Source organism: Oryx dammah, unplaced genomic scaffold (assembly GCF_014754425.2).
Source record: "Oryx dammah isolate SB20612 unplaced genomic scaffold, SCBI_Odam_1.1 HiC_scaffold_17, whole genome shotgun sequence".
NCBI lineage: Eukaryota > Metazoa > Chordata > Mammalia > Artiodactyla > Bovidae > Oryx > Oryx dammah.
In genome coordinates, this window is record NW_024070201.1 from 51,559,866 (window position 1) to 51,623,688 (window position 63,823).

The 63,823-nt window shown below is 43.7% G+C and overlaps 2 protein-coding genes across 5 annotated transcripts; both read right to left on the reverse strand.

Annotated features, from left to right (window-relative positions):
• Positions 1–8,374: 8,374 nt before the first annotated feature.
• On the reverse strand, positions 8,375–19,661 carry KCNE3 (potassium voltage-gated channel subfamily E regulatory subunit 3). 4 transcript variants are annotated; one of them, XM_040258884.1, is made up of 4 exons: positions 19,505–19,642; positions 17,966–18,060; positions 10,011–10,143; positions 8,375–8,993 (listed from the first exon to the last, which is right to left on the reverse strand). In XM_040258884.1, the coding sequence occupies exon 4, from the start codon at positions 8,954–8,956 to the stop codon at positions 8,657–8,659; it is 300 nt and encodes a 99-aa protein (XP_040114818.1). In that variant the 5' UTR covers positions 8,957–8,993; positions 10,011–10,143; positions 17,966–18,060; positions 19,505–19,642; the 3' UTR covers positions 8,375–8,656. The 4 variants fall into 4 exon arrangements, with proteins under 4 accessions (XP_040114818.1, XP_040114817.1, XP_040114816.1 ...); XM_040258883.1 differs by lacking the exon at positions 10,011–10,143 and having other exon boundaries at positions 17,966–18,057; positions 19,505–19,641; XM_040258882.1 differs by lacking the exon at positions 10,011–10,143 and having other exon boundaries at positions 19,505–19,641.
• A 19,368-nt stretch (positions 19,662–39,029) lies between these two features.
• Positions 39,030–41,312, reverse strand: LIPT2 (lipoyl(octanoyl) transferase 2). Its single transcript, XM_040258878.1, has 2 exons — positions 40,830–41,312; positions 39,030–40,321 (listed from the first exon to the last, which is right to left on the reverse strand). Exons 1-2 carry the CDS (start codon positions 41,275–41,277, stop codon positions 40,092–40,094), a joined length of 678 nt encoding a protein of 225 aa, XP_040114812.1. The 5' UTR covers positions 41,278–41,312; the 3' UTR covers positions 39,030–40,091.
• Positions 41,313–63,823: the final 22,511 nt, after the last annotated feature.

Genomic DNA, 63,823 nt, shown 5'->3' on the forward strand with positions numbered 1-63,823 from the left:
AATAATCTCATCCTCTCTCTAACTGAGGGAGAGTCACCAACTATTCACGTTAGACCTTTCCTTGAGGTTTAACGTTTCTAATCTCCAAGCAGTTTCTGTGGCTGGTCTCTTCTCTTGTCCCCAGTGTTGAGTTAGCACAGTAGGGACTTAAGGACTCTCACCCAAAAGCTGTCCCGGTTGGCTTATTATTCCCCCTAAGCACTATGACAGTTCCCTCTTTGTTCTTTGAATCATCTTGCCTGGGTGTAGAAGGAGTTAGGTGAGGACAGGATCCTGGCTGTTCTCTATTAGAGCCAGGAAGGGGAGCTGAGAGGCCAGCCACAGAATCTGCTGGGAGATTAGGAATGTTTATTCTAAATATCCTATGGGCAGAGGAGCCTGGAAGGCTACAGTCCACGGGGTCGCAAGAGTCAGACACGACTAAGCAGCTAAATCATCACCACGAGTCTCAAGAAAAGATCTAATGTGACTTTCAAAGGGACCAGCTATAGTGGGGAAAACATGGGCTTTGAATTTAGACAGGTCTGTGTTAAAATCTAGACAGCACTACATAATAATTAAGTGAATGTTAAGCTATTTCACCTCTGAACTTCTGTTACTTTGTCTATAAAATGAGGTTAAAAAAATAATCACCTCAAGAGTTTCCCAGCACAGTGCCTGGCGGAGATAGGCTGCTCATCAAATATTAGTTTTTCTTCCCATTTTCTTTCCTGTTCACTAAATTTCTTTCTCTCCTGCTCCCAGACCTGATTCTCTGTCACAGTTTAATCTCAGATAGGTTCTCTGGTTTCATCCAGGCAGATCATGTTCTTGGTTTCTTAGTGGCACCTGAAAGAGGATTCTTTATTCTATACAAAGCTGGCTGAAAGCCTTACTTTGTCTATTTCCCCTTTGCCTAAACAAATATCTTGGGTATTACCACTGCAATGCCAGTAGAGACCAGACTCACCAGTGCAAGTCACACTCCCAGGACATGCTTAGTTAGACCTACAAGGCTCCCACCTGCACCCCTCAGAAAACATGATAGTTCGGTTCAGTTCAGTCGCTCAGTCGTGTCTGACTCTTTGCAACCCCATGAATCGCAGCACGCCAGGCCTCCCTGTTCATCACCATCTCCCGGACTTCACTCAGACTCATGTCCATCAAGTCCATGATGCCATCCAGCCATCTCATCCGCGGTCGTCCCTTTCTCCTCCTGCCCCCAATGTCACCCAGCATCAGAGTCTTTTCCAATGAGTCAATTCTTCGCATGAGGTGGCCAAAGTATTGGAGTTTCAGCTTTAACATCATTCCTTCCAAAGAAATCCCAGGGTTGATCTCCTTCAGAATGGACTGGTTGGATCTCCTTGCAGTCCACGGGACTCTCAAGAGTCTTCTCCAACATTACAGTTCAAAAGCATCAATTCTTCGGCGCTCAGCCTTCTTCACAGTCCAACTCTCACATCCATACATGACCACGGAAAAATCATAGCCTTGACTAGACGGACCTTAGTCGGCAAAGTAATGTCTCTGCTTTTGAATACACTATCTAGGTTGGTCATAACTTTTCTTCCAAGGAGTGTCTTTTAATTTCATGGCTGCAGTCACCATCTGCAGTGATTTTGGAGCCCCCCAAAATAAAGTCTGACACTGTTTCCACTGTTTCCCCATCTATTTCCCATGAAGTGATGGGACCGGATGCCATGATCTTTGTTTTTTGAATGTTGAGCTTAAAGCCAACTTTTTAGCTCTCCTCTTTCACTTTCATCAAGAGGCTTTTTAGTTCCTCTTCACTTTCTGCCATAAGGGTGGTGTCATCTGCATATCTGAGGTTATTGATATTTCTCCCAGCAATCTTGATTCCAGCTTGTGTTTCTTCCAGTCCAGCATTTCTCATGATGTACTCTGCATATAAGTTAAATAAGCAGGGTGACAATATACAGCCTTGACGTACTCCTTTTCCTATTTGGAACCAGTCTGTTGTTCCATGTCCAGTTCTAACTGTTGCTTCCTGACCTGCATACAGATTTCTCAAGAGGCAGGTTAGGTGGTCTGGTATTCCCATCTCTTTCAGAATTTTCCACAGTTTATTGTGATCCACACAGTCAAAGACTTTGGCATAGTCAATAAAGCAGAAATAGATGTGTTTCTGGAACTCTCTTGCTTTTTCCATGATCCAGCGGATGCTGGCAATTTGATCTCTGGTTCCTCTGCCTTTTCTAAAACCAGCTTGAACATCAAGGAGTTCACGGTTCATGTATTGCTGAAGCCTGGCTTGGAGAATTTTGAGCATTACTTTACTAGCATGTGAGATGAGTGCAATTGTGCGGTAGTTTGAGCATTCTTTGGCATTGCTTTTCTTTGGAATTGGAATGAAAACTGACATTTTCCAGTCCTGTGGCCACTGCTGAGTTTTCCAAATTTGCTGGCATATTGAGTGCAGCACTTTCACAGCATCATCTTTCAGGATTTGAAACAGCTCAACTGGAATTCCATCACCTGCACTAGCTTTGTTCGTAGTGATGCTTTCTAAGGCCTACCTGACTTCACTTTCCAAGATGTCTGGCTCTAGATTAGTGATCACATCATCATGATTATCTGGGTTGTGAAGCTCTTTTTTGTACAGTTCTTCTGTGTATTCTTGCCACCTCTTCTTAATATCTTCTGCTTCTGTTAGGTCCATACCATTTCTGTCCTTTATCGAGCCCATCTTTACATGAAATGTTCCCTTGGTATCTCTAATTTTCTTGAAGAGATCTCTAGTCTTTCCCATTCTGTTGTTTTCCTCTATTTCTTTGCATTGATCGCTGAAGAACGCTTTCTTATCTCTTCTTGCTATTCTTTGGAATGTCGACATTCTAGGAATCAGCGAACTGAAATGGACTGGAAAGGGTGAATTTAACTCAGATGACCATTATATCTACTACTGCGGGCAGGAATCCCTCAGAAGAAATGGAGTAGCCATCATGGTCAACAAAAGAGTCCGAAATGCAGTACTTGGATGCAATCTCAAAAGTGACAGAATGATCTCTCTTCGTCTCCAAGGCAAACCATTCAATGTCACAGTTATCCAAGTCTATGCCCCAACCAGTAACGCTGAAGAAGCTGAAGTTGAACGGTTCTATGAAGACCTACAAGACCTTTTAGAACTAACACCCAAAAAAGATGTCCTTTTCATTACAGGGGACTGGAATGCATAAGTAGGAAGTCAAGAAACACCTGGAGTAACAGGCAAATTTGGCCTTGGAATGCGGAATGAAGCAGGGCAAAGACTAATAGAGTTTTGCCAAGAGAACGCACTGGTCATAGCAAACACCCTCTTCCAATAACACAAGAGAAGACTCTACACATGGACATCACCAGATGGTCAACACCGAAATCAGATTGATTATATTCTATGCAGCCAAAGATAGAGAAGCTCTATACAGTCAACAAAACCAAGACCAGGAGCTGACTGTGGCTCAGATCATGAACTCCTTATTGCCAAATTCAGACTTAAATTCAAGAAAGTAGGGAAAACCGCTAGACCATTCAGGTATGACCTAAATCAAATCCCTTATGATTATACAGTGGAAGTGAGGAATAGATTTAAGGGCCTAGGTCTGATAGATAGAGTGCCTGATGAACTATGGAATGAGGTTCGTGACATTGTACAGGAGACAGGGATCAAGACCATCCCCATGGAAAAGAAATGCAAAAAAGCAAAATGGCTGTCTGGGGAGGGCTTACAAATAGCTGTGAAAAGAAGAGAGGCAAAAAGCAAAGGAGAAAAAAAAAAAAAAAAAAGGCAAAGGAGAAAAGGAAAGATATAAGCATCTGAATGCAGAGTTCCAAAGAAAACATGATCGAATCAGAGTAAACAACACTTCTTCCTTCTTGGCAGGACTGAACATTTTCTTTCTTTTCTTTCTCTTTTCCTTCTACATGGCATGTGGAATTTCCTGGGCCAGGAATTGAACCCTTGCCCCCTGCAGTGAAAGCATAATCAACTCCTCAACTATCAGGGAAAAGTCCAGGACTATATTTTTTTTGATCATGATCTGTCCTGGGGAAAGTGAGGAGGATGAAGTGAAGAACACCAGCTGTCCACAAAATCCATTCTTTCTCCCATAGTAATTGAGGCTTGACTGGGACATGACTGTCCAGATGGGAACATCATTTGCCAGCTCCCCTTGCAGCCAGCTGTGCCTATGCTACCAAACCCTTGTCAAGAGATGTGAGCAGATGGGATACAGGCAGCTTTTGCCTTGCTGGCTTAAGAGTAAATCTCTGGCCCTTGAATTCTGATCTTTCTCTCTCCCCACTAACTGTAAGTGCTTCTACAGAGTAAACTTGGAAGCTACATGCTGAGAATGGCATTCATCATCCCAAGTCCCTAAATGACTGCATAGAGGACAGCCATCCACATACTTGGAATGCTGCCTTGGACCATACACACTAGAGCTTCTAATTAAATCCTGTAGCCAGGAAACTTCATGAATATGTCTCTCTCCCTCTTCTTGATCATCACGTTTAATATCATTTCCTACATTTTCTGATACTTAACTGTATTGTTTCCTACTTGGTTCTTTTTGGTGTTATCTTGTTTTGTTCTTTATTCATGTGCGTGCTTCTTGGCTGTTAAGCTAGAAGATCCCAAGATGTGATGGTCTGCTTCTGCTCCCATTTCCCCACGAACACAGCTGCTGTGGATGCTGTCGGAGCCCCCATGCAGCCCCCTTCTCCAGTTGCCATGAGTGTTGGCTGTCATCAGCTCAGACCTGCCCCTTCTCCAGAGTTTTGGTCTCAGACAGATGTAAGCATCTGTGGGAGGTTATGTGCCCCCTCTAGCATCCAGCAGTCAGTGATGAGTGACATGCAGTAGAAACAGTCACAAAAGATGAGACTGATCCTGTGATGAAAATTAAGCTTTGAACCTTCCTGAGGAACTAGGCTGTTGCAAATCTCCACCCAAGCCATCTGCTCTAGGCTGCAATTGCTCACAGGTGCCACTCTTCTCCAGAGACCTGCTCTCAGATGATGGAACCTCCTTGTAACCCTCCTCTCATCTCCGGTCCCACCAAGGTGGCCCACAACAAATGACTGATATGAGGCATAAAACCCCGCCCCCTCTTGCCTCTGCTTGCTGCTGCTGCTAAGTCGCTTCAGTCGTGTCCGACCCTCAAGTGGGTGTGATTCTGCCGTGTGGTTTATGCTCCAGTTCCCTGTGGGTCAGGCCCCCGGGCTAGATGTGACCTGACACACTCCTTGTTTGTCTTGTTCCCTTTCTTTTCTACTTCACTCTTTCCATTGCCTGTTTCCCCCCAGAAATGCTCCCTCAGTAAATGCCTGTCTCAGACTCTGCCTCTAGAGAACCCAACTTCAGTCTATTGGTGTCAATACCCTGCCATCATCTTCCCAAATCATTTTCCCATTCATCTCTGGGGACTGTTCAGACCCATGCTCTGGGCTGGGTATGCTATGGTGCTGAAAGTGGGCTGAGGGGCTGACTGAACAAATGGGCTCTATTGAAGTAGCCATAATACCTACTACATAGGGATGTTGCGCGTGCTCAGTTGCTAAGTCGTGACCAAATCTTTGCAATCCCATAGACTGTAGCCCACCAGGCTCCTCTGAACATGAGATTCTCCTGGCAAGAATACTGGAATGGGTTGCCATTTCCCCTCCTCCAGGGGATCTTCCTGACCCAGGGATCGAACCCACATTTCTTGCATCTCCTGCATTGGCAGGCAGATTCTTCACCACTGTGCCACCTGGGAAGCCCCACAAAGGGTTATTATGAAGGTTTTAATAGCTAAATGAGTTAATATCCTTAAAATGTTTAGGCCACAGTCAGTATCCTAAGTTCTCTTAAGTATTAGGGCAGGGATTTCTTTGATCTTCATTTGCTTATGTATTTCAAGTGTGCCTAGATGAGTCGATGGCCCATAGTAGCCACTATGTGATTATCAAAGTTTTTGTTTTGAAGGCTCGAGGTGATGTGCTGGGATCTGGCCAGCAGGGGGCAGAACCAGTGCAACCAAAAAGAGCACGTGGGCTGAAGGAGGTAGTGGGATAGCTAGTCAGCTAGAGCTGAGGGGAGGGCCGGGATGTACCTACATCATAAAATATTAGAATGTTTAAATTATACCTCAAAAGCCTAGATTTCTATTTAGTCCAACTGTGGGTGTGCACAATGAAGTTTATTGAGCCCCGATTTTGTAAATCCATACAATTAAGTAGTTCCAGGCCCCAGATTCCTGGAATTGCCCTAGTGTCTACAGCTCCTCTTTTGGACTGGTGACTACCTCATATTCCTCTCAGTAAATCCTCTATTGTGCGTATGCTAATGCACATTGGATTTCTGTAACTCGCGTTCAAAAGCATTTGTATGACTTTATTATTAAGCCCTGTAAGTTATAAGGACTGTGCGAAGGGGCACGTGTATGTGCTCCATTGTGTCCAACTCTGTGATCTGATGGACCCAGCCTGCCAAGCTCCTCTGTCCACAGGATTCTCCAGGCAAGAGTACCAGAGTGGGTTGCCATTTCCTTCTCCAGGGGTGTGAAGGGGAGTTTCCCCCATCGATGGGGACACTGAACTCCCAGTGCAGCCACTGTGGGCTTCTTCCTGCTCCATCCAACATCCATCTGACCTTGCTCTCTTCAGGGGGGTGGTCTCACCACATTTCTGCCTCCAAGCTTCCTTGTTTCATTCCCTTCATTCACTCTGTCCACTGAGATCTGTCCTGTTTCAAAGCCCAGTTCAAATCCTACCTTTCTGTGGCTCCTCTACATCTACTCAATCTCATCTCCCAAAATCCTGATAGCATCCATCGCTTGACATTCATTCTCATACTTCATGGATTCTGTATGTTATTTGGGCGTTTGGACTGGGTGGTCGCCAAAGTCCCATCCAGTTATAGATTTCCAAGTCCATTGTACACCCTTACATCACATATTCTTAATCAGGTCTCCACCTTCTCCCTCGAGAAGATATGAGGAAAGGCTTGAGCACATGAATTTGCACGGAATCAACATAACTGCTCAAGGGAGCAAAGTTGTTCTGTGATCCTCCATTCAAGGAACACACAGGCATTTATTTTTCAAAGTGGAAGTAGCTCCCTCCCCCACCCCTGACCTTATCATATAAGAAACATACTTATGGTCAAATAAATCAAATATTACATAAAATTTTAAAGTAGAAAGGGAAAATCACCCATAATCCTCCTCTTCAGTGGTAAGTGCTATCAAAATATTCTTTCAAAGTGTTTGCTGTACATAAATATGTATGTTTTGACAGGGCTTTCTGGAGACCCCATGGAGATCCCTTAAAAACAGAAATGAAACAGAAGAGTGGAAGGTTCCAGTCTGGGATTTGTAGCTTGCCACATTTGATGTATTCAGCTGAACCATGGGAGATTACTGATATTCAGCTGTTTTTTTATCTATAAGCACAGCAGTTTTATATAGTTCAAATCAATGTACATGAAACCTAGAATGTCAGATCTGATCAAGCACTTAGAGACTTTCAACTATTTCAATTTTCCTTCTATTTCAAGGTTCTGAAGAAAGACAAGAGTCAGAAAAGTGCCTAGCCAGATCATACACACTGGTAGTAGAATCAGGGCTGGTTCTCTTCCCACTGAATCAGGTACCTGCTTCTTTTAATATGATACCTTCTAGGTGTAATAATTTTCTAGAAGCAGGATTTCAACTTGGTATCAGAAAATTTCTCACAGAATTCAATCAGAATGTTAGAAGCTGCCTTAGAGGTAGTGAAGTCCCCAGGACTGGCGATGGGACTGGGAAGGACAGGGGGACATGGCTGGAAGGGTACAGGAACCACGGAGCTAATGAGGCTTGACATTTAGGGTTCTGTACTCACATGGCTCCTTCTTAAGGTCTTAGGAGGGGACCTAACAATGTATTAATATGCTGATATGTTTTTGGAATATTTGCAAAAATAAGATATTTGAAAATTACTCTTCTTAAGGAGGACTCCCTAGAATTATGTGAATTTCAGGCCTAGATCCACTCTTAGGTAGCACAGAGGTTTTGCAAAGCACTAGGCACAGAGTCGGACACGACTGAAGTGACTTAGCAGCAGCAGGCAAAGAGACCAGAGATCTTGGGTTCCAGTCATGGCACCACTCTGGCCCAAATGGGCAGAAGAGCATTTGCTTTGCTTCCCTCACGGGGTGGTAACATCACAAATGTTGAATGGGCTGAAAAACATAAAATGTGAACAACTATGAAAAAGCTTATAATTTAGATTTCCTGTCTGTGATATGGGATAATCATCACCATAACACATTAAAAAACTGTGTCCTCAGGGTATTCTCCTATCTCATTTCCCTTTGCTATGACTTCCTCTTCTCCTTCCTTGAACCCCTAGCCCCCAACACTCTGGCAACTAGGCCACTCACTTTTTATTATATGTTGCTGTGTCTATGTATTTGTTCATAGGGCTCCCACAGGCTAAAAAGTCTATCTTTGCTGGAAAAAATCCTTATCCACAAGGCCCAGGTCCATCAGATCTTCTCTTCCCACCCTGACAATGAACCCCCTTAGCACTGTTTCTTGTTAATCTGACAAATAAGGACACAGAAGCTGGATATGGCCCATAGCTGAGTTCTGGAGGCCCCAGAAGATAATCCTCAGGTCTCCTGATCTTCTGCCATCCCAGCCTTTTAGCATCAGAGCATAGACACACGGTTCTTGATGTACACGTGATAGGGGTCACTGCGCTTGTCCACTTTGCGGGAGCGGGTGTATCCGAGGATGAGACTGCCCACAGTGGCAGCAAAGAGAAACATGACGAAGAGGATGTACGTGTAGGAGTTGTCATTGCGGCCAGGCGGGCTGGCCCGCTTCTCCTCAGTCAGGTTGTCTGGCCCCGGCCGGCAGAGCAAGTTGCTGTGCAGAGTGGCATTTAAAGCCTTCAGCACAGCGTGCAGGCTCTCATGCCAGGTCTCAGCCCCACTGGTGGTCTCCATAGCAACAGGGAAGGTGGGGGAAGAATTGGAGGATGTTCTGGCAGTGACAGAAAAGAGAGAAGATGGTTTCTGTTACTTACAGCTTGAATGACCCTACCATTTCTTCAGACCCCAGCTAAAATCCCAGCCTCACAGTTTATTCTAACTACTTGTCTACCTACCTTCTCCACTAGACTGCAAGCCCGAGGAAGTTAGGGACTATGTCTGTTTTGTTTTTTTGTTGTTGTTTTAAAAAATATTATTTATTTGATTCTGCTGGGCCTTCATGGTGGCAAGTGGGATCTTTAGCTGTGGCATGTGAACTCATACTTGCAGCTTGTGGGATCTAGTTCCCTAGATTGAACCCATACCCCTTGCATTGGGAGCATGGACTCTTAGCCACTGGACCGCCAGGGAAGTCCCGCTATGTCTGTTTTATTCACTGATATATATGAGCACTCATGACGGCACTCAGTAGGTGCTCAATAAATGCCTGTGGAAAGAAGTCTTCCTTGAGCACTATAACCATGCTGATCTATCCTCTTCTGGGGACTCTAAAGTCACTGAGCTTTAGGCTAGAAGGACCTTAGGAATTATTTAACGTTATAATTCTTTCCATTTTACACACAGGGAATCTGAGGCCCAGAAAGACCAGGTGGCTTGTCCATGATCACAGAGAATATTGGAGGTAGAGCCAAGACAGAGCCCTGCTCTTTGATGACTAGCTCAGAGCTCCTGCAGCCTCCACGCCAGCTATGCGCAGGACCATGTAGCACAGTGAGAAGACATGCCTCAGAACTCTACCAAAGCTCAGTTCTTTTTTATGCTTCACAGACACCATGTAGAAGATGTCTGGGGATGGCTTAGATTTCCCCCTGCCTCGAGAAGCAGACACTGGGTCTTTTGATCGCTAAAGCATCCTAGGTCTGAGTCTAGGTATTCATAGCTATTAAGAGGAAATTCTGTCGGAAAACAGGTGGCTGGGAAGCAGGGAGGGGCTGAAACCACTGCAGGCACTGGGCCTGAGGGGAGTGGAGTGAAAGGAGCACTCAGTCTGGTTTGGGGTTTTACCTACCTCAGAGAAAAAAGACACTGGCCACCTCCACTACTCTGCCTTCCAAAACAACATCCCTGTGTGCATACGTGGCTCAGATATCCTTAGTCTACAGCTTAGAAAAACTGCCAAAGACAACCTTGCATCCTAGTCTCTGAAAAAACACGTCATTCCTTTTAAACAAGGCTCCACACTCACTTCCTTCAGGAAGCCTTTGTGCACTCCCACCACAATCCACAAGCTTTATCTTCACAGCCTTCCCTTTGCCCCAGCACTTACATATGAGGCAATGTGAGGCTGTCCTCTTGTTACTGATAAGGGTTATCAGCAGCCACATGCTCCTGGTCAGCAAGGCTATGCTCTCTCCCACAGTGAGAGGACTGCCTTAGCTCTCCTTCCCTTGGTGGTCTCCAGTAAAAATGGCCACTTTGGATTTTTCACGGGCCAAGCACTCAGTGTTCACTGAACATTGGTTCCAACTCTTTTTTCTAAGGTAGTGCTGTCAACCAAAGTTAACACACTTGACTATTAACCATAAGGTCTTTTCCCTGGAAAAGCTGACAGTTAGTTATGTTCATAATAAATATTCATGAATAATGCTATGAATGTAGATGTTGGGGGGAAGAATCTAAGTAATACAGCAATAACCCAGGACTGGCTCACATTTTCTGCAAGGCGTTTGGGGCCCTCTGCCATCTAGAACTTGGACAACCTTGTCTGGATGGAGGAGGGGAAGAGTTAAGATCCGGGAGGCATAAGTTTTCATGTACTATCCCACTTATCAGGCAAGAAATTTGTGCCTTCGTGTTTCCTCATATGGGCTAATGGGAAGCAGGAGCAGCACAATGAAACAAATGGCTCAATGAATCATCTGGGCTCACTCTTGGGAGGCTCATCCTGGGAGTTCCAGGAGGCCAGTCCCTACACACAGGGCACATCGCCAGTTCTTAATGTAGGAGACAACCTAGGAGATACTGGGGCTTAAAGCAAGAAGGGATGAATTCTGATCGGTGCTTGGAAAGTGTTCACAGCAACGGAAGAATTTGACTTGGACCTTGAAGAATCTTTTGGAAGTAGAGGAGGCAAGGGGGAAACAGATGGATAGAGGCATAACAAGAAAGCATGTTTTGAAGAATGGAAAGTAGCAAAAAGAGTATATGTCTGGAAGGATAAGATGTGGGGTGGAGATGCTGGTCCAAACCAGATCAGGGAGGGCCTTGAGTACCAGACTGCAGAGTTGGAACTTTATCATGTAGGTGGAGAAGAACCACAGAATGACATTTTAAAGGTGGGGTTAAATGATCAGATCTGTACTTGGAAAGGACTCTCTGGCTGCCATGTGGAGTGCGGAGTGGAAGGGGCAAGAATGGAGGCAGGGAGCCATGTGACAGGTGAAATAGTCTAGGTTTAAGATGCTGAGACATGAGCTGAGCTGGAGGGGACGACAAGGTGGGGGCAGGGACAGATGGAAGATGTGAGGGGCACTTGAGGGAGGGGATGGCTAGTGTAACGGTTGCAGGAAGTAGGGGCCTCAGATAGTTTTATAGGCAGACAACAGACAGACAGCATAAATGCTAGAAGAACTCACTTTGAGTAAAATAAGTTTCTTGCCCTGTTTGCGCTTCAGTTTCCTCATCTATCAAAAGAGATTATCACCAGGAATTGTGGTTCAACGGGTAGAGTTTCAGTTTTGCAAGATGAAAAAGATCTAGAGGTCTGTTTCATAACAATGAACACTACTGAGATGTGCTATTAAAAATGGTTGAGATGATAACATTTACATTGCTTTTTCTTTAAACCACATTAAAAATTTCGTTAATTAGAAAGAAGAAGATTATTATCTCTGCTCTGCCCCCTCTTCAGGCTTGCTTGAGCATATACATTTATTATGGTGAAGAGGATTTTTGAAACACATTTTAATTTTTTAAAAAAGACCACAGCTTTCATTAAAATGAAAATCTACTTGTTGTTTTTGTGAAGTAAATACATATACACAATGAAAAACGGAAGCAGTATGCACAATGAAAATGCAGTCTCTCTGTTCCCAGTGGCCCAGGTTTCCTTCCCAGGGCAGATACCGTCACCACTTCTCTTAGATATCCTTGTGAGGGGGCCTGAACTGACAGGGCAGGTGGAGGGCCACCTCCCCCGGGAAGGCTCACGGAACAGCAGGCAAGTTCACTGGCTCCTCGTCAGCTCCAGGAATCTCCCTGTGGGTGCCCCAAGGCTCCTTAGCTCTGCAGCCTCTTCAGGATGTCCCTGGACACATCTGAGGTCTCAGCATGTGTTAGGGGAAGCACACTGACTGGAACCACCCACATGGCCAGGCGCCATAGTAACTATTTGCATGAGTTGTTTCAGGATAGGAGATCCTGGTAATGAACACAGAACTAATAAGCCTCCACCAACAGGAAGAGTTCGGGAAAGGTCAAAAGGAGACATCATATGTCTGACCACCTCCCAGAATCCTTCTCTCTGGTATCTACATTGGCTGAACAAGGTGTGCACCACCCGGAAGGACTCTGAGTCAGAATGATTGGCTAAAGACAACCCGGAAACTAATCCCATCACCATAAGCCGAGACTGCAAGCCACGTGACAAAGCTGTTCTCTTGGGTTCCCTTACCCTTCTGCTCTCCACCCGGGTGCCCTTTCCCAATAAAATCTCTTGCTTTGTCAGCAGATGTATCTCCTCGGACAATTCATTTCCGAGTGTTAGACAAGAGCCCAGTTTCAGGCGGCCCTGGAAGGGGTCCCCTTTCCTGCAACACATGGACTTTGGAAGCTGGGAAGGCCCAGACCTGGGGGCGGGGGAGGCTGGGGGACAGAAAAGGAAGGAACCAGACACACAGGAAAAAACCCCTCAGAACCACAGTGGACCGCCTAAGGCCAAGCCCCAAGAATTGTGCAATAACTTTAGTGTGGGTGATCACTCCCTCCGACTTCCCCTCCGCAGCGGGATCAGGCCAGCCTAGGGTTGTAGTTAAGGGAACTGTGCCATGACCAAGGGACCCCTGATTGCTGTCTCCCAACACCAGGTTCACAATGTCTCAACTGGGTGACTTCATGAGAAACCTCAGTTCAACACAGGAGCTGCTGCTCAGGGATCAGCTAACAGTGCAGTCTAAAACATCCCCTTTTGGGTTTGTTTAAGAAACAACACTGGTCCAGTGTTTAAGAATCCACCCTGCAATGCAAGGAATGTGGGTTCAATCCCTGGTTGGGGAACTAAGATCCCACATGCCTCAGAGCAACTAAGCCCACTTGATGCGACAACTGAGACTGTGTGCCTCAACTAGAGAGTCCATGTGCCGCAATGAAAGAAAAACTGTGCTCCATGCAGTTGTGCTCCATGGAGACCCCTAGTGCCACAACGAAGACCTGATGCAGTATAATAAACAAATAAAATTAAAACATTTCCTTTCCCCGAGTACTGACATCTCATTACGAGTCTCTAAAGGGCTGAAAGGACCTGAGACCCAAGGAAATGAGGTGAGTGGCAGAATGGCAGCCAGAATTGGGTTGCTGTTTTACATAGGAAAAAACCATGTTACCAATCCGCCTATTTGGATAGACTGGGTATAAACACAGGCATGACATCAACGCTGTAGCATAGCTTTTTTGTGAAAATTAAAGGAGAAAATGAGGGAGTGCATGGCACTAGACACTCCACAGATGTGGTGGTGGTTTTATTTGTGCAGAGCAGAGGCTGGCAGGGGCTTCAGAGTCCATCTAGTCTAACCTCCCTCATTTTACAGTGAAAGAAATGAAAACTAAAGAGCTGTCTTCATTCAGTTGCTACTTGTGTGACTTTGGGTATGTGACTTCCCTTTTCTGGGCCCCAGCTCCTGTGTGTATCTGTAAAATGAAGGGGTTTTACTGTGTGATCCTGTAAGGTCCCGATCTAACATCCCATGAAGATACCATAAAACCACACTGTGGTTGGGAGACTGGGTAGGCTGGTGGGAGAGGATTTGGGGGGCTCTCTAGAGTCCCAGAGATGACAAGATAGAGAAGACTGCAGACTTTTTCCTCCAAGGTTAAGACTCTTCAGAGTCCCAGGACTGTTACATTTAATATTCCAGCCCAGATAAACTGAAGGCCAAATCTGTTGACTTGTTCATTTTTCCTCTTTATAGCTCACCTGCCAGTGAGATCTAGCCTGGGAGAGACAGACTCTGTGTTAGAAAGTGGGGTTAGGGGGAAAGCATGGAGGACAGGGTGGGCTCTGAGTAGGGTTCAATGAGGAAAGTAAAGGTTCACAAAACCATTCATTCCTCAGACTTTCTTCCAGCTCCTCTCTGGACAAACTGGTTGGATATTTGTGGTTCTGATGGAGGGCGCAAAAGAGCCATAGCTACATGTCTTTAGAAGTTGAGTTGAAGGCAATGGCACCCCACTCCAGTACTCTTGCCTGGAAAATCCCATGGACGGAGGATCTTGGTAGGTTGCAGTCCATGGGGTCGCTAAGAGTCAGACATGACTGAGCAACTTCACTTTCACTTTTCACTTTCATGCATTGGAAAAGGAAATGGCAACCCACTCCAATTTTCTTGCCTGGAGAATCCCAGGTATGGGGGAGCCTGGTGGGCTGCTGTCAATGGGGTCACACAAAGTCGGACAGGACTGAAGCAACTTAGCAGCAGAAGCTGGATTGAGGTGGGAGAGAGGGCCTATGTGCAAGGGCATCCTGTGGCTTCAGGAGAGGCAGAGAGCTCTTAAAGGGACAGCTTGGTTCTTTATGACCTGCCTCTGGGTCCCAAGGCAGGGATTGGCAATTGGCAACATGGGGAATTCTGTTCCTCTTCTGAGCTCCTTGGCTTCCCTCTTCAAGATAATAACTGATTATGAAGCTGTTCAGACTGGGGAGACAGAGCTCCTGCCCTGAAAGTCCTTGACTTGAAACAGGAGATAATCAGGAAGGAAGATGAACAGTGACTGAAAAGAGATTTTAAAGACCATTTAGAATCTAGATTCTCAGTCAGTCCTTCCATTTTGTAGCTGAGAAAACTAAAGGTCAGACAGGGAAAGTGACTCGTCCAAAATGACATGGTTGGTAAATGGCAGAGCTCAGATGAGAACCCATGTCTTTAGGGTGCTGTTTAGGTGCTCTTTCCACTACAAATGGCAATGTCTTCTGGCATCTGAGCTGTATTTCCCACCAAACACAGGCTCCTCGTGTCCTTGGGCATCCTCTCCTGTAAGTCCACCACTACTGCTTTTTCTTGCACTACAGACTCTCACAAATGTTTTCTTTTGGGCCATACCACCTGGCATGTGGGATCTTAGTCACCCTACCAGGGATAGAACCTGCACCCCTTGCATTAAAGCATGGAGTCTTAACCACAAGAGATATTTGTGGATATTTGTGGTTCTGATGGAGGGCGCAAAAGAGGCATAGATGCATGTCTTTAGAAGCTGGGTTGAGGTGGGAGGGAGGGCCTGTGTGCAAGGGCATCCTGTGGCTTCAGGAGAGGCAGAGAGCTCTTAAGGGACAGCTTGGTTCTCTATGGACCAAGCTGTTGGTTTCTCTTGGACCACAAGAGAAGTCCCTCACACCAGTCGTAACTGAGGATCCAATAAAGGCAGAAGTTGGTGACTTTGGGAGGAGTTAACCTTCCCTGGTGGCTCAGATGGTAAAGAATCTGTCTGCAGTGGAAGAGACCAAGGTTTGATCCCTGGGTCGGAAAGATCCCCTGGAGAAGGGAATAACTACCCACTCCAGTATTCTTGCCTGGAGAATTCCATGGACAGAGGAGCCTGGCGGGCTACAGTCCATGAGGTCACAAAGAGTCAGGCACGAATGAGTGACTAACACTTCACCTTACTTTACAGTCTTGTCTCCCACGGTCCTTTCTGCTCCAGATGTACTTCTGCCCCCCCATACAAACCAAGTGCACCCACTTCCTCCACACCCTGGTGCCACTCTTCCTTGCACATTAACAGGTTCACCCAAAGTGTTCTTGACTCCAGTTTGCCTGACCTGTTTCTTGGGAGTGGAGGCATAAAGCTGTGACCTGAAGGATAAACTGGGTATCTTAGTGAGGTTTTCTTTCAGGTTTCTCTGGGGAAAAGTAAAACTCCACTATTGGTTCTTTTGGTTTCCCTACTGCTCTGTTTTAGCTATTCTTCAAGAAAGAGTGTCTGAAGTGCTTGGAAGGGTGTTAGAAAGGCACGGGAGAGCGGTCACATAAAGCAGGTAGGGAATCCAACGATAACTCCTGGGACTGCAAATTTTGCCTCTGGCCCGCCTGGTGGTCTTATCACCACCATGGGCTGGTGTGAAAGGAAGCTTAACATACAGTTAGAAGGAGACAAAGAAATAGAATCTGAGCTGGAAGGGATCTTAACAATCATGTCATTGGTGTAACCCCCTCATTCAGCCAGTGGGAAAAACCATACACTCCCCCTCCACCAGCCCCGCCAGACCACCGCCAAGAGGAAGTCACTTGTTCAAGGTCTCATAGCCTGGGAACTGGGATGAAAAACAGTTATCTTTGTATCTTTTCACTGTAAGTTCTCTGTTCTCTATAAGATAGTCTAACCTCTGCTGATTATCATTCAAGCTCCTTCAGATATGACCCTGCCTCCAGCCTCATCTCACTGCAGCTCTCCCCATTGCCCATGCCCCATGATACTGAGCTACAGGCCATTCTCCAAACATTCCTTGCATTTTGCCCCCTCTTGCTTTTGCTCATGCTGTTTGCTAAGGCAGAAATGCCCATCCTCTTTTTATCTGCCTGGCAAACTCCCATACATCCTTCAAGACCTAGTTCCAATGTCACCTGGGTAGACCCTCTCCTGAGACATCCTCTTCTCCACTCCCTAGCCAGTTAAGTCTCTTCCTCTTGTCTGTTCCTGAAGGGCTTTGCATAAAATCCTATTAGAGCACTATACTATACTGATATTGGGGGTGTATATCTGTAGAAATATAAATAGATAAAGATGTATATGCTAAACTGTGAGCTGGGAGGGGTGAGGAGAGGGACCTGTGCCTCATACGTCTCTTTATAGTAGGCACTCAAGAACACACGGATAAATACCTCTTCTTATTAGACTAGTCCCTCCTGCACACACAAATACACATTCATGAAAGCACTTACAAAGCAACTGCAAGGGCAGGCCGAAATAGATTCCTTTTGGTCATGGGAAGGGAAAGCTCAAAGAAAAGACACCATCTTGGTCGGGGGGGAAGTGAGGTCGGGGAGGAGGCATTCTAAGCCGCCTTTAGAAGCACAGATTTCCCTGCACCTGAACCCCATTCAATCCAAAGGGCAAACATTCTTGGCCTGGAACACCAGCAGCGGCTTTGCAACCCTCTTCCCTGTGTACCTACCCAGGGTGTGGCTACACACACCCACCTGCTGCACACACACAGTCCAAATCCCAGTCTCCCAGCCTCTAATCTTGCCTTTCAAGTGCGCCTTTCATGGTTCCAGTCTCGGCTGTCTGCTTGGCTGTGTGACCTTGAGCACTGCACTTATTTCCTCTGAATCTCATCTATGAGATGGGGATAATTATCCACCCCCCAACTTGCCTCACATCGCAATTTGGAGAGAGACCATGTGGGAAAAGTGTTTTAGAAATTGCAAGGACTTCCCTGGTGGTCCAGTGGCTAAGATTAAACACTTTCAATGCAGATGGCCCCAGATGGATACCTGATAGGGGAACTAGATCCCACATGTTGAAACTAAGAGTTCCCACTTGCTGCAACTAAGACCTGGTACAGTCAAATACATACATATTTAGAAAATAAGAAAAAAAGAAATTGCAACATATCATATAAACATTAGAGAGAATTACTGGGCAGCCGGTCACTTTGTTTTCTTTTCCGTTTCCCTATCTACCTCCCCTACCCTGCCTCCCAGTTTTACCAAGAACAGCTAACTCTATGTCTCCTCTCCCCTCCCTTCCTTCTCTTAGCCTCAGAGGAAGCCAGGAGGTTCTTTATTATTCTTGATTCTCAGATACACTTACCTCTTTCAGAAATAAAGAGTATCTTTCTTGTCTCTCATTCTTTCTGATCAGCCCTGTAATCTCTCTCCATTTAGGGGTACTATTCTGTATTCCTGCTGGTGAAAGAGAACACAATGGAATTGGAGTCAAGAGACCTGTCCTGTTTTGTAGGTGTGTCTAGCCATGTGTCTTGGTTAAGTCATTTCTTCACTCTGGACCTCATTCTCCCCATCAGTAAGATGGGCTTTCTTGTCTTGCTACCCTCTTAGTCGTAATTTGGAGCATTCGCCTATTCAATTTATAGGTACAAATGTGCTTTGCAAAGTGTGGACTGAGAAAGGAATGAAGAAGTTTGTTTGCTATCATCTCAAGGAATCAAGAAAATCTGAAAGCAGTTTCCTTGCCTCCAGTATGGCTCTCCCCCACTTAGAGCCAACAACTGGTTGGATACCAGAAGATAAGGAGCAGCTAACACATCGACAATGCACTCTTGTGGCTGAAGGGGCTTCCCTGGTGACTCAGTGGTAAAGGGTCTGCCTGGTATTGCAGGAGACACAGGTTCAATCCCTGGTTAGGGAAGATTCCCCTGGAGAAGGATATGGGGTATTCTTCACTCCAGTATTCTTGCCTGGAAAATCCCACAGACAGAGGAGCCTGGCAGGCTCCAGTCCATGAAGTTGCAAAAGAGTTGGACATGACTTAGTGACTGAACAACAGCAACTTGTTGAAGTGGAGTCAGCCCTGAGCTAGGAGTGAGGAGAATTGAGTTCTACTTCTGTCTGTGACCCTGGGCAAGCCATCTCCTCTCTGGACGTGTTTCCCCACAGGCAAACTGTTGATAAGTGGGAAGAGGGGATAGGAGGAGATACTGCTCCATGAGCCCTCACAAAAGGGACTGAACTCCTGTACTTTCCACAGCAGAGACTCTCGGGTCCAGTCCCCCTTCCCCACAGGCCATGCGGAGTACATGGGCAGCAGGACCGGGAGGCTCATCTTACAGGTGGTAGCCCAAGAGAAGGCACAAGGCATAGAGCAGGTAGGTGGGCGGTTGGCACAGCTTTACACAAGCTGTAAACTAGAACGCAAGTCTCCTGACCCCCAGCCTAGATCTATGTTACTAGCGCTAGAATATGGCTAAGGGGGCCCCAAGGCTTTTCCCGGGACTGGGGCGCCTAGGACGAGAAACACAACGAAGTGGCGAACTGGCAAGTCCACTCGCAGAGCAAGCGGCTCCCGCCGGGCGAGAAGACGCGCGTGTGCGCTCGCGGCGGAGCCGCAGGTGCTCCCTCGCACATCTGTGGATGTAGAAGGAGCTTTGGTGCCGCCCTCCGGGGGCCTGTGAGTGCCGATCCAAACCCCCAGATTTCCGGGCAAGGCGTGCCAGGGGCCCAGGCTCGCCACGTGCGCCCCGGGATCCCTGTGGCTGGGTTCCTGGAGAGGAGGGGTCTGTACCCGAGCTGCCCCCAAGGTCGGGTCGCCGGCCTGCAGGGAGGCGGTCGGATCGCTCATTTCTATCCCCGGCTCCAGCTCGGCCTTCCCGACCCGGCGAGTGCGTCTTACCTGCCCATCTGTAAGGCTCCCAGAGCGCAGTCTGTTGGACTCTTCGCCCTGGGCTCGCGGGTGCCCCTCACTGCGCCCCAACGCGCTCCGCCAGCCTCTCGGCTCGCAGTCCGCGCCCAGCACTGCCTGCGCCCACTCTGCTTCGCGCTCCGACCCGCGCTCTGAGCCCTTCTCCCTCCCCCCGGGCGTCCCCACCCCCGGCCCCGCCCGGCCCCTAACCCACCCACTTCTCCTCCCCGAGCTGGCTTTGGGCACCTCCGCCCAGCTGCTTGGCCCCACAGCTCTATGGGTTCCGACCCTTCCGTCCCCTGCAGCGCCTGCTTCCTGGACCAGAGACCAACTGTTTTCTTGCTTCACGTCGGCTTGCCGGGTCTGAGGAGGCAGAGAGTCGGGTGCTGGTGGAATCCGACTTTACTCCTCCGTGATTGTGTGTTGGTGGACAAGTCACTGCTCCTCACTGAGCCGCGGCTTCCTCGCAGTAAAATGGGTACACTTCCTGCATGCATTCTTCACAGGGCGATGGTTAGGATCCGAGATCTTAGAATCTAAAATACTAAACCCAGATGGTCACTGGAGAATCATCTGATTTTAACACAAACCCTCTTTTCCAACCAGGATAGAGTTTGGGTAAGGGGCCCAGTTTGGGAAAGGGGACTGCCCCAGGCTCACCAAGAAAGTTGCTGGCAGAGCTCAGACTCAAAATCCACTAGGCCATTCTCTCCCCTTAACCACTGTCTCCTCCAAGTCTCAGCAGTCCCTCGCATACGCAGACAACTGGTGTCCAGACACATCTCACAGCTCCCTATCCCGCACACCGTGTGCTTTCTGGCCATCAGGCCCTCACTCAAGCTGTTGCTTTCTTACTGCAGACACTGCAGGTTCCAAAGAAAAGAAGAAGCCAGGGACAATTGGGAAATGAGGGCCAGGAGGCCCGACAATGGAGCAGACGGTGGCAGGGAGTAGACTCTCAGGGACTCTGTGGGAAGTCCGCATCAGGGACCTCTTTGCCAGCCTACGGCCTTAGAATAGTTATTAACAAACTGAGGTCAGCTCTGACTCCTGTGCAAAGAAAACTCTGTCCTGGGACATCTGAGGCATATACCCTCAATCACAGAACCTCAGATTTTATCTAAGAAGTGCTATCATTCAAAAAAGGCCTATCCCATGGAGGGAATGTTGTACAAAATTGTACAAAATCTTCATCAAAACACTGTACTTCTGTGTGACTTCTGTAGTTTCATATTTTGACCCAGCTACTTCTTTTTCTCAGTCTGTAAATCATCTCTCAGAGAAATCCCTTAGCAGGCAGTCTCAGATTTCAGTCCACTTAAGAATCCCCTCAGCCCTTATTTTAAGTGAAGTAGACTTTTGGGTTCCACTTCAGAGTTTCTGATTCAGGAGATCTGGAATAGAGCCCAGAAATTAGTTGCTGTTCTTTTTTTTTTTAAAGAAAGCTTCCGGAAAGATTGTGATGCAAATGGTTCTTGAGACCAGCCTTGAGGAAACAAGCCCTGCCTCAGTAAGCCTTCCTTCCCACATCCTGCCAAGGCCTTGCATCTAATCTATAGGACTATTTATTACAGTTATCAAAAGTAACTATTTGTCTACCTCATCTGCTAGGTTGTGAGTTCTTTGAAAATAGGGACTGTTTCTTGTCCTAATAAAATTTTGGAGTCACAGCCTTAGAATCATACCATGTTAGAGTTCTAGAATCATTTAGTAATAGAACCTAAGTTGAAAGGACTCTCAGAGTTATCTAGTCAAATCTCTTACCCAAGAATTCCCCCCAAAATATTCATTGGAAGGACTGATGCTGAAGCTGAAACTCTAATACTTTGGCCGCCTGATTGGAAAAGACCCTGACACTGGGAAAGATTGAAGGCAGGAGGAGGAGGAGGGGATGACAGAGGATAAGATGGTTGGATGGCATCACTGATACGTTGGACATGAGTCTGCGGAAGCTCTGGGAGTTGGTGATGGACAGGGAAGCCTGGCCTGCTATAGTCGATGGGGTTGTAAAGAGTCAGACATGACTAAGTGACTGAACTGAACTGAATTGAAGAATTCCCTACATTTCTTTGTATCTGTGTGTATGTGTTAAGTTGTGTTGTGTGTATCTGTGTGTATGTAATAGAGATTTTATTGCTTGTTAATTGTGTCATTTCATACAATTTTAATTAAACAAACAGAAAATATACTGGGAGTGTTAAATAGATGATGGCACTATTGATGAGAATGTTCAACTGTTTTACATAAGGTAGTAAAGAGGCACCACTGCCACCATCACCACCCTGCTGAAACTTGTACATTTCATGTAAAAAGAAATGAGTAAAAATAGTAGATTTGCATTTCACTAGCATTATTCTTTGTAATCTATGAAACATAATAAGCCTGAACAATTTCAGAATCTTCAAAGCAAAACAAACCATTTTCTTCCACTAGCAAATGTATTAGTTTCAATGTCTTTAAAAAGAAAAAAAACAAACAAAAAAAAAACAGCAAACAAATCAAAATATCCCAATGGTCCTGAATTTTAATGTTTCTATCATACTAATTTAAGAAATGTGACTCGGTTTTCAAACATGAGGCTGAACTTCTTTATTGTAATTATACTTCAGAATTCAAACGATTTAACTGACGCCAACATTAGCCCAGTAAAATTCATGGACACAGCTCAATTGCTCTTTTGCTAAGGAAACTTTTTAATAACTTAGCTATTCTTTAAAAACTCAGACCCAAGCTGCACAGCTGTGACTTGATGAACCAACAAGCAACTCTCCCAGATACCACTGCAGTAGTCCTATGTGTTTTTTTTAGCTGGGGAGCACATACAGAATCCCTGTGAATCACACGTATATATTAAAAACTTCCTGGTAAAACTACACCAATAGTTTCCCCTATGAATGATTTTTTTTTAAGTAAGTATATACTACAGTTCAGCATTTGAGAGACTTCTGTATCTATTATTACAAAGGTACTGCTACTGCTGCTGCTAAGTCACTTCAGTCATGTCCGACTCTGTGCAACCCCATAGACAGCAGCCCATCAGGCTCCCCTGTCCCTGGGATTCTGCCGGCAAGAACACTGGAGTGGGTTACCATTTCCTTCTCCAACGCGTGAAAGTGAAAAGTGAAAATGAAGGCAATCAGTTGTGTTCGACTCTTAGCGACCCCATGGATTGCAGCCTACCAGGCTCCTCTGTCCATGGGATTTTCCAAGCAAGAGTACTGGAGTGGGGTGCCATTGCCTTCTCTGACAAAGGTACTAAGAAATACATTTGTTTTTTTCTTTTGGTTCTTTAAAACTTTTAATGTATTTGTTTATTTATTTTGGCTGCACTGGGTCTTGTTGATGTGCACAGGCTTTCTCTAGTTGCGGTGTGAGGGCTTCTCATTGTGGTGGCTACATTGGAAGGAATGATGTTGAAGTTGAAACTCCAGTACTTTGGCCACCTGATGCGAAGAGCTGACTCATTGGAAAAGACCCTGATGCTGGGAAAGATTGAGGGCAGGAGGAGAAGGGCATGACAGAGGATGAGATGGTCGGATGGCATCACTGACTCCATGGACGTGGGTTTGGGTGGACTCTGGGAGTTGGTGATGGACAGGGAGGCCTGGCGTGCTGCAGTTCACGAGGTCGCAAAGAGTCGGACACGACTGAACGACTGAACTGAGCTGAACTGAACTGAACTCTTGTTGCAGAGCCTGGACTCTAGGCACGTGGGCTTCAGTAGTTGCCTTGTGTGGGCCCTGTAGATATGTGAATGGGCTTTGTTGCTCGGAGGTATATGGGAATCTTCCCAGACCAGGGATCAGACCCACTTCTCCTGCACTGGCAGGTGGATTCTGAACCACTGGACCACCAGGGAAGTCCCTGAGAATACATTTGGATACTTGAAAAGAAGCAAGACTGGAAATGTGGTTTTGTGTTAAAAAATTTAGAAGACCTCAGTTACCAAACAACTAAAAATATACAACAGATAAATAGGAATTTCTTAAAACCATGGTCTCTAATAATACAAAAATTAGATATTAAGGCATCTTTTACTCCCATCTATCTGCAGCAGAGAGAAATATTTTAAATAGGAACCAGCACTTCTATTCAAATACTTTCTGATGCATTTGGCAGATTTGTTTTTATGTTCTCCTGTTCAAAATTCCATTGAAAGCTCTCATAATTGAACATTGTGACCCAAACCAAGAGAAAAGTATCAATATAAAGTTTCTCATTTATTATAAAGAAGCAGTTTGCCCTTCAAAAGAAAAAGGAACTACAAAGAATATTATGTATAAAGTACAAATACTAGTATTTAAGTTCCTCTGAAGCAATTTATGTTTCAGTAATTAAGAGAAAGAAGTGAAGAAGACTTTATTAAGATGCTGCTGCTGCTAAGTCACTTCAGTGTGTCCAATTCTGTGCGACCCCATAGACAGCAGCCCACCAGGGTCCCCCGTAAGATGAGGAGCCTATTAATATGCATCATGCTGTGGGCTAATTGTTCACTCATTATTCTGTTCCACTGGAATGAGAGTTTGAAAACAGCTTTACATTTCTCTAGAAAAAATTACATCCACTAGACTAAGATCACATAAGTTAACAATGATTATTATTCCCTATATTTGTCATTTAAAAAGCTCAAATGGCTTCATAAAGTATATCAATCAGCAACATTTTTACCTTTTATTAAGGCAAGTTTGTGAAAATAATTTAATACAACCAGATATCCTCATGACTTTCAGCTTAAAATATTTTTAATGTAAGAAATAGACCAACAAAATCTGTTTTATAAAAAGCCACTTCAGTCCTAAAAAAGAATAATAAAAGATTTTGAACGCAGTTTGTTTTTTAAAGGATACTCTTCCCATGTCTCAGATTCCAAGTGCCATTCATCATCTGTAGAGCCAGTTTTGTTTGACTCAGTTCAGTTCATTGCAGTCACTCAGTCGTGTTCAGCTCTTTGTGACCCCATGAACTGCAGCACACCTGGCCTCCCTGTCCATCACAAACTCCCAGAGTTTACTCACACTCATGTCCATTGAGTCTGTGATGCCATCCAACCATCTCATCCTCTATTGTCCCCTTCTCCTCCCACCTTCAATCTTTCCCAGCATCGGGGTCTTTTCCAAGGAGTCAGTTCTTTCCCTCAGGTGGCCAAAGTATTGGAGTTTCAGCTTCAACATCCCTTCCAATGAATATTCAGGACTGGTTTCCCTTAGGATGGACTGGTTGAATCTCCTTGCAGTCCAAGGGACTCTCAAGAGTTTTCTCCAGCACCACAGTTCAAAAACATCAATTCTTCAGCGCTCAGCTTTCTTTATAGTCCAACTCTCACATCCATACATGACTACTGGGAAAACCATACCTTTGACTAGACAGACCTTTGTTGGTGAAGTAATGTCTCTGCTTTTTAATATGCTGTCTAGGTTGGTCATAACTTTTCTTCCTATATCAGTCCAATTCCATCCTTGAGGAATTTCTCCTTTATGGTTTGTTTTATCTGTTAATTTATGTTTCTGATCTTCTGTTTTTTAGTCACTATTTTTTAAAAATTGAGATCTACTTGATTTACAATGTTGTACTAATTTCAGCTGTATAGCAAAGTGACTTAGTTATGCACATATGTACATTCTTTTTTATATTCTTTTCCATTATAGTTTATCCCAAGAGATTGGATGTAGTTCCCTCTGGGCTTTTGAAAGTTGTTTTCTTTATCTTTTTTTTCTCACTTGATGGGATGTGTTAGGATTTTCAGCCAAGATGTTATTGCTTTTGGATGTGGTCGAATTAATGGGGATGGTGATTCTCCATAAACTGCTCTTTATTATCCTTGGTGTATTCAAGCAACATGGCCATCTTGAGATTAACTTTCACTGCTTCCTGTAACTTGGCTGATAAGTTCTGCCTTATACCTGATGATATGGTGTTAAAAGATGCATTCATAGACATGATTGGAGGTGTTTGAGGATTTGTTTTGTCCAGGAAACTTCTATAAAAAAGGCTTTGGGATCACCATTTTCTACTATCCTATAATGAAATGAAACTGGACTTAATTCCTGGAAACTTTTCATCTCCTTCATATATAGCACATGGTGCCTCCAATTCCATTTCCTGGTCTTTCCTGGCACTCAACATGCTGGTTGCAGGGTACCTCCCTTGGACTACATTCAAGACAACAAGAGAAAATGAGGGCAGTGGCTCCAAGGCTCTTAGCTGCAGGAGGCACACACCCTTCACAGGGCAGAGGAGAGTCACGCACATGCCCTCAGCCTTTGGGGCGTGTGAAACTGATGGCTGAGGAATGAGCTAGACTTAATTTTTGACAACAGACTGATCAGCTTCTCTTGCACACCTCTAGTAACTAGGAGCTCATTGCCTCCAAGGGATCTGAGGCTCTGATTGTTAGGATGTTCTCACATTTTAACAAATACTGCCTTCTAAGGACACTTTGGTCCTTGTGCCCAATGGAGACATTAAGTACATGCTTTGTTCCTTTTTTCAGTTCTTCAAAAACTTTAGGTCTATCTTCCATTTCCTTTGGAGTGAGGATGGGGCAGGACCCTTGTCAGGGAAGGCAGCTGGCCAAAGAGTCAATGGAAGGTAGGCTAGACTGCCTTATCTCCCCATCTGTGACTTTCAGTCTTACTATGAGGCTTAGATGACCTGATGTGCAACATGATAAGAGTATGATGCCCATACTTAATAAATGGCAGCTTCCATTATTATTAGATAAGAAAAGGAAGAACGAAACAGAACTCCTATTCTGGACAAACCTGAGAAGGACCTTCAGGGAACTCGCTAATTCAGAGAGGTTGGGGACAAGGCCTGGACCTTGAAACAGGGAGGGTGAGGGAATGGAGTGGGCCAACTGAAGACTCATCTCGAGATACACCTCCTTCAAGTCTTTGTTTAAATGCCACCTTCTTAGTGAGGCCTTCCCTGACCATCTATTTACAAATTCGAATCCCTTCCTTTTCCTGCCCTCGCCAAAGCCCTTCCCTGCCTTGCTTTCCAATAACATCTAACGTCATCTAATCTATCAACACTTAACTTTAAAAAATAGGGATTTTCCTGATGGTCCAGTGGTTAAGATTCCATGCTTTCACTGCAGGGGGCACAGGTTTGATCCTTGGTTGGGTAACAGATCCTGAATGTGGTCAAAAATAAAAAATTTTTAAATAAAAAATTTATATATATATATACACACACACACACATATATACTTATATATATGTGGTTGTTGTTCAGTCACTAAGTCATGTCCAGTGCTTTGCGACCCCATGGATTGCAGCACACCAGGCTCCCCTGTCCTTCACTGTCTCCTGGAATCTGCTAAAACTCATGTCTATAGACTTGGTGATGCCATCCAACCATCTTATCCTCTGTCATCCTCCTCTCCTTCTGTCCTCAATCTTTCCCAGGATCAGGGTCTTTTTCAGTGAGTCAGCTCTTTGTATCAGGTGGCCAAAATACTGGACCTTCAGCTTTAGCATTGGTCCTTCCAATGAATATTCAGGGTTGATTTCCTTTAGGATTGACTGGTTTGATCTCCTGACAGTTCAAGGGACTCTCAAGAGTCTTCTCCAACACCACAATTTGAAATGCATCAATTCATTGGCACTCAGCCTTCTTTATTGTCCAGCGCTCACATCCATACATGACTACTAGAAAAACTACAGCTTTGACTATACAGACCTCTGTTGGCAAAGTGGTGTCTCTCCTTTAATTTAACATGCTGTCTAGGTTTGTCATAGCTTTTCTTTCAAGGAGCAAGTGTCTTAATTTTATGGCTATAGTCACTGACTACAGTGACTTTGGAGCCCCAGAAAATAAAGTCTATCACTGTTTCCACTTTTTTCCTATCTATTTGGCATGAAATGATGGGATATATATGTCTACTGTTGTTCTTGCTGCATCCCTCAAGTGAAGGTCACAGCTCCTGTCAGTCAGTCCTATCTCAGTACTCTTTTCTTCTCTGAATTTCTGTTACCACCTCCTTCCTGCTCCCCTTCAAGCCTTGGGTGGTAGTGATGTCCAAATGTTTCAAGATCCAGGGTACTTCGCAACACTTTGTGGTTTCCCTACTCCCTGCCCACCTATTTGAATAGGACCTCCTCAAATTACTGACGCGAGAAGGCCATCTGCTTCCTGCCAGACCTGGCTGATGCAGAAGGCCATTCTCCTATAGCCCCTTGCACTTCCCTTGAACACAGTACTTTTAATTGCCTACTTTATTTGTTGACTCCACACCTAGAATATAAGCTCCTTACTGCAGATGGTGACTGCAGCCATGAAATTAAAAGATACTTACTCCTTGGAAGAAAAGTTATGACCAACCTAGATAGTATATTCAAAAGCAGAGACATTACTTTGCCAACTAAGGTCCATCTAGTCAAGGCTATGGTTTTTCCTGTGGTCATGTATGGATGTAAGAGTTGGACTGTGAAGAAGGATGAGCGGCGAAGAATTGATGCGTTTGAACTGTGGTGTTGGAGAAGACTCTTGAGAGTCCCTTGGACTGCAAGGAGGTCCAACCAATCCATTCTGAAGGAGATCAGCCCTGGGATTTCTTTGGAGGGAATGATGCTGAAGTTGAAACTTCAGTACTTTGTCCACCTCATGAGAAGAGTTGACTCATTGGAAAAGACTCTGATGCTGGGAGAGATTGGGGGCAGGAGGAGAAGGGGACGACCAAGGATGAGATGGCTGGATGGCATCATGGACTCGATGGACGTGAGTCTGAGTGAACTCTGGGAGATGGTGATGGACAGGGAGGCCTGGCGTGCTGCAATTCATGGGGTCGCAAAGAGTCGGACACGACTGAGCGACTGAACTGAACTGAACTGAACTGAAGGGCACTAAGCTAACACGGAGTCTGCACAGAGTAGACCTTACTGAGAACTTGTTGATAAATGAATGAATAAAATTAATGAAGAGAAAGATCACTCAGAATTATGTTATCAGGGAAAGCTTCCAGGAAGGGATAGAGCCTGAGAGAAGCTGATGCTCTTTCAACTTCTTGGCCAGACCTTTCTCCTCTGAATGCTAGACTCTATATGTAACTACCTACATAAAGTCTCTGTTTGGATAACATTTTGGGACTGGAACTCGTGACTTCTTCCTTGGCTCCCTTGAGTCTTCTATCTCTTGGTCAACAGAACCGTCATCCATGTGGTCCCGTTTGTTTCCTTCATAGGAGTCAACACAGTTTTCTATTTATCTATGTACTGATTTGACTTCCCTGGTGGCTTAGATAGTAAATAATCTGCCTGCAGTGCTGGAGACCTGGGTTCAGTCCCTGGGTCGGGAAGATCTCCTGGAGAAGGAAATGGCAACCCACTCTAGTATTCTTGCCTGAGAATCCCATGGACAGAGGAGCCTGGGGTACTACAGTCCATGGGGTCACAAAGAGTCGGACACAACTGAGTGACTTCACTTTTTTCACTTCTGTGTACTGATTTGGGGTCTGCCTTTCCTGCTGGACTGTAAGCACTATAAGAACACAGACCAGGTATGTCTTTTTCACCACGGAATACCCAGGATATAACTCAGTGTCTATCTAGGAGGTGGGGGACAAGCATTGGGAGGGAGGATGAGCATGAACGATATCCGTCGTCAACAGTCTCAGAAGCCTAGGTTACCAAGGAAAATACAGCATGAATCACAGAGGAAGTTTAATCGTCACATCAAGTTATTTTATTCCATTACTCATCAGGAGCCTGTGTCTGTGCTTCCGCAGTCTTGTCTCATTTTGGCCTGTCAGTCTAACCTGCAGAACACTTGTCTTCTCATTCTTTTCTTTTTTTCAATAAATAAATAAATATATATTTAGCTGCACCAGGTCTTAGATTCAGCAAGCGGGATCTTTAGTTGCAGTGTGTTGGATCTAGTTCCCTGACCAGGGATCAAACCTGGGCCCCCTGCTTTGGGACCGTGAAGTCTTAGCCACTAGACCACCAGGGAAGTCCCTGTCTTCTCCTTCTGAGGTTAACCATTCTCCTGCTTCTGCAGGCAGCAAAAAGCAGTGAAAAGAGCTCTGGAGGAGGTGGAGCAAGGTGCGGTGTCAGGAGACTGAACATCTCAATGGCCTCTTCTCTCCACTTCACCCTCACACAAGCTGGGTCCTGGCCGGCAAGGTAGAACAGTGGTGAAGAACACAGCTTCTGGGGTCCAGTGGAGCTGCGTTTGAATCCTAGCCCTGCCAATTGTTAATATCAGCTGTGAGAGCTTAACCCCTCTGAGTCTTAGTTTCCCTATCTGTAGAATGGGTATAAAAACAACTGCATCTTATAGTTGTGTGGTTACAGAAAGATATTGTATTTAAAGAGCTTCACCTGGTACCTGGCATAGAGCAAGTATTTCATAAAGAATAACTATTGGGAATTTCCTGGCAGTCCAGTGGTTAGGAATCCTTGCTCTCATTGCCAAGGGCATAGGATCAATCCCTGGTCAAGGGACTAAGATCCTGCAAGTCATGAAACATGGGCAAAATTTTTTAAAAAAATTAAAAGGGCACGTGTGCTCATGGTTGTAGAAATATGGACTTTTGAATGGTTTAAACAATAAGGGCTATGTGAATGCAGAAGAATGTGGGTTCAGTGAGGACTAAAGTTTATAGAGGAGGTAGGTGTATCAATTAGGAATCTTAGCTGTAACAGACAGAAAACTCAGTGCAAACTGACTTAAGTAGGAAAGGGAATTTATCAGCTCATAAGTGGTAAAGAATCGGCCTGCCAATGCAGATTCAGGGGGCATTGGGGCATTGATTTAATCCCTGGGTCAGGAAGAGCCACTGGTGGAGAAAATGGCAACCCACTCCAGCATTCTTGCCTGAAAAACCCCACATACAGAGGAGACTGGCAGGCTGCAGTCCATGGGACCGCAAAGAGTCGGACATTACTGAGCACGTGGCACAAAATTTTAATATCCTGACATATGTAGCTTCAGCCATAGCTAGATTCAGAAGCTCAGATGTTTTCAGGAATCCGTCTTTTTGCATCTTTGGGCTCTGCTTTTCTCACTGACGCTCCATGTTCAGGCAGGATCCCATTTTGTGGTAACAAGATGGTCTGCCTGCTGTTCCGTGTATACACTATATTCTGTGAATAAAGCCAGTAGAAAGAGATTCTTTCCCCTACAATAGGAGTGCTGTTTATTGTACAGTCTTTGGAGTCCAAGTTCAAACCATGGACCTGCCTCTAGCTAACTGCATGAACTTGGGCGACTCTTCATCTGAGCCAATTTCTTCTTCTCAGAACACAGTCAGCAATACAACCTTGTGGGTTTGTTATTTGCTGTGATGATTAAGTCATGACTGTAAAGTTATGCTTAGTATAGCCCTGTGCCCATGTGGGTTGAGCTAGAGGGGTGAAATTGAGCTGAATAACAGGAACTCCTTGCCAGCACCCAACATCTCACAGGGCATAACATGTTTCCAGTCCAGCCTCTGACTGCAAATCGGGGCTATGTTTAAGTCAATATTCTGGCAGGAGTCAGATGGCACCTTGCAACTAGATACTCTGAAGAGAGCATGAAGGTGGATTTAGGAAATTGACAGAGAATGGAAGCAGGTCTGGTAGCAACAGTGAGGAGGGAAAGCATTGCTAGGTTTGGAGGGCCAGGGTGGGGTGGGTTTACTGAAACCTAAGGAGGGTAGCCAGGCTGGGACTGTGACGTCATGTAGGAACCCTTCCTCCTTTCCCCCCATTCTGTCTCTTCTCACCCTATGGTGCCTCTTTATGCACCAACCCAGATGGAAACTCAAGAGGAAGGAGGTAAGACCCTTGTTAGGTGAAGAAGTGTGTGAGCATTTGGCGGGGCAAGTGGGAGGGGCAAGCAGAGGCGGTGGCAACAGTCAGATGGGTGGGATCCTCCCATTCCGTTCCAGTCTCCTCTGGGCAATGGGTGAAAGAGAAGGTGAAGAAAGAGAAGAAAGGGGTGAAGAAAGCCTGACCGGCTCCTTCCTCCATCCATGGGATTTCCCAGGCAAGAATACTGGAGTGGCTTGCTATTTCCTACTCCAGGGAAGCGATGAATCTGTGCTTATGTCTATCCCCAGACCTTTTAGTTACCAGATTTAAGAGACTGTTTTTCATTGAGTTAGAGCTAGATTTTCCTCTTCCTTACAAGCTAGGAGTCACTTGAGCCTTTTCTTCCCCTGTTCCCTGTTAAGATTACTCACTTCTGTGTTCCACAGTACCCATGCAAACTTCTCTCATGGTCCTTATAATTGGTTGCTATGAACATTCTTTACTCGTGTGTCTCCTCCACAAAGCTGTGAGCTCCTTGAAGACAGGAGTCAAGTCTGATGTGTCTCCAAGTCCCCAGTCCCCAGTGACTCTGCTTGATGACAGGAATCAAGTCTGATATATCTCCGTGTCCCCAGTAACACACCACGCACTGGCCAGACCACACCAGGCATGTTATCTTCAAGCAACACGGGTTAAGGGCATGTTAGCCAAGTGGAGCCTGTTGAAGTGGGGTAGAGTCTGGAGGCCACATTTTATGAAAAGCAGAAAAATCAGGAACGTGTAATGAGAAGATGAGACTGCTCTTAGGACAGAGCTCATCTGCTGACTCAACAGGCATTACTGGGCATCAGCATGTGAGGCCTTGGGCTGGTCCTGAGGGGCCATGGGTGATATAGCTATAGTCCCTGCCTGGGAAGCTCACAGTCTGGACAGGCTCAGACTTGGAAACAAGTGACGGGGGTGCAGGGTGTGGCCAGGGAAGGGCTCTCGGAAGAGGACTTGCAGGAGGACAGGATTATGACGCTTGGGGGCAGGTTTCAGTTTGGGACGAGGAAACTTTCTAACAATCGGAACTATAAAGAATGCTCTACATCTGGGGCTGGGATGACCACTTCATAGAATAGACACTGACGTCTGTCAACAGAAGGACTGAAGGGGAGTCTACAGGGAATTCCTCATAATTACAAGTCATTAAACCACTGTTTCCTTTCACATGCTAGGATACAAAGACAAAACAAAACAAAGAAAGGATCTCTGGCTTTAAAAAGCTCACAGTTTAGGTAAATCAAAAAAATGTAACACTGTAGCCTTATGCTAGTGTCTCTTGGACTTGAATGATGTATGAACCCCTTTTTTTAAAGGAAGTAGTGCTAATAATCTAAATATGATTCAAATTTAAACTCAGTTTAAACTTCAAGGCAGCTGTAAAAGCTACTCTTTTATACAGTGTTTAAGGACACATTTTAATGAAAATGGACAAAACAATAAGCTAATAAAATGCTAATATTGATAACACTAATGCTACAGGTCATATTGAGTTCTTTTGAAGCTGTCAGTTTTATAGACATATTCCTACTGCTAAATGAAGAAGGAGTGATAGTATCAGGGGTTGGGAAGATCTCCTGGAGGAGGGAAAGACTATCCACTTAAGTATTGTGGCCTGGAGAATTCCATGGACTGTATAGTCAGTCCATGGGGTCTCAAAGTGTCAGACACAACTGAGTGACTTTCACTTTCACTTTCAATAAAATAATAGATCTAGGGTCTAGCCATCAGAAGAAAGAGGGAAAAAAAATTTAAACCCCAAAACAGATACTGTGTGTCACTTGATGTAAAAACACACCATCACCTATGAAGGAGGCTTGCTAAAAAAAGAAGAAAAAAAAAATCAAACCTGAATCAGACCAAATATCAGGATCTACGTTTTAATCTTCAGGAAATCCAGGAGGAAAAGATCTTCAAAAGAGGGAGGAAGAACCTATCAGTGAAAAAAGACTTAAGAGACATTTATGAGCGGTAACCAAATTCAGTGTGTAGACTTTGTTTCAATTCTGGTTTGAACAAATCACCTATAGGAAGAGGGAGGGGCAAAGAGAGAGAGATCTGAGTATTAACTGAATATTTGTTGATATTGAAGATGTATTTTTTATATGTGTTAATATATTGTGGTTACATTTTGAGTCCTTATATTTTGAGAATACATACTGAAATATTTATTCCTGAAATAATATGGTATCTGTGACTTGCTTCACAATAATCCAGGGAGGAGGCGGGAAATGGGCCCAGGTTTAGATAAGCTAAGACTGGTCATGAGTTGATTGTTTTACCTGAAGGATGGGTACATGGGATTCACTGCTGTACATTAGAAAGATTTTATGATAAAAAGCTTTAATGATGAAAAACTCTAAGATGCTAAAACTGTTAAAATTCAAATACAACAGGCATTGTACATGGCTGATGGGAACATAAATCAGCAAGTTTTATGGAAGGCAATATGACAACATCTAATAAAAATGCACATATCCTTTGACTCAGAAAATCACTTCCAGAAATGCAAACTCTGTGCTCACCACACACATTACACAATGCAGATATACAAACAGACCCACATACTTATTTTTATTTGGCTGCAACAGGTCTTAGTTGTGGCACATGGCATCTCTGATCTTCACTGTGGCATGTGGGAGCTAGTTCCCTAACTAGGGATCAAACCCAGGCCCCCGCATTGGGAGCTCAGAATCTTAGCCACCAGACCACCAAGGAAGTCCTATATTCTCACTGTAGCTTTAGTTGTAAAAGAAAGAATTATTGATAATCTAAACATCATTAACGGAGGATTAGATAATGGCACCGCACTCCAGTACTCTTGCCTGGAGAAATCCCATGGACGGAGGAGCCTGGTAGGCTTCAGTCCATGGGGTCTCGAAGAGTCAGACAAGACTGAGCGACTTTACTTTTACTTTTCACTTTCATGCATTGGAGAAGGAAATGGCAACCCACTCCAGTGTTCTTGCCTGGAGAATCCCAGGGACGGGGGAGCCTGGTGAGCTGCTGTCTATGAGGTCGCACAGAGTCGGACACGACTGAAGTGACTTAGCAGTAGCAGATAAATAAGTCATATAAATTCACTGAATACTCCATAGTATTCAGAATATTCCATAGTCATGGAATACTCCATAGTCATTTTTAAAATGAGGATGTTCTTTGTATACTGACCTGATGCAATCTCCAAAGTACAGGGATGTGCGTATAGTATGCTACCACATGAAAATGCATGTATGCCTAGATATGTATAAAATACATGTGAAGAATATAAATGAGACATTTACCTTCATTTAAGCCTCTAGGAAAGGGCCTGGGTTTACAGAGAAAAAGGGATAGGAGTAAGACTTACAACTCAGTAATAGCATTTTGTACCTTTATCTGGCTGCCCATGCAGCATGTGGGAATCTCAGTTCCCTGACCAGGGATCAAATCCATGCCCCCTGAATTGAGAGTTTGGAGCCTTAACCGCTGAACCACCAGGAAAGCCTGCTTGTACCTTTTAAACTTAATTCCATGTACATGTATTACCGATATATTTTTTAGAAGATTTGTTTTAAAAGAAATAAAAATAAGATTAAGACATTAAAAATTTAAAGACTATCTGGCAATGTGGGAAAATGTTTGTAACATTATGTTTGGTTTAAAAGAGTATACAAAATTTTTTCCCTGTAATACTTTATAATAATAGAATTATAAGACAGAATAATGGGTTAGAATAATAAAAGATGTCGGCTTATGATCAAGTACTGGAAACACACACAAATGGAAAGGATGTTTTTTAGGTGGGAGTGAAATTTTTCTTGTTTTTTAAAACTGTATAGTTATTGTGACATGGTGTGATAATATGTAAATTACAGTTTAGTGAAAAAAAATCACATTTTGATTGCAAACATCTGATTTCCATAAAGGTTTTCGGAAAGAGGCTCTTGCCATGAAGCGAGGCGCACCTGGTCATACTGTCAGAGTAGGTCCTGTTTGGTTTCCTGCCAGCCTCGCTGAGGAACAAGATGCTGGAAAAGTCACTGCAGTCGGTCACGTCCTCACACTCAGCACTCATTTACCAGACCCTGGACAGTTTGTTTATTTAGGAGGAAAAGACTCTGCATAAACAAGAAGAGACTTTTCGGAGGTGGGAAAGCCAGGGTGTTAACTACCCTCCTTCGTATGCCTAGCTTCCTTCCTTGAGGAAGGGCCCTGGTGGGAAACCGGAGGTGGGCTCTGACCAGGAAGGAAGGAGTCGGGAACCCGCAGCAGTGGCCTGACCCAGTTCCACAGGCCCAGCGACCTCCTTGGCTCTCCCTGCTCTCCCTTCAGAGACAGCTGTGCAAGAGCGGAAAGACCCAGCTTAGGAGCCAGGGACTGACTCTGCCCCTAAATGCATGACTTCATAGAAGTCACTGAGCCTCCCAAGCCAGTTTTGTCATCTGTGAAATAAACCTCCCTATCTTGCTATGCAGCCAGAAGAGAGAATGAGATCAGCGTATTGTCTCATTCTGGGTCCCGTGCTACATCTCTGCCTAGACTGCTTCTCAGTCTCCTTGGCCTGCACCTCACACTTATCAGCCCTCTGCCCTCCCCTTCTCTCTTTGGGCTTCCAGACATGGAAGTGTTACTCAAGACAGCTGTGCTCCAGATCCACAGACCCAACTGGGCCTCTCCACATGCATCTTCCACAAGTATCTCAACCTTGATTCATCAAAAACTAAACTCATTATCCGGAGAAGGCAATGGCACCCCACTCCAGTATTCTTGCCTGGAAAATCCCATGGACGGAGGAGCCTGGTGGGCTGCAGTCCATGAGGTTGCTAAAGCGACTTCACTTTGACTTTTCACTTTCATGCATTGGAGAAAGAAATGGCAACCCACTCCAGTGTTCTTGCATGGAGAATCCCAGGGATGGGGGAGCCTGGTGGGCTGCCGTCTATGGGGTCGCACAGAGTCAGACACGACTGAAGCAACTTAGCAGCAGCAGCAAACTCGTTATCATCCTCTTCAAACTTGGTCATCATCCAGTGTTCTCTGTTCCAGCAATACCTCGCATCCAGAAACCTGGGGATTTTCCTTGACTTTACTCCAACATACATGGGTAACAGCAGCAGAAGCTATCTTCTACCACATGGTCTGGGAAACAGAAAAGGCTGGACTGGAGAAAGATAGAATGAAGCAAACACACCAGGAAGCACGGCAGAGAACAGAAGAGACCATGTGGGTTCCTAAGGACTACAAGTTCTGGTTTTGTTCAGGAGCCAGCCACAGCTCCACTCTTGGATTTTTTTAATTTACCATCTTAACTATTTATTCATTTATTTATGATTGCTCTGGGTCTTCATTGCTGTGTAAGGGCTTTCTCTAGTTGCAGCGAGCAGGATTCTCATGGTGGCTCCTTTTGTTGTGGAGTACAGGCTCTAAAGGGTGAGGGTTTCACTAGTTGTGGCACAAATGTACCTCCAGTACACGCCAATCAATAGCAGGGAGCTCTGTTCCCTGCAGTCCCTCAGGAAGCAGCTGCCATCTAGAATGTTGTTGGTTACTGTTTTACAGAGCCAGGACTGGAACTGAGGTTGCCTGACTTCTTATTCAGGGCTCCTTCTACCCTAACTCCCTGTGGTAGCCAGTCTCCAAGATGGTCCCTAATGATCTACACCTCCTATCACCCTTGTGTAATCCCTTCCATATGAATAAAGAGGGCTCACATCTTAGGAGACTGCAGAAATGCCTGTGTGACTTCCAGTGCTGGGTCACACAAGACACTGTGGCTTCTACCTTGTCTCTTTCTGGCATCGCTTGCTCTGGGGAAAGCCAGTTGCCAGGCAGTGAGAATATGCAAGCAGCCCTATAAAGTGAAACCATCCCCGTTAAAAAGAAATGCAAAAAGGCAAAATGGTTGTCAGAGGGGGGCTTAGAAATAGCTGAGAAAAGAAGAGAAAGGCAAAGGAGAAAAGGAAAGATATACCCATCTAAATGCAGAGTTTCAAAGATTATCAAGGAGAGATAAGAAAGCCTTCCTCAGTGACCAGTGCAAAGAAATATAGGAAAACAACAGAATGGGAAAGACTAGAGATCTCTTCAAGAAACTTAGATACCAAGGGAACATTTCACACAAAGATGGGCACAATAAAAGACAGAAATGGTATGGGCCTAACAGAAGCAGAAGATATTAAGAAGAGGTGGCAAAAATACACAGAAAAACTATACAAAAGAGATCTTAATGACCCAGTTAATGACAATGGTGTGATCACTCACCTAGAGCCAGACACTTTGGAGTGCAAAGTCAAGTGGGCCTTAGGAAGCATCACTAAGAACAAAGATAGTGGAGGTGATGAAATTCCAGCTGAGCTGTTTCGTATCCTAAAAGATGATGCTGTTAAAGTGCTTCACTCAATATGCCAGCAAATTTGGAAAACTCAGCAGTGGCCATAGGATGGGAAAAGGTCAGTTTTCATTCCAATCCCAAAGAAAGCCAATGCCAAAGAATGTTCAAACTACTGCACAATTGCATTCATCTCACACACTAACAAAGTAATGTGCAAAATTCTCCAAGCCAGGCTTCAACAGTATGTGAACCGTGAACTTCCAGATATTCAAGCTGGATTTAGAAGGCAGAGGAACCAGATTTCAAATTGCCAACATCCGTTGGATCAGAGAAAAAGCAAGAGGATTCCAGAAAAATATCTACATCTGCTTCATCGACTATGCTAAAGCCTTTGTGTAGATCACCACAAACTGTGGAAAATTCTTAAAGAGCCAGGAATACCAGACCACCTTACCTGCCTCCTAAGAAACCTGTATGTAGGTCAAGAAGCAACAGTTAGAACCAGACATGGAACAACAAACTGGTTCCAAATTCGGAAAGGAGTACATCAAAGCTGTATATAGTCACCCTGCTTATTTAACTTCTATGCAGAGGACATTACGGGAAATGCCAGGCTGGATGAAGCACAAAATGGAATCAAGATAGCCAGGAGAAATATAAAAAAACCTGAGATATGCATATGACCCCCCCCCCCCCCCGCCCCATGGCAGAAAGTGAAGAGGAACTAAAGAGTCTTAAAGCTCAACATTCAAAAAATGAAGATCATGGCATCTGGTTTCATTACTTCATGGCAAACAGATGGGGAAACAATGGAAACAGTGAGAGACTTTATTTTTTAGGACTCAAAAATCATTGCAGATGGACTGCAGCCATGAAATTAAAAGAAGCTTGCTCCTTGGAAGAAAAGCTATGACCAACCTAGACAGCTTATTAAAAAGCAGAGACACTACCAACAAAGGTCTATCTGGTCAAAGCTATGGTTTTCCCAGTAGCATGTATGGATGTGAGAGCTGGACCATGAAGAAAGCTGAGTGCCAAAGAATTGATGCTTTTGAACTGTGGTATTGGAGGAGAATCTTGGGAGTCCTTTGGATTGCAAAGAGATGAAACCAATCAATCCTAAAGGAAATCAATCCGAAATATTTATTGGAAGGACTGATGCTGAAACTAAAGCTCCAATACTTTGGCCATCTGATGCAAAGAGCTGACTCCTTGGAAAAGATCCTCATGCTGGGAAAGATTGAAGGCAGGAGAAGGGGACAATAGAGGACAAGATGGTTGGATGGCATCATCGACTCAATGGATGTGAGTTTAAGCAAGCTCTGGGAGTTGGTGATGGACAGGGAAGCCTGGTGTGCTGCAGTCCATGGGGGGTCACAAAGAGTCAAATACTACTGAGCGACTGAGCAACATGGAGTGAAGAGGAATTAAGCCCTCCTGTTAATAACCAGTACCAACCAAGCATGTGAGTCAGTCATTTTGGAAGCTGATTCCACAGCCTTAGTCAAGTCTTCAGATGAGAGCTGCCCCGGCTAATATCTTTTTTTTTTTTTTTAATCTTTTGGCTGCACCATGCAGTATGTCGGATCTTAGGTCCCCAGCCAGGGGTCGAACCTGTGGCCCCTGCATTGGTAGCACGGAGTCTTAACCACTGGAGAAACAGGGAAGTCCCCCGACAGCTGACATCTCGATTGCATCTCAGAAGAGACCTTGACCCAGAACCACTCAGCTAAGCTTCTCCCAAATTTCCAAACCACAGTATATGAGATAAATGTTTATTCTTTTAAGTCATTAAACCTTGGGGTGACATGTTATAGATAATTAACATACAACCTTTATAGAGATCTCATATTTAAAAAAAAAAAAACTTCTATTTTTGGCATTTGTATAGGGTCAGAAATTATTATTCTCTTTCCCCTAGCCTTTGGCCTAGCTCAGGTTACCTAACTAAAAAAGCCATCAGGCTTGAGGAATCCAACCTAGGAAGACAGAATCCCGTATTACTCTAAAGAAGTCTTTCCCTTTCCCTGTCATTGCAGAAAACTCCCAGGTCTCCTGAGAATGAAAAAAAATCCACATCACATCACCTTCACCTGGATGATCCTGAAAAATGATTCTTACAATAATCAAAGGAACTGGAGCTCAGATTTCCCAATTAAATACAGTATTGAGGAAATATTTGAGAAATGACACCCTATCATACCTGAGTTTTTCTGAGCTATGAAATGGGTGTCGACAGTAGTGCTAATGCCTTATATTTGTGCTTTTCACAATGTTTTCATATCTATATCTGAGGTAGGTTGGGAAGATATAAATAAACTGTATACATATGGAACCAAGGGCCCAGAGCTCATGATCTGCCCACAGTCTCCTGATGTGTGAATGACAGGGCCAGTTCTAGAATCTGGGTTTCAGTGACTCCCAAGTCTGGTGCGGTGCTTTCCAAGGCAAGACCTCCAGCGTGAGATAATATAAACGCCCTTCAGCTGGGGCTGTCCTCTGAGGTCAACGTGCACTTGTAGGTCTCTTTAAAGGCCTCAAGGAAACGTGGTATTACTTCATCCACAGTGACATGCCTCTGGAGCTCTTCACTCAGGGAAGTGACGCCTGTCCCAACCAGCCCACAGGGCACAATATGCTCAAACCACGTGAGGTCCGTAGAACAGTTCAGCGCCAGGCCGTGGGACGTAACGTGCCTTCCACAGCGGACACCTGCAAGGCAAACCAACGGCTCTTAGACACCCTCCCTCCCCAGGCTTCATGATGGTCCTCAGTGAGATGAAGAAACTGGACTAGACCACTGATTTTCCAATTCTGTTTCTAGAGCACCCAAGAGGTGGTACACAGATCAGGGGAGCGGGACAAAATGAGAGGAGACGCCTGTGGCTCCACAGTGGCTGCACTTACTATGGACATTACAGAAATGTCCTTTAACAAAGATTCCGCTGTTTTTAAAAAAAGCATGAACAAAAATTTCACCCTTATTGTCCAGATATTGTGAAGTAACCTGGCAACTCACTTCTCATTGTCTCTCCATTTCTAAATATGAGTGTATTGAACACGTGACCTCCGAATTGACCTGGTTCTGAAGGCATCAGTGAGGAGAGCCTTAGATAAAGGCAGTGGGCAGATGATTCAAAGCCCGCGCCAGTGACACCCGCCGGGAGGTCTGCCCTCACCATTGGTCCGGCCCCGCCAGGCCCCGCCCCGAGGCGCTCACCGATCGCGCAGATCTTGCGCTCGCCCAGCCAAACTCCGGTGTAGGGTGGGGGCCGCGCGCGGGCGCCCGGTAGGCCCTGGAGCTCGCACAGGCGCACGGCGCACGCCTCCAGCGCGGCCACGTGAGCGCGCAGGCGCAAGCCGAGGGGTCGTAAGTCGAGTACCGGGTGGCACAGCAGCTGGCCCGGGCCGTGGAAGGTGGCTAGGCCGCCCCGGCCAAGGGGGCGCACCTCGGCACCCAAGGCCCGCAGTCGCGCCGTCTCCTCGGACGTCAGGCCGCCGCGCAATCCGGTGGTATACACAGGCCCCGCGGGCTCGCAGAGCAGGAGGGCACCCGCCTCGGGCCCTGGCTCGGCCTGCAGCCGCCGCAGCCACCGCTGCTGCAACGCTAGTAGCTCGGCGTAGGGAACCTGACTCAGCCACACCAGGCGTACCGCCGGTTGCAGCATTTCGCCCGCCGCAGCATCTGCGGGGCTCCGCCTCCTTTCTGGGCCTAGGGGCGGGCCGGGAGGGGCGGGGACTCGGAGCCTCCGCCCCTAAATGCCTGTTACTGGCTGTTGAGGGAGTGTTTTGATACCTAATGCAAGGTCAGTTCAATTCAGTCGCCCAGTCGTGTCCGACCTTTTGCGACCCCACGGGCAGCAGCAAGCCAGGCTTCTCTGTCCATCACCAACTCCAGAAAATTGCTCAAACTCATGTCCATTGAGTCCGTGATGCCATCCAACCATCTCATCCTCTGTTGTCCCCTTCTCCTGCCTTCAATCTTTCCCAGCGTCAGGGTCTTTTCCAATGACTCAATTCTTCGCATCACGTGGCCAAAGTATTGGAGTTTCAGCTTCAGCATCAGTCCTTCCAATGAATATTTAGGACTGATTTCCTTTAGGATGGACTGGTTGGCTCTCCTTGCAGTCCAAGGGACTCTCAAGAGTCTTCTCCCAACACCACAGTTCAAAAGCATCAATTTTTCAGCGCTCATCTTTCATTATAGTCCAACTCTCACATCCATACATGACTATTGGAAAAACCATAGCTTTGACTATATAGACCTTTGTTGGCAAAGTAATGTCTCTGCTTTTTAATATGGTGTTTATGTTGGTCGTAGCTTTTCTTCCAAGGAGCAAGCTTCTTTTAATTTCATGGCTGCAGTCACCATCTGCAGTGATTTTGGAGCCCCGAAAAACAAAATCTGTCACTGTTTCCATTGTTTCCCCATCTATTTGCCATGAAATGATGGGACCGGATACCTTCTTAGTTTTCTGAATGTTGAGTTTAAAGCCAACATTTTCACTCTCCTCTTTCACTTTCATCAAGAGGCTCTTTAGTTCCTCTTCACTTTCTGCCATAAGGGTGGTGTCATCTGCATATCTGAGATGCATATATTGATATTTCTCCCAGCAATCTTGATTCCAGCTTGTGCTTCATCCAGCCCAGCATTTCGCATTATGTCCTCCGCATAGAAGTTAAATAAGCAATGTGACAACATACAGCCTTGACTACTACTTTCCCAATTTGGAACCAATCTGTTGTTCCATGTCTGATTCTAACTGTTGCTTCTTGACCTGCATACAGATTTCTCAGGAGGCAGGTAAGGTGGTCTGGTATTACCATCTCTTTAAGAATTTTCCACCTTTGTTGTGATCCAGACAGTCAAAGGCTTTAGCATAGTCAGTGAAGCAGAAGTAGATGTTTTTCTGGAACTCTTGCTTTTTCGATGATCCAGTAGATGTTGGCAATTTGAAATCTAGTTCCTCTGCCTTCTCTAAATCCAGCTTGAACATTTGGAACTTCAGAGTTCGCGTACTGTTGAAGCCTGGCTTGGAGAATTTTGAGCATTACTTTGCTAGTGTGTGAGATGAATGCAATTGTGCAGTAGTTTGAACTTTCTTTGGCCTTGGCCTTCTTTGGGATTGGAATGAAAACTGACATTTTCCAGTCCAGTGGCCACCGCTGAATTTTCCAAATTTACTGGCATGTTGAGTGTAGCACTTTAATAGTGTCATCTTTTAGGATTTGAAATATCTCAACTGGTATTCCATCACTGCCACTAGCTTTGTTCATAGTGATGCTTCCTAAGGCCCACTTGACTTCACATTCCAGGATGTCTGGCTCTAGGTGAGTGATCACACCATCATGATTATCTGAGTCATGAAGATCTTTTTTGTATAGTTCTGTGTATTCTTGCCACCTCTTCTTAATATCTTCTGCTTCTGTTAGGTCCATACCATTTCTGTCCTTTATTGTGCCCACCTTTGCATGAAATGTTCCCTTAGTATCTCTGATTTTCTTGAAGAGGTCTCTAGTCTTTCCCATTCTATTTTATTCCTCTATTTCTTTGCTTTGATTGCTGAAGAAGGCTTTCTTATCTCTCCTTACTTTTCTTTTGAAGTCTGCTTTCAAATGGGTACATCTTTCCTTTTCTCCTTTGCTTTTCTCTTCTCTTCTTTTCTCAGCTATTTGTAAGGCCTCCTCAGATGACCATTTTGCCTTTTTTGCATTTCTTTTTCTTGGGGATGGTCTTAATCACTGCCTCCTGTACAATGTCATGAACCTCTGTCCATAGTTCTTCAGGCAGTCTGTCAGGTCTAATCCCTTGAATCTATTTCTCACTTCCACTGTATTATTGTAAGGGATTTGATTTTGGTCATACCTGAATGTTCTAGTGCTTTTCCCTACTTTTTTCAATTTGAGTCGGAATTTGGCAATAAGGAGTTCATGATCTGAGCCACAGTCAGCTCCTGGTCTTGTTTTGGCTGACTGAATAGAGCTTCTCCATCTTTGGCTGCAAAGAATATAACCAATCTGATTTCGGTATTGACAATCTGGTGATGTCCATGTGTAGAGTTGTCTCTTGTGTTGTTGGGAGAGGGTGTTTGCTATGACCAGTGTGTTCTCTTGGCAAAACTTTATTAGCCTTTTCCCTGCTTCATTCTATATTCCAAGGCCAAATTTGCCTGTTACTCCAGGTGTTTCTTGACTTCCTACTTTTGCATTCCAGTCCCCTATAATGAAAAGGACATCTTTTTGGGGTGTTAGTTGTAGAAGGTCTTGTAGGTCTTCATACAACCATTCAGCTTCTTCAGTATTACTGGTTGGGGCATAGACTTGGGTTACTGTGATATTGAATGCAATGCAAGGTGTGTCTCATTTAATTTAGTCCAACAACCAGTGTTTAGGGCCTACTGGTGTTCTGCAGGCCCTGCCCTAGGTGCTTGATATAGTCGTGCACCCTGTATGGAAAATAAAAAATCTGCCCTGTAACTCTTACATTCTTACAGTGAGCAATAAGCAAATATTAAAGTATTAAATAAATAAAGTTATTGCACATATTGATAACTGCTATGAAAAGAAAAGTAAAATAGGATAATGTGTATCCTGAGTGGAGTTCCCTGAGGAAGAGTGAGATTAACGTTCAAGAGGTTAGTTGGGGTGGGCTGGGGAGAAGTTACTGTCAAGACCAAGCTTGTAATGGAGTGATGGAAGCAGGATTGGGCAGAAAGAGAGGTTGAGTTGTGAAATTATCTCATCAGAAGCCTCTGCCAATCCCAAAGAATGCTCTGAGCCTGGGATGACCTTTCAGAATTATTCCAAATTAAGAAAGGGAGTGAGAAATTTATCCTTGCATTGATCAGTGATTGAGGCTGTATCTGGAGAGGTACTGTGACTTTTGGCAAGACTCTTTCCTTTCAAAGAGGGTAAATCCCTGGGAGGAATTAGGAGTTATGAGCAACTACCCCCAGAAACTGGGGGGATGACTGACTAGATCCTGAGGGTGGATCTGGATCCATATGTATCCACATGTGTATGGATCCACAGTATCCGTTATGTTGTATTGAAGTGTGATTTAAACAAATCTAAATTCATTCAATAAACGTGTGTGTGTGTGTGTGTGTGTGTGTTAAGTTGCTTCAGTCATGTCCGATTCTTTGTGACCCCATGGACTGTAGCTCACCATGCTCCTCTATCCATGGGATTCTCCAGGCAAGAATACTGGAATGGGTTGCCATGCCCTCATCTAGGGCATCTTCCCAATCCAAGGATCGACCCTGAGTCTCTTATGTCTCCTACATTGGCAGTCGGGTTTTTACCACTCAGGCCACCTGGGAAGCCCCTCAATAAATTTTTACTGAGTACCCAGGTGGTGGTAGTGGTAAAGAGCCTGCTTGCTAAAGCAGGAGACTTTAGAGATGCAGGTTTGATCCCTGGGTCAGGAAGATCCCCTGGAGAAGAGAATGGCAACCCACTCCAGTACTCTTGCCTGGAGAATCTGATGGACAGAGAAGGCTGGAGGGCTAGGGTCTGTAGGGTTGCAAAGAGTTGGAAGTTGGAAACGACTGAAGCGACTTAGCACAGCACAGCACAACTGTGTTAGGCTATGTGAAGAGGTTACACAAAGCTATCCTACCTCTGTAATCCTAATAGCATACAGAACCCAGTTTTTATGTCCTCAATCTGTCCTCTGAATCTGTTTTCTAAACTGCAACCAAGGATAGTTTAATTGAAAGAATGAAAAGAAAGCAGAAAGTATAGAGAATAAAATAACAAATTACTATTTACCCACCATCCAGGCTTATCAAATTTTAACATTTTATTACTTTTGCTCAGTGAAGTGAACTCGCTCAGTTGTGTCCGACTCTTTTCGACCTCGAGGCCTGTAACCTACCAGGCTCTTCTGTCCATGGAATTCTCCAGGCAAGAATACTGGAGTGGGTTGCCATTTCTTTCTCCAGGGGATGTTCCCAACCCAGGGATTGAACCCAGGTCTCCTGCCTTGCAGGCAGACCCTTTAACCTCTGAGCCACCAGGGAAGCCCCAAGTCTCTTTTAATTTTTAAAGCTAATAACACTGATCACTTTCATAGGTGTCTGAAAGACATTTCGTAAATGTAGACAAAATTCCTAAGCAAATATTAGCAAATTTATTCAGCAGTGTGTAAAAGAACTAATATATCATCATGAAGTAGTATTTATCTCATGAATGCAAGATTGGCTTAACGTTCTAAAATCAAACAATATAATTCACCAAAAAAGGAGAAAACATATGATTGTTTTCAGTAAATGCAAAAAAAAAAAAAAAAGCAGTTGGCAAAATCAACACCTATTCTAACTAAAATTCTCATAAAACTAGGAAGGAAGGAGAAATTCCCCAATTTGATGAAGTGTATTGCATCAATCAGGATTTAGATGAGAGAAAAACCACACAGGTAATATTTTAATTAAATGTTTCATTTTCAGAAAATGGTAGACTCACATGCAATTGTAAGGAATAATACAGAGAGGTCCTGTGTGCCCTTTACCCAGATTCCTTCAAAGGTAATGTGTTGCCGGTGTCACAACTGGAATATTGGTAGCGATACAGTCAACATACAGAACATTTTTACCACTATAAGGATCTCTCATATTTCTCTTTTATAGCCACACTACTACTTGACTCCCAGCAAACAATAATCTGTGTTGTATAAGTGGAATCATACAGTGCGTAAACTGTGGGAACTGGCTTTTATTTCCACTCAACATGATTTTTAGAGACTCATCCAGATTGTTATATGTATCAATAATTCATTTCTTTTTATTGATAAGAAGTATTTCATGATATGGATATACTGTATCTAACCATTCACCCACTGAAGAAGAGGTAGGTTCCAGTTGTCAGATGAATAAAGCTGCTACCAATAGTCGTATACAAATTTTTAATGTGAATGTAAGTTTTCATTTCTCTAGAATAAATGCCCAAGAGTATAATTGCTGGGTCATATAGTAGCTGTCTGTTTAGTTTTTCAATAAACTGCCAGACTGCTCTCCAGAGTAGCTGTACCGTTTTACATTTCCACTGGCAATATACATATGAATGCTATAGTTTTTCTGCATCCTTGCCAGTGTTTGGCCTTACCACTACTTTTTATTTTAGACATTCTGATAGGTGTATAGTGGTATTTCGCTGTGATTTTTAATTTGTATTTCTCTAATGGCTAGTGGTGTTGAACATCTTTTCATGTGTTTGTTTTCCATCTGTATATCCTCTTCAATGAAATATCTGTTCATGTATTTTGCCCATTTTCTAACTGATTGTGTTTTTTTACTGTTGAGTTTTGTTTTTGTTTTTGTTTTTTTTTTACTTTATTTTACTTTACAATACTGTATTGGTTTTGCCATACATCAACATGAATCCGCCACGGGTGTACATGAGTTCCCAATCCTGAACCCCCCTCCCACCTCCCTTCCCATACCATCTCTCTGGGTAACCCCAAGCCCCAAGCATCCTGTGCACCAGCCCCAAGCATCCTGTATCCTACATTGAACCTAGACTGGCGATTCGTTTCTTACATGACATTATACATGTTTCAATGAGTTTTAAGAGTTCTTTATGTGTTCTAAGTACTGACATCTGGTTTATAAATACTTTCTATCCTTAACAGGGTCTTTTGCAGAGCAAAAGTTTATAGTTGTGATAAAGTCAAATTTATCCACTTTTCCTTTTATGGGTTGTGTTTTAGGTCCAAGAAGTCTTTGCCTGGCCCTAAGACTTTTTCCTGTTTCCCCCTAAGTTTTGAAACTTTGGTCATGGTTTTTTTTGTTTGGTTTTGGCCTCGTTGTTTTTGTTGTACGTGTATGTGTGTGTTTGCCTACGAATGTGCCATTGTCCAGCACCATTGTTCAAAAAGCTATGTTTCCTGTATTTAATTGCTTTTACACTTTTGTCAAAAATCATTTGAACATCCTTGAATGGATCAATTTCTGGGTTCTTTTCTGTTAATCTGTGTGTCATTCCCTCCACACATATTCTTCGCTGTTGTAACTGTATAATGTCTTGAAATCAGGTAGTCTGATTCCTCTTACTTTATTCTTCCTCTTTCCAAAGTTGTTTTAGTTATTTCAAAATGTATTCATTATTTGCTTTTTTATATAAATTTAAAAGTAGTCTATATCTGAAAAAATATTGATGGAATTTTGAGAAAAAATTGCATTAAACCTATATATCAATTTGGGAAAACTTGACACATTTGCTACAGTGGGTCTTCCAGTCCATAAACATGGTACATCTTCCCATTTAGATAATCTTTGAATTCCTTTATCAGCATTTTGTAGTTTCCAGCATATAAGTCTACATGTGCTTTCTTAGATTTATTCCTAAGTTTTCTCTCTTTTCTGAGTGAATATAAATAGTATTGTATTTTTAATTTCTGTGTCCATATGTTCATTGAAAATATATAGAAATGCCACTGATTTTTGAACATTTATGTTGCATCCTGCAAGATACCTTGCTGAATTCACTTATTAGTGCTAAGAGTTTGGGGGGTTTTTTGTAGATTCCTTAGACAGTCTTATCATCTGCAAATAGGGACAGTTCTATTTTCTTCCTTTCTGATGAATATGCATCAGAATTAAATTCCCTTGTTTTGCTTTTTTTGCACTGAATAAAACTTCCAATGCTATCTTGAACAAGAGTAGTAGGAGCAGACATCTTTCCCTTTTTTCTGATCTTTGGGGGAAAACATTCAGTCTTTCACTGCTAAGTACGCTGTCAGTTGTAGGTTTTTTTTGTAGATGATCTTTATTAAGTTGAGGGAGTTTTCCTTTATTCCTGTTTTCTGAGAGTTTTTAATATGAAGGGTGTTGACTCTTGTGAAAGCTTTTTTTTTGGCAATAATTTATATAATCATGTGATTTTTCTTCTTTTTAGCCTGTTAATGTGGTAGATTGCATTGACTGATTTTTTTTGGATTGGTTGTTGAACGTTGACTAACCTTGCACAACTGAAATAAATACCATTTGGTTGTGCTGTATAATTTTTTTTATACATTGCTGTATTTTGTTTGCTAGTATTTTGTGGAGAATTTTTGCATCGAAGTTTATGCGATATATTGGTCTATAGTTTTCTCTTTTGTCCTTCTTTGGTTTTTTGGGTATTGCTGGCTTCTAAAATGAATTGGATAGTTTGTCCTTTTCTGTTTTCTGGAAGGTATTGTGTAGATTGTCTTCATTCTTCTTTAAATGTGTGGTAGAATTCTCTGTGAAACCATCTGGAAATTTCTTTGGGGGAGTTTTAAAACTACAACTTCAATTATCTCAATAGCTATAGAGCTATTCAAATGATCTATTTCATATTGGGTGAGTTGCACTAGTTTGTGTTTTTCAAGGAATTAGTCCCTTTTATCTAAGTTGTCAAATTTGTGTGTGTAGAGCTGTTTGTGGTATTCACTTAATCATCCTTTTTATGTTTACATGATCTATAGTGGGGTCCTTTTTGTCATTCCTGATGTTGGTAATTTTTATCTTATCTCCCCTTTGTCAGTCTTGCTAGGAGGTTGTTAATTTTATTACTTTTTCCAAAGAATCAGCTCTTTGTTTTATTGTTTCTATTGTTTTTATGTTTTCAATTTCATTTATTTCTGCTCTTATCTTTATTATTTCCTTCCTTCGGCTTGCTTTATTTGGTTCTTTTCCTGTGTGTTCTCAGTGGGAGCTTAAATAATTGATTTGAGATTATTTTCCTCTTTTTTACTGTATGAATTTAGTGCTGAATTTAGAGCTAAACTTTTCCCTCTCGGTGTGACTTTAGCTGTAGCCTACAAAGTTAATCTATGTTCATAGATCTATGTTCATATGTTCATAGTGATCTATGTTCACTTTCATTCAGTTCAACATATTTTTTAAAATTTCCCTTGAGACTTCTTCAACCCATGGATTACTTTGACGTATGTTGTCTTCCTGTTATCTTTCTGATTTCTAATTTGATTCCATTGTGGATGGAGAACACACACTCTGTATGATCCCAGTTCTTAAAAAATATTTTTTAAGGCCTGGCATGTGGTCTGTCTTGGTATATGTTCTGTGGGCACTTTAAAAGGATGTGTATTCTGCTGTTGTTGGGTGCTGCTGCTGCTGCTGCTGCTAAGTCGCTTCAGTCGTGTCCGACTCTGGGCGACCCCATAGGCGGCAGCCCACCAGGCTCCTCTGTCTCTGGGATTCTCCAGGCAAGAACACTGGAGTGGGTTGCCATTGTTGGGTGCAGTGGTTTATAAATGTTAATTAGAATCTGTTAGTCAGTGGTGCTGGTGTGCTCTTCTATATCCTTGCTGATTTTCTGTCTAGTTATTCTATCAGGTGTTCAGAGAAAGGTACTGTAGTCTCCAATTTACCTAATTGTGGACTTACCTATTTCTTCCTTAAGTTCAATCAGTTTTTGCTTCATGGTTTTTAGCTCCATTGTTTATTGCATATCCATTTATGATTTCTATATATTCTTGATGAACTGACCCTTTTTATCACTTTATAATGTAATTGTTTCTGATAATTTTTCTTGCTCTGAAGTTTACTTTATATGATATTACTCTAGCCACTCCCACTTTCCTTTGATTAATTTTGCATGATTTATCTTTCCATGCTTTTACTTTTAATCTGCCTTTATTGTTATATTTAAAGTGAGTTTAGGGACTCCCCTAGTGGGCCAGTGGCTAAGACCCTGTGCTTTCATTGCAGGGGGACTGGGTTCAATCCCTGGTCAAGGAATTAGATGTCACATACCACAACTAAGGGTTTGCATGCCGCACATAAGATCCTACAGGCTACAACAAAGATGAAAGATATTGTGTGCTGCAACTAAGACTCAGTGCAGCCAAATAAATATTTTAAAAAATAGTAAAGTGAGTTTGTTGTAGACAGCATATAGTTGGGTTATCGGAGAAGGCAATGGCACCCCACTCCAGTACTCTTGCCTGGAAGATCCCATGGACGGAGGAGCCTGGTAGGTTGCAGTCCATGGGGTCTCGAAGAGTCAGACATGACTAAGCGACTTCACTTTCACTTTTCACTTTCATGCATTGGAGAAGGAAATGGCAACCCACTCCAGCGTTCTTGCCTGGAGAATCCCAGGGATGGCGGAACCTGGTGGACTGCCGTCTATGGGGTCGCACAGAGTTGGACACGACTGAAGTGACTTAGCAGCAGCAGCAGCAGTTGGGTTGTGCTTTTTTTTTTTCCCATTAGGCCAATCTGTCTTTTAATTGGTCTATTTAGGTCATTTAGGTTAAGGTAATTATTGAGCTTCCAGGGTGGCTTGGTGGAAAAGACTGCATGTCAACACAGGAGCCCCAGGTTTGATCCCTGGATCAGGAAGATCCCCTGGAGGAAGGTATGGCAACCCACTCCAGTATTCTTGCCTGAAAAATCCCATGGACAGAGGAGCCTCGTGGGCTACAGTCTATAGGATCACAAAGAGTTGAACACGACTGAGCACACAGCACATGATTACTGACATATTAAGGCTTAAGTCTGACCCTTTATTTTATTTGTGTTTGTTCTCTGTTTATTATTTATCTGTTTTCTTTTCCTTGTCTTTCTGTGCTCAACATCATTAGTCATCAGGGAAATGTAAGTTAAAACCACAATGAAATGTTGTTATGCCATCACCAGAATGGCTAAAATGAAGAAGAATAAAGACAACAAGTGTTGGCAAGATTGTAACCAGAACTCTCACATGTTGCTTGTGATAGTGTAAAATGGCACAAACACTTGTGATAAAGGTCTGACATTTTTCGTGAAATTAAATATACACCTATCCTATGACCCAGTTTTATTCCTAAGAACTTACCCATGATAAATGAAAACGTTTATACCACAAAAAGATTTTTACAGCAAAGCCCATGGCAACTTTATTTATAATATTCCCAAATTGGGAACAGCCCAGGTATCTATCAGTAAGAGAACTGATACAATGTGATATATTCATACAATGAAATACTGCTCAGCAGTTAAAATGAACAAGATGCCCAAGGATGATGGGGCCACTAACCAAGAGAGGGAACCCATGGTGGTATGATCTCTCTTGGCTCCAGCCCCACTCCTAGACAAGAAAGTAGCCCCTCAAAGAGTATGTGGCCAGATTCTATATGCAATTGGTGAAGCTAAGGGAGTACAGGCACTTAAACATTAACTATCAACTAATCCTTATGTAGCTGATTTGTTGTTCGGTCACTAAGTCGTGTCCAACTCTTTGAGACTCCATGGACTGCAGCATGCCAGGCTCCTCTGTCCTCCACTATTTCCTGGAGTTTGCTCAGACTCATGTCCATTGATTCAGTGATGGTATCTAACCATCTTATCCTCTGCCACCTCCTCCTGCTGCCTTCACTCTTTCCCAGCATCAGGGTCTTTTCCAATGAATTGGCTCTTTGCATAAGGTGGCCAAAATGCTGAACCTTCAGCTTTAACACTGGCCTTTCTAATGAATATTCAGGGTTGATTTCCTTTAGGATTGACTGGTTTGCTCTCCTGGCAATCCAAGGGACTCTCAATAGTCCAGCACCACAATTCAAAAGCATCAGTTCTTTGTTGTTCAGACTTCTTTATGGTCCAACTCTCACAACCGTACATGACTACTGGAAAAACCATAACTTTGACTATATGGACCTAATCTACAATTAATTTTTGTGTATAGGACTAGTCCACAGAGGTTGGGAAGGAGGAAGTGAGAATTGGAGCTGGGACAGGGAATAACAACCAAAATCAGGCTGTGGGCCAAGAACTTAAGAAAGAGACCAGATAGCATGGACAGACATATACAATGGTAGGTTTCAGAACAGATTACAAAAGTCATTGTGAGTCATCAATGGAAGTGCTGTTGTTTAAAAGCAAACAAAACATTTAGATAGCTCCAGGCTATCAGAGGTTGGATTACTTAAGGCCCTGTCCCAGAGAGGCTGTAGTCAATAAATAAATATGTGATAGGGAAAGTAACTCAAATGACCTGGTTCCTATGAAAGATGAACTCAGTGCTTTAGCCTGAGAAAGGTTCTAGAATGAATTGGAAGGATCTAGGCTGGGAAGTTGGGGATCTGAATTCATGTCCTGTGTTTATCACTGTTGATTTGAGAATATGAGCTCCTTTGTGGTAGGTAATGTATAGTTTGATCCCTGGATCCCACCTAACCTAGTACCTGGTGCCAAGTAAGTTCTTAGGCTGTCAATATTTGTAGAATGAATGAATGACTCATTAATTGAATGAATAACTAACTGTATGTTCTTTAACAGTGACCTTTACTAGCAATCTTGACCATAAAGGGAAACATTGGGTCTCAGTTCAGTTCAGTCGCTCATTTGTGTCCAAGTCATTGAGACCCCATGGACTGCAGCACGTCAGGCTTCCCTGTCCATCACAGACTCCCATAGTTTGCTCAAACTCATGTCCATCAAGTCAGTGATGCCATTCAACCATCTCATCCTCTGTCATCCCCTTCTCCTGCCTTCAATCTTTCCCAGCATCAGGGTCCTTTCCAATGAGTCATTCTTCCAATCAAGCGGCCAAATATTGGAGTTTCAGCTTCAGCATCAGTCCTTCCAATGAATAGTCGGGACTGATTTCCTTTAAGATTGACTGGTTTGATCTCCTTGCAGTCCAAGGGGCTCTCAAGAGTCTTCTCCAATATCACAGTTCAAAAGCATCAATTCTTTGGCACACAGCCTTCTTTATGGTTCAGCTCTCACAACCATACATGACTACTGGAAAAACCATAGCTTTGATGGACATTTGTTGGCAAAGTAATGTCTCTGCTCTTTAATATACTGTCTAGATTGGTCATAGCTTTTCTTCCAAGGAGTAAGCATCTTTTAATTTCATGGCTGCAGTCACCATCTGAAGTGATATGATTTCCATTGTTTCCCCATCTATTTGCCATGAAGTGATGGGACTGGATGCCATGATCTTAGTTTTCTGAATGTTGAGTTTTAAGCCAACTTTTTCACCCTCCTCTTTCACTTTATCAAGAGGCTCTTTAGTTTCTCTTCACTTTCTGCCATAAGGGTTGTATCATCTGCATATCTGAGGCTATTGACATTTCTCCCAGCAATCTTGACTCCAGTTTGGGCTTCATCCAGCCCAGTATTTTGCATGATATCCTCTGCATAGAAGTTAAATAAGCAGGTGACAATATACAGCCTTGATGTACTCCTTTCCGAATTTGGAACCAGTCCATTGTCCATGTCCAGTTCTAACTGGTGCTTCTTGACCTGCATACAGATTTCTCAAGAGGCAGGTCAGGTGGTCTGATAGTCCCTTCTCTTGAAGAATTTTCCACATTTGTCATGATCCACAGAGTCAAAAGCTTTGGTGTAGTCAATAAAGCATAAGTATATGTTTTTTTGGAACTCTCTTGCTTTTTTGATGATCCAACAGATGCTGGCAATTTGATCTCTTGTTCCTCTGTTTTTGCTAAATCCAGCTTGAACATCTGGAAGTTCACAGTTCATGTACTGTTGAAGCCTGGCTTGGAGAATTTTCAGCATTACTTTACGAGCATGTGAGATGAGTGCAAATGTGCAGTAGTTTGAACATTCTTTGGCATTGCCTTTCTTTGGGAATGGAATGAAAACTGACCTTTTCCAGTCTTGTGGCTACTCCTGAGTTTTCCAACTTTGCTGGCATATTGAGTGCAGCAATTTAACAGCATCATTGTTGAGGATTTGAAATAGTTCAACTGAATTCCACCACCTCCACTAGCTTTGTTCGTAATGATGCTTCCTAAGGCCCACTTGACTTCACATTCCAGGATGTCTGGCTCTAGGTAAGTGATCACAGCATCGTGATTATCTGGATCATTAAGATCTTTTTTGTATAGTTCTTCTGTGCATTCTTGCCACCTTTTCTTAATATCTTCTGCTTCTGTTAAGTCCATACCATTTCTGTCCTTTAGTGTCTAGGAATCTCCAGAGGAGGCTTGGGTCAACACTGACCTGCTGCAGGATCAGGGACACTGCATACAACAGTGCAAAACACAAGTCCTTTTGAAGGAGGTCAGGATTATATTCATTACCCCTACCATAATTTGGCCTTAGGACAAACAATAGGAAAGGGACACAACCCCGCCCATCAACAGAAAATTGGATTAAAGATTTACTGAGCATGGCCCTTTTCATTATAGGGGACTGGAATGAAAAAGTAGGAAGTCAAGAAATACCTGGAGTAACAGGCAAATTTGGCCTTGGAGTACAGAATGAAGCAGGGCAAAGGCTAATAGAATTTTGCCAAGAGAATGCACTGGTCATAGCAAGCACCCTCTTCCAACAACACAAAAGAAGACGCTACACCTGGGCATCACCAGATGGTCAATACCGATATCAGATTGATTATATTCTTTGCAGCCAAAGATGGAGAAGCTCTATACAGTCAGCCAAAACAAGACCGGGAGCTGTTTGTGGCTCAAATTATGAACTCCTTATTGCCAAATTCAGACTTAAATTGAAGAAAGTAGGGAAAACCACTAGACCATTCAGGTATGACCTAAATCAAATCCCTTATAATAATACAGTGGAAGTGAGAAATAGATTCAAGGGATTAGACCTTATAGACAGAGTGCCTGAAGAACTATCCATGGAGGTTCATGACATTCTACAGGAGACAGGGATCAAGAGCATCCCCAAGAGAAATAAATGCAAAAAAGCAAAATAGCTGTCTAAGGAGGACTTACAAATAGCTGAGAAAAGAAGAGAAGCAAAGGAGTAAAGGAAAGATATAAGCATCTGAATGGAGAGTTTCAAAGAATAGCAAGGAGAGATAAGAAAGCCTTCCTCAGTGATGAGTGCAAAGAAATTAAGGAAAACAATAGAATAGCAAAGACTGGAGATCTCTTCAAGAAAATTAGAGATACCAAGGGAACATTTCATGCAACGATGAGCACAATAAAGGACAGTAATTATATGGCTCTAACAGAAGCAGAAGAGAGTAAAAAGAGGTGGCAAGGATACGCAGAAGAATTATACAAAAAAAAAAAATATCTTCATGACCCAGATAACCATGATGGCATGATCACTCACCTAGAGCCAGACATCCTGTAATACAAGGTCAAGTGGGCCTTAGGAAGAATCACTACGAACAAAGCTAGTGGAGGTGATGGAATTCCAGTTGAGCTATTTCAATTCCTAAAAGATGATGCTGTGAAAGTTCTTCACTCAATATGCCAGAAAACTTGGAAAACTCAGTGGTGGCCACAGGACTGGAAAAGGTCAGTTTTCATTCCATTCCCAAAGAAAGGCTATGCCAAATAATGCTCATACCACCACACAATTGCACTCATCTCACACGCTAATAAAGTAATGCTCAAAAGTCTCCAAGCCAGACTTCAACAGTATGTGAATCGTGAACTTCCAGATGTTCAAGATGGATTTAGAAAAGGCAGAGGAACCAGAGATCAAATTGCCAACATGTGATGGATCATCGAAAGAGTTCCAGAAAAACATCTGTTTCTGTCTTATTGACTATGCCAAGGCCTTGACTGTGTGGATTGCAATAAACTGTGGAAAATTCTGAAAGAGATGGGAATACCAGACCACCTGACTTGACTCCCTAGAAATCTGTAAGCAGGTCAGGAAGCAACAGTTAGAACGGGACATGGAACAACAGACTGGTTCCAAATTGGGAAAGGAGTACATCAAGGCTGTAAATTGTCACCTGCTTATTTAACTTATATGCAGAGTACATCATGTGAAATGCTGGACTGGATGAAGCACAAGCTGGAATCAAGATTGTTGGGAGAAATATCAATAGCCTCAAATATGCAGATGACACAATCCTTATGGCAGAAAGTGAAGAAGAACTAAAGAGCCTCTTGATCAAAGTGAAAGAGGAGAGTGAAAAGCTTGGCTTGAAGCTCAACATTCAGAAAACTAAGATCATGGCATCCAGTCCCATCACTTCATGGCAAATAGGTGGGGAAACAATGGAAACAGTGAGAGACTTCATTTTCTTGGGCTCCAAAATCACTGCAGATGGTGACTGCAGCCATGAAATTAAAAGATGCTTACTCCTTGGAAGAAAAGCTATGACCAACCTAGACAGTATATTAAAAAGCAGAGACATTGCTTTGCCGACAAAAGTCCATCTAGTCAAACCTATGGTTTTTCGAGTAGTCATGTATGGGTGTGAGAGTTGGACTGTAAAGAAAGCTGAGTGCCAAAGAATTGATGGTTTTGAACTGTGGTATTGGAAAAGACTCTTGAGAGTCCCTTGGACTGCAAGGAGATCCAACCAGTCCATCCTAAAGGAAATCAGTCTTGAATATTCATTGGAAGCACTGATGCTGAAGCTGAAACTCCAATACTTTGGCCACCTCATGCAAACAGCTACCTCAGTTGCAAAGACCCTGATGCTAGGAAAGATTGAAGGTGGGAGGAGAAGGGGATGACAGAGGATGAGATGGTTGGATGGCATCACCTACTCAACGGACACGAGTTTGAGTAAAGTCCGGGAGTTGGTGATGGACAGGGAGGCCTGGCATGCTGCAGTCCAAGGGGTCACAAAGAGTTGGACACGATGAAGTGACTGAAATGAACTGAACTGATGTAACTTATTATGGATTCCCATAATATTTGATCATAGTACATAAAACTCACAATGTGTATTTTTTAATCTAAAATATTGTTCCAAGGATTTTGTGGACAATTTCAGTTGCTACTGAAAAGTTTCTCTAAATGGATATTAATAAGGTAAAAAAAAAAAAAGTTTAAACATGTGACTCAACAAAGTTTATCTAATTTTAAGCTTTAGTGTTAATTAAACAAAATTATTTGAAAATGTTGATGACGATGCATAATTACTGATTCTTCAAAGTGAATGTAAGAAAAATTTTTATGAATTATGTTATTATCCATGAGCTGTATATTTCTTTTTATTGAATATTACTGCCCATCAATAGGACACCATTAAATTCAGTCATCTTTGACTTTTTATCAACATTCAATCATTGCTCAAAAATCCATAGGTTTTGAGCAAAAGAATGCTGACATTTCTATTGATGTTCTGGAATAAGCTTACAATGATGATAGAAATTAGATGGGTGATTGCCTGGAGTGGAATGCAGAGAAATTGACTGTAAATGGGCATATGGCAACTTTCTGGGGTAATGGGTATATTCTCTATTCATGAGTGATTGGGGTGGTTGCATAATATATTTGTCAAAGCTCCTCAAACCATACCCTTAAAATGTATGCATTTTATTTTATGTAAAAAAAAAATGCCTTGATATAGTTAAGAAGACTTTGTATCTTAATAAGTAACTGATTTAATGTGATCTATAACTTTGAAATATTTAGACTTACAGTATGTGAGTCCCATTATGTTTTTGGCCTGGACTCCAGGGATATTGCCGTGGTTTCCAGTGAGAGTACCTGGGCAGATGGTGATGCTGTTACTAAGATGAGGAAAGCACAGGAGGGTTAGGTTTGGTGGGGGCAGGGTTGCATACAACTGATACTGGCCACGCCCATCACGAAAAGCACTGCTACTCTGAGCCCCTTTGCTGTCCTAGCTGGCTGGACTTTCCTCTGGGATCCTCAGACCCTTCCACTCTCCAGCATCTAAAGAGTTAATACCTGGCACAGCGATGGCCTTCAAGATACTGATCTCAAACCTTGGGGACCTGTGGGGGCTTGTGCCCTAAGTATTTTAGTAGCACTGCTCTTGGGATTGGGCAAGGAAATATGTGAATCAGAGTTCATTTTGGGAAATATAAAGTTAGAGATGACTATAAGATAACCAAGTGTAAAGGAGTTCACTGGTGGCCTAGTGGTTAATAATATGCCTTCCAACATAGAGGACTTGGATTTGATTCCTGGTCGAAGAACTGGGATCCCACATGCCGCAGGGAACCAAACCCTTGTGCCACAGCTAGAAAAGACCGTGGGCTACAACTAGGGGCAAGCCAGAGTGCTACAAGTAAGATCTGACGCAGCCAAAAAAAAAAAGATGTCCAAGTGGAAATATCAGCACAATATTATGCAAATGGATAGAAGTTGAGAACAGAGTTCTGGGCTGGAGATGGGAATTGCTGGCTCCCTGTTGCCAACAGACTTGAGTCCAAACTCCCTTGTGTTTATCATCCAGCTCTCACCTATCTTTCCAGGTCCACCTCCCAGCCAGGACCCCTGCCACCGTGCTGCTTCCTGATTCCTCTGTGTTCTAGGACATTCTATTCCTGGACCCCTGCTTGGAATACTCTAGCTTGTCTTTTCCACTGGCCACCCTCCTCCCCCTCATCCCTCAGGGCTCAGCTGACATGTCTCCTCCTCCGGAGGCCTTCTGCTCCTTGTCTACCCTCCATGGCCCTCCACGCAGAGGAGAGCACACTGCCTTTTATACTTCTGTTTAGATCCCTGCCTTCTGTACTAGGAAGTCAGCTCCTCCAGGTCAGGATGGGGTCTGGTGGCTCTCTGGGCCCAGGAGATGTGATGAAATCTTCCAGTAAATATTGAAGGAATGGATGGTAACACAGAGTCCCAGTTGTTGGCACCACAGCCGTACTCTCACTGTGAAACCTCTGCACATGTTGAACCACACATTTAGACAAACAGAACTTGCTCTTCTTTAAAACACAGGCTCTTTAAAGGCAAAGACCACTTTTTCCACATCACACTTCACTCTCTCACAGACTGAGAGTGAAGTCGCTCAGTCGTGTCCGACTCTTCACGACTCCATGGACTGCAGCCTACCAGGCTCTTCCGCCCATGGGATTTTCCAGGCAAGAGTTCTGGAGTTGCCATTTCCTTCTCCAGGGGATCTTCTCAACCCAGGGATCGAACCCAGGTCTCCCGCATTGTAGGCAGATGCTTTCCATCTGAGCCCAGGGAAGTCCCACAGACTGAGAAGGAGCCCACAAATGAAACGAATGGAAGAGCCTGGTCAGATGAAACTGACTCTCAGCCTGGACTCTCAGGAGCTGAATGACCCTGGAGTAAGTTACTTAACCTCTCTGAGCCTCAGGTTTCTCAGATGTTAGGAATGGAGATATCAATACCTACCTCATAAGGTGGATGTAAGGACTGAATGAAATAGTTTATATAAAAGCATTCGGGGGTTACCAGAGGCTGGGAGCAGGGGGCCTGGTAATTATTATTAGCGGGTACAGAGGTTCAGTTTGGGATGATGGAAATGTTTTGGAAATGGATCATGGTGATGGTTGTGCCACCATGTAAATGCAATAATGCCACTGAACTGTATACTTCTAAAAAATGGTTACAATGGTATGTTTTATATTATATATATAATAAAAATAAACAAACAAATGATATCCTGAGTAAAAGAAGTCACACACACACACAAAGCAGGTCCCTCGTACCTAGTAGATGACCTGTGTGCCTGAGTTTCTTTCTTCCCTGCTTCTGGATTTCTCTGCACCTGGGTTCCGGGCCTTGGCCAAGAGGCAGGATGAAGGAGTGCAAAACCGGTGTCGGGGGAGGAAGTGATTAAATGTTGAACGAGGATCTGGTAGTTGTGGGGTCAAACCCAGGATGGCTCGCTGGGAAGGCATGAGGAGGCGGGCTGCCTCCCTGCCTGGAAGGAAGAGGATGTCCGGAGGTCAGGGATGACACTAGTGTTTGTGGCCATGGGAGAGAAGTGAGATAGCTAAATTAAGGAGGAAAGCTGGGTGGGAGTCTCAGGATGTCCATACTGGCCTATGTGGCAAAAATAAATGCTTTTCTAAGTAAATACATACGTGAACAAAAGAGTACAGATTTTTTTTTTTTAAGTCTCCAAATCCACCTTCTTGCTCCACTTTACCAAGGACAAGGGCAGCATAATAAGCTGAGAAAGGAACAAAGAGATTTCTAGATTCTGGCTGCTATGGGGAAATTACAAATGAGGTCTGACGCTATCTTTGTTTCTTTTTCATTATGAAAAATACCTTGCCTGACATGGGCACCTTGCCACCATTGGGAGAACCGTGAGAATCCAGTTTGTTCCCAAAACACTGTCACAGGGAGGTGAGGTCACAAGGGATCACAGTTTTTCCCCAGGGCAGCCCAAACCAAAAATAAGTAAATGAAAAAATGGTAAATAAATAATGTCCCCAGAAACACTGAAATAACAATCAGAGCACATGGTTTCTGACCTGATGCTTTCACATCCTAGCTGGCTACCTGGGCAAGTCATTTCCCCTTTCTGTACTTCAGCCATAGTGCACTTCTATCTTTAGTATTCTATGAGTATAGGATATACTTAAAAAAAATTTTTTTTAAATTTATTTGATTGTGCTGGGTTTTTTAGTTGTAGCATGTAGGATCTAGTTCCCTGTGCAGGGACGTATAGACCAGAAATGGATCAGACTGCTCTGAGCTTGCAGTCTAAGGGATAGAAAGGATGATGTGGTGGCAAGGCAAAAGGGTAAATAAACGATCATAGCAGCAGGGGCTATGAGCCTGGGGACTGAGTGTAGGCAGTGCGGTAGAGATACAGAGTGGGCAAGTCTCACATAGCTTGCAGAGGCCAGGTAGGACTTCCAGATGAAGAATCCACTTAAGGGACAAGTAGAAGGTCGCCAGGCAGATAAAGGGGGAAACCGCAGAAGAGCAAATGCAGAAGTGCATGACCCACCACAGGAGCCGAGTGTTCTGCGTTATAGTTCTTCAGGAAAAGACATCCCAGGGTTTTGGAAATGATTAGATCAGAGAGTCTCAAATCTGAGTCTGTGGACCCCCTTGAGCCCAATAGATGTATTTTTAGGAGCCTGAGATGTGTCTCTGAGATCTTCTAAACGTTATATTTCATTTTGGCAATGATCCAGACAAGTTAAAACAAATGTGTTCTGAATTGGCTGAAAGACCCCCACCTGCCTTGCCATTTGGGCATTCACTTTATGTTTGTGGTCGCTCTAGTACCCAATCGTGCTACGTGAATTGTAGCCTGACCAGGAAAATAGGGAGGTGGACTTACTGTAAATGATGTTTCTGTGCAAAGTGAAAGTCACATGGGGTCTTGGTGTGCTGTCAAGATGAAGATTTTCCAGGAGTTTGACCAGGGAAGCATGGTGGTAGATGACATAGTAACACAGTGCAATGGGTGCCAGGCTCAAAAGAACTGTGTCCCAGTCAGGTTTCAAATAGCAGTTTAATTTCAGCCAAACAACATCTTCAGTCACATTAAATTGAAGTGTATATTTGAATTTTGTAGGTTTTATAGTTTTATTTTCTACATGTTTTTGTTTAGAGTTGTAGAAGAGCCTATATAAGCATAGGCATATATACTGTGTTGTGCTTATAAATATGTAAGTGGTATTAAAATTAAAATAATTTAAGTCAACTTTGGGGTGAGTCTGTGAGAATTTTAAACAGAGGCCCACTCATTACTTGAATTTGAGAAACATTCTGTTAGCTCCTTAGTGTACATTCTCATCCACCTAAGGTCAGAATGACTTCCAAGAAGATGAACCAACAACCTATAATCCTGTAGTTCCAAGAAAAGGTGCGCAGGGCCTCTAGGAGGCAACTGCATCTTCCAGGGTTAGGCACATCTGACATTTCCTTTACCATTTTCTGCTGCCCTCAATACGTATACCGTCTGCTGTAGCCATGCTTCTGAGGTTGATACCTTGGTGGTGACTACTAAGTAATTTGGGTAAAGTCTTTAACGTCTCCAAGCTTCAGGTCAGGCTAATAAAACTTTACGCCTCAGGGCTGTTGTGAGGATTAATTGGGCAGGTGCTTGGAATACAGTAACAGTTATTCTAATAGCTACCATTAATGCTAAAAACATTTCCTACTTTATCTCATCTAATCTTGCCAACCAGTCTACATGGAGATTTTTTTTTTTTTTTTTGGCTGCCCTGAGTCTTAGCTGTGGGGTCCTGGATCTTCGATCTTCTTTGCAACATATGGGAATTTTAGTTGCAACATGTAGGATCTAGTTGCCTGACCAGAGATTGAACCCAGGCACTCTGCATTGGGAACATGGAGTCTTAGCCACTGGACCACAGGGAAGTCCTTGCATAGACATAGTTTATCTCGATCTTATAGGTCAAGAAACAGGCTCACGGAGGTGAAGGGAATTTGCTCAAACAGCAGAACTGGGGTTCAAATTTAACTCTCAGACATGCAGATTGCCTTAGTTTATGACCATTGCCCCAAATATGCACACCCTGCCAACTCCACCTATGTTAATTCTGCCTGCTGATTGAAAAATTCTTACAGGAGTTAAATTCTCCTCCTGTGTGCTCATACCTTTAGCTTGGCCTCATGAATTGTAGGAATTTAATCTAGTTTTGTATTATACAGGGTCAGTTTACCCAGGACACACCCGTTGAGGGTGGGAGATGGGGACAAATTATCCAGAGTTTGGGAACAATCAAACATTCTCTGGCTCTGAGCCCTGACCTAGTGAAGTCACCTAGACCCAGAGCCCCTTCCCAGAAAACCCTCACCACTCCTTTCCCTTGGCTGGGTTCCCAGGGGCTCACTTGGTGTTTGTTATACTGAATGGAATTGAATAGAGCCAGGAGACTTGGGCTCCAGTCCCTGACCTGTGACCACAGTATCTAATCTGGGCAAATCATTTAAACTCTCACATTTTGTGTAATGAGGGTAGGGGTATGGGTGAGGGAAATGAGTGCTTGGGGAAGTCCTATCTAGCTTCAACATTCTATGATTTCTGAAATTGTTTAGTTGAAGTATCAGCATAAGACCTGTGGCCAGGTTAAGTTTTTTGGCATTTGCTGCGATAACATTTATTGTAGTATATCTTCATGAATCATTGCAAGAAGGTGAAAAAATGGATACTGAAAACAAAACTTAGCATAGTCAAAAAAAAAAAAAAAACTTAGCATAGTCTTATTTGCCTTCCAGGGAATGAATGCCATATTCATTAGTAGAGAAAAGATTGTATATGTCTAGAAAAATACCACAACAGCCTTTGGGGATATAAAAGGTGAGTCTTTCTCCCTGGTCAGGGAGTTAAGATCACATTTGCCTCCCTGCTAAAACACCAAAGAAGAATAGAGAGAGGGGAAATATATGAAATTTAAAGAGAGAAGAAGAGCCTACAGAGAGATGTAGCCAGTGGAAAAGAATCTTCTGATACAGATGGCTAATAAAACTTTATGCTCAGTCACTCAGTCATGTCCAACTCTTTGCCACCCCATGGACTGTAAACCACCAGGCTCCTCTGTCCATGAAATTTTCCAGGCAAGAATACTGCAGTAGGTTGCCATTTCGTACTCCAAATAAACATTTGGGGAAGTGA

Bases quoted from the DNA above. Each gene is read 5' to 3' on its own strand.
- LIPT2 (XM_040258878.1), bottom strand. From the start codon at position 41,277: ATGCTGCAACCGGCGGTACGCCTGGTGTGGCTGAGTCAGGTTCCCTAC. The intron at 40,322-40,829 runs GTGAGCGCCTCG...TTTGCCTTGCAG, and splicing joins GCGCAAGATCTGCGCGATCG to GTGTCCGCTGTGGAAGGCAC.